Raw genomic sequence first — 72,089 nt, 5'->3', positions numbered from 1 at the left:
AGAATGAGATACAGACCACAGAAGAGCTGAGGCTGGAAGGGACTTTTGGAGGCCCCTAGACCAACCCCTTGCTCAGCACAAATCTAGCTACAGCAGATTGGTCAAGGCTCAGCTTTGGAACACCCCAAGAGCAGTGACTGCCATCTCTTTGGGTAGCCTGTTCTAGTGTTGAACCACCACCGTAATGAAAAGAAAAAAATTTCATATCTGGTTGAAAAGCCTGTTGTTATAATATATGACCACGAACCTTGTGTTTTGTTGCATCCCTCTGAGTAGAAAGAGGTATTAATCAATTCCTCACTGAGGCTCCTTTTTCACAATGACATGACTAGTGCTTGGTATCTGAATTCCTGGATCTTTTCCATATAACCCACAAGAGTAAGGATATTTGGATTTTTTCTTTCTTCCTAAGTTTTTTTGAGTTGAAGACTGGGGATTTCATGTGGCCTATGAGCAAACTCAGACTGAATAGCTGGAATCACCAACAGAAAAACCTTACCATGCATTCCAGAATGAACAAGTAAAGTAATGCACAAAAAACCAGCTGGCAAAGTACTGCATCAATAAGTGATCACTAATGCCAAATACCTTGCTGCTACAGAACCCTCAGTTACCACCCAACCCATCATATAGGACTCAATTCTTTGCTGTTACTGTTTGGGTTCTAGGTACATAAGGGACACAGAAAAACTGTGATCTTAGAAGAATTCTGTGTTGGGATGGGGGAGGTGAGAGATGAAAGCTGCTATATTGCAGTAGCAGATCACCTTGCCTCACATCTACCAATCTTTTCCTGAGGAAAACGTCTCTCAGATGAACTTCTACTTCCTAATTTAGCAATAAAACCTTCCTCTTTTTTTTACTCTACCAACAACATTTCCTGTTTAAAATATATTTTGCAATTTTGCCGAGCCTTTACATCAAGGGGTTGGGGGGGAGGGGGATGTATTTATTTTTTTAAGTGTAGAGTTTTTAACTGAAATTGTAGTGTTATGATGGCACAGGACACCATAAGGAGTATGATAGGATACCATTCTACAAAAGTGAGAAAATTACTTGTTTGCTGCTTGTGCTTGCTACACCTGAACACTTGCATGACAGAGCTAATCCTATTTAATAAGGAGACACTCATTTTATGAGAGTTCTCCTTTTACAATCCTCAGCTTCTCAGAGTCTATAATCCAGTTTTTATTCACTTCAATCAACAAAATAATTGAAACTTCCACATATTGGTTTTTTGTTTGGTTTAGTTTGGTTTTTTTTAATGGAGAGACAAGGAAAAAGAAGCACAAAAATTGAATTAATTCCATTTGAAAAATCCTAGTTTCACTGATCAATGTTTCTGAGAGAAATCAAGATAAAAAAAGCTTTCCTTTTTTTTCAATGTCAAAACTCAGGGGATCAGAAGGGAAACTCTGTGATAAGCTTCTGTTTTGCCACAAGGGTCTGCTTTATTACTTTCCATGTAGCCATTAACCTCTGAAGTAATGGATTGGCATGTCAATCATTTAATTGGAGCAACACAAGAACATAACACATAAGTCTATGGTTAGCACAGAGCACTGAAAGGCAAAGAGCAAAATTCCTGTTCATGTCTGATACATCAACAGTCTGTAAGAATCACAATTTAATTTCATTAGGGTGAGGCTAAGGTCCACAGGAGTGTTAATTCATGGTATCCTGCCCAAGGCGTCTAAACTCTCAGAGATGCTAAGCACTAGTAGTTCTTGTGAAGAAGACTGTGTTCCTGATTGTCCATCATGGCCATCATCATCCACAGCTAGGCATTCAAATTTTCAAGATTGACTTTGCAAATATAAAGGCCTCAGTCTTTAGGACTCAAAATGTGTGCTTGAAATATTTACGTGGCTCTCGAGTTGATTTAATGTCACTGTGATTCTAGGATGCAAAATATGTGATAGGATCAGAGGCCATTGGCTAAGTAATCCAGCAATACAGGTAAACATGCTTCCAATAAACACTTGCTTGGCTCCCAGATGCTTTCAAATGAAATAAAAAAAATTATAGCATTATGAAATAAAAATAATCAAGGGATTACTACAATAAACATTGACAGCTTCTATTTATGAAACAATACAGAGTGAGGCACAAGGAATACACATAAGAGACCAAGGTATATATTTATATATATCACGTGAGCCACTTACAATACTGTGCAAGAAAACCATCTAGGTGGTTTTGATCTTTGCACTGATTTTGGGTAGAGTTAATTAACTCTACTGGGTAGAGTTAATTTTCTCCATAATGGTATGGGGTTATGTTTTAGGTTTGTACTAAACACAGTGTTGACAATATAGAGAATTTTTTGTTATTGCTGAGCAGGGCTTACACAGAGCCAAGGCCTTCTCTGACTTTTGTACTGCCACTACTGCCACACTAGCAAGGACACCACGGGTACATGGGAGGCTGGGAGGAGATACAGCTAGGACAGATGACCCAAAGTGACCAAAGGGATATTCCAGACCACCTGGCATCATGCTCAGTGTATAAAGTGGGAGAAAGAAGGAGGAAAGGGGATGTTTGGAGTGATGAAGTTTGTCTTCCCAAGTCACTGATATGCAGGATGTGGCCCTGTTCTCCTGGAGATGGCCTACCCATGGGAAGCATTCCTTGTTTTGCTTTGCTTTTGTGTGCAGCTTTTGCTTTCCCTATTAAGCTGTCTTTACCTCAACCCAAAGTTTTCCAACTTCTACTGTTCCAGTAACTCTCTCAGATCCCACAGGTAGGAGAGTGAGTGAGTGCCTCATGGGGCTTGGTTGCAGGATGGGGTTAAACCACAACAACCTTCTATTTTAACTCTTAGCATTTTGCAAACAACCACAGATCATCTGTTACCAATTGCTTCTGTACCAGTTTCCACTTTCCTGTTGTGTATAACATTGTTTATTTAGTGTATTTCTTACAGCTATACTAGCCTTAGTTCAATGAGGTCTCAAATACTCTTGCAGTATCAAACACTGAGCTGCTGCCCAGCCCTCCCCACACCTACACACTGCCTTGCCAAGAGTGACCTATTTCTGCTGGAGGGCAGAGTAGAGCAGGTGGATAGAGATAGTTACTAAAAGCCTAGCAAGATTTTTTTTCCCCAAGATGCCAAGGTGTTTAAAAATAACAGTGCTGCTTTGAGGACAAAAAAGTAAGAGGATGAACAGAAGCAGGGAGAGATAAAGCTCCGCTAACAAAATGCTCAGGATTGGAAAAAAGAATTGTCCTGTCCAAGCTGCTTGGATAGGAGCTCTCCTGTTCTTTAAAGGCCTAGACTCTTACTATTATTTTTTAATTCAGTGACAATGCAGAAAGACTTTTTGCTGGAGTTGAATTAGCAGAAGTAGATTTGTTTTGGAGTTATTTTTAACATGAAAACCATTTGTTGCCCATGAAGATATCCAACAGCTTGTTTCTTTTCCAACTTTTCTTAAAAACAGATTTTGAAACATAATAGGATATTTCTGAATAAATAACACAAACCCTAGTGCAGGGTTAGAGCACCCAGATGCTGCAGCAAAATAACACTCACTGTTGAAAAACCTCCACTAGATTCCCAGGACTAGCTAAGTAATATTACCATTCTGTTTTCACAGGGTTAGTCTCACAGATCTGTTCTCCGTACTTGCCAGCGTAGCAAGTTTTCTTCAGGAAGTTCAATTTTCTGACAATTTATTTCTTCCCTTACCACAAGTCCTTCCAACTCTCCACTCTTGTCAGTGCTTCACCTTAGAAAATGCACCAGACTAGGACTATTTCAACTCCTCCAGAGTTCAGAACACACCAGAACCCATGGTCCACACAGGTCTTTTTAAAATCCCATCTTTGCTCACATCCTCTCCACTAGAACATAAAAATGTTATATGCAATTACCATACAAGATCATAAATTCTTGCCTAACTCCTCAGATTACTCACTTAGAATTTATTAGCACTTTACTGATACCAAGTTGCAAATATTATCAGGTGGCAAAAAAAATTGCAAGAGTGCTAGGTATTAAGCTTAGTTTCACATTTAAGATGTATCTGGGATTACAAACTCAGAACCATCTTGTTGATCTCACTCAGAAAGCTCATTATCAGATCCTAGAGCAGACTTACCAGACTGGACCTTGAAGAAGACACATCTGAAAACAAACAAGTATAGTACTGTTGCTGACCCCTTCTATCCCATCAGTTTAGTGCACCGAAAATTTATCTGCAATGTAAAACATCTGGCACATGCACCCTCATCTGTGCGAGGGCCTGAGCTAGATATACCTTTAAAAGCATCAGCTCCATCACATTCCACTGGACACTCACAATATAATGCTCACAATGTGATGCTCAAGAAACAGAGAATGAACCCTTAAATTAAATTGTCAAGAACAGCAAACTGAAGGACTTCAGTGAAAGAAACCAGCAGTGACAGTGTGTCCTTGGCAAGCTAGCCAGGAGAGCACTGCTGAGCACATTGCCCTTGCCAAATCACCCACCCCTTTCACAGGGTGGAGGTCTCAGTGTGTAAGGCAGGGTTATGGGGTTTCCAGGGTTTTCTACAGGCAGTGTAGGAGGAGGCTGTCTTTATGGTTATGCACAGGACCACAGGTGTGCAGAGGGCTTTTCTCCTGCTGTCAGTACAGGTTGCACATCACATCACATCACATCACATCACATCACATCACATCACATCAATCACAGGCACCCTGCCCCACATATTGCAGCAGTCCTTTGTGAGAGCAGTAAATCAGAGCTGCCATGCAGGACTTATGGAGCATGGTCACACCATATCATAGGCAATGGTCCCCAGACATACATATAAAGTTAGAGTCATTTTTGCAGACTTCATTCCAAGATTCTGAGAACACTGAATTGGGTTCAATCTATTGTGAGATAAACCAACTCCTGGATCTGAACTTTTATTCAGAAGCATTCCAACTCTGTCTGTTCTGCCTATGTAACATAAGTTCACTGGTCATGCCTTGTCACTCAAAAGCAGCTGATGGTTAAATATCTAGCATATAGAATACCAGAATGGATACTATCATTCCAAAATGTTGCCATTTGTCCTCTTCATTTCTATTCCGCTGGTTGTTTTTTGCCCCAGAATAAAAGCGAACAGAAATTTCAACAAAACCAGATAATTTGAGAATTTCAGGGAGCAACCTGTCCTATGTGGAGTATACATGTGTTTATGAGTACCAGAGTGATCTTCTTTATCCTTGGAGGCATAAGAGAAAATGAGTTTTTATTTTCTTCTAGCACTAGCCTCCCTGATTCATGTTACCTTTTCACCCCAGTTAACATTCTTGTTGCAAGGAGCAGACAAAAATCAAAGAAACAACCAGGTACAACTAGGGCTAGTGCCCTGTTTTACAACACAAAGGAGACGGCTGTAGGCATTCTTCAGAAATTTAAAAGCTAGGAAAAAAGGGTGTGTTGGGGTATATGAATTTTAACTTCATAATTACCCTGTTATTTAAAGCTAATGAATAATTACTACAGCAGCCTTGCTGTCATACAGCGTACTCACCCACAGCTCAAGATGAAACTAGAGTCACATTTGGGGCCCCAATCCTCCAAATATATCTTATTGAGTTTAACACCTGGTTTGCCAGCACCTCATGGCATTACTCTCCATTTACCAAATCAGATCCTTTAGTGGCATTCATTGGTCTCAAAACAGTTTCATATCAGAAATCACATCAGGGGCATTATACTCCAAAATTCTTGACATTCATATTTACATTCATCTTTCACTTCCTCTTTGGAATTACATCCAGCATTTAAAACTTTTTAAATGCTGAACTTTCCCTCAGAGGTGCTGCTGACAAGGAAAGAACAAATCCAAACCCCTTCATTTAGTACATGTGATCCACAATAACTGAGAAATCCCAAAAGTGAAAGTAAATCCAAGCAAGCTGTGATGAGAACTTTTGCAACACTTGTAGCACTAGAACTTTGAAAAATTAAAGCACTGGAGGTCTATATTCTCCTCTGAAAATCCTACAATAGGGCCAGTAATAAGAAAGTTAAAATGACTCCTGTAAGCAAGCTCTATCTGCATTTGTTGTTAAGTAAAACAGATTTTCTGACTACTGTGGGCTCCTGTATGGGAATCAGAGTAAAAACAAAGTTCGAAGAAAAAAAAAGATAGAAAATACTAACCTGAAATATGCTTTCCCCATGTTATCCCTTCTCCCAGGAAAACACACTGATAAAGGCTGATTCTGATAAAGAGTAGCACAAAAGAAGATTAAATCCCACTACAACTCCAGGTTACCATGAAGGAATAAATACTGTATTACCCTAATGGAAAGCAGGTAGACTTAATTCAGCTGCCTGATCAACAGTGAAATCAGTTTTATACACCACAAAACCAGAATTAGGCCTGCTTTAGGCAAATGTGGGGTTTTGCAGGGGGAAGGGTTGGGTTTTTGTTTCAGGTTGGTTGGTTTTTTTGTTTGTTTGAAAGACAAGCATGGAAGAGTGCAGGAAAAGAATGCAAGCTGACTCACATAGCAAAGTACTGACCCTAGCTCACTTCTGAGTAGAGGGAAAAGAATGTGTGCAATGTCTCTCTTGTCAGAAGAAAGGAACAGGCCAACCCTTCTCTTACCAGCACAGGAAGAGATGCAGAGAGACATAGCACGGAGCAGAACACAGCTCACTGACTTAAATTCACCCCATCTTTGATGGTTCCTGTCATCACAGTCAACCTCAGAAGTATTTTGATATTTCTAATGTAACAAGCTCTTACAGAAGAGTTGTACAAAATAGCCGTTACAGACATCACAGCAGCCTGCATCGTTTGCAGGTCATCATTTCCAAGGTGTTTGCTCATTTTTAGCAATCTTTCTAGAATCACCTTGATACAGATGTCAAATTTTATACAAAAAATAATGACATATGCTCCCCATTTTAATTCTGAGAAAGAGACCTGAGATTTCCAGTGACCAGAAAGAGAACAAACAAAAATTGGGCAAAGTTCCTGGACCACCATATAAGAACCAAATGTAGATCCAAACCTCCTCAGTTTTATTTCTCTAACAATGTGAAGTACAGGCTAAATGCATGTGAACATTTGCCATCTTTGGAACTAAAACATGAGCATTGAACACTGAACTAAGCATGATTTGCTTTGGTCATTGAACTTACTTGGTTCTCATAGAACCCCAGCCATAAGAAAATTTTACCTTCAGAAGGCATTTCTTACCTGAAAGGTAAACTTACTATTATTTTAAACACCAGAAGTACATGTGGCACTAAACAGAGTACAGGAAGACAGGAAACACATGCATAATATTAAGTCAACTGTCTGTTGAAACCTTTATTTTCTCAACCTCTGTGTTAGGGAGTTCAAGTTCTTCACAACAACCTAAGTGTTCACTGCTTTGCAGAGCTGAGCCCCAGGACAGGATTAGCCAGAATCAGCTGGGCAGACACAAGGCTAAACCACTAAGGAATGATATCTACATGGTATTTCCAGAATGCATAGCAATAATTCTAAGTGGAAACATTTGTTCTAGCTGTCCTCCCTTGACAACTTCATAAAGAGCATGAGCTGTATCTTGACATCAGTTCTCAGTTATAGAGACTAAAATAAACCAAATCCCCTCTTTGCTGATGTGAACCAAGCAACTGAAAATTCAGGAAAGGATTGAAGTCCCACCCCTTTAACTGATATCACATATGATATGCTGAGGATGGCAGACAGGGGCTAGCATGGAGATAGACAAGAAGCCTATCCAAGCAACTTCACATGTAGGTAGCAAAAAAGCATGAAAACTTCCAGGTAGGCATCAGACACTGCTCTAGTCAGACTTTTGGGGTCACAGAAGAGAAAATCATTCTTATGAACACAGCAAAATACGTATATGACAAAAAAAAAAAAAAAGAAAAAAAAACCACAGGAGGAGAGGTCAGGGTGTTTTCTCAGGGGAACAAAATGAGGTAAGTTTACCACTCCAAGTTGCTTCATTTTTCAGAGAGTGAACAGTAAAATAAGTCATTATTAGGGTGGAAATTTTTCTGTTCTTGGCCCCCTGTTAGGACTGCTTTTCCCCCTAATCTAGGCATCATGCAGATGAGCAACTGGTCCAAATAAGAATCTATCATACCACAGAGTTTCTCTGCTGTGTTCTGTGCTACCCCTTTCCTGGGAACTGGTACAAAAAAATGCTTGTTGCTCTGCAACAGGATGGTGGAGTAACAAAAGAAAGACCCTGACAGTAGTCCTACAGTGGACTTCAGGAGGGGAGACACTATATATCATGGTGTTAGGCACCTCTGGGTTTTACCACCTACTCCTCACTTCTTTGTGAGGAAGAGGATGGAAATTCTGAAGAAGAGAATAATGAATGTAAGTCACAAAGACAACAAGTGAGCCTTTTCCACTGAAAGGGATGGAGGAAGAGGAAGAACAGCGTGGGGGTGTAGGGAGCAGTCCAGAGCTTGTTTGCAGGGGAAGAAGGGTGAACTAGATGGGAAGAGTCAGAGCATAGCTACCACTGACCATCAAATGCCTCTTTGAGGTGCTGTCTCAAGAATCAAGCATTCAAGGAATCAGCACTAGTGTTTGTCACCTTACAACACACATTTGGCTACCTTGCTTCCATTTGCTTTGGGTCCTGACACCATTTTTTTTTTGCATGTTTGATTCCCAGTGCTAGTTGCCTTACACACTAGGATCTCCTGAGATACCCTGTGGAGACATGGGGAAGGAGAGGCAAAGAAAGACCAGGCAACTGAAGACAGTGACTGTGCATCACAGGCTCTGGTTCTCAATTCACTTACAAGAGAAAAAATAGACAGTTGGACTGCTAAATCTTTGCTATTAAATGAAACTAACTTTCACTGTTTCTGTACCTGCCTTGTAATTGTGACAAGCAGGGTAAATGCAAATGTACTCTAGTTAATATTAGTTTTCTGAAACCACATAAAAATGAAACAAAATTTGGATTTGAAATATCCTCCATGTTGAAACAAAGCTTTATAACACCTTTTGAAGCAGCTATAAAGCTGTTGCTACATATCAAAACAATAAAAAGACAGCCCACTGTGTGTTAATGCAGCAGTATTACAGTACATTACATCTCTTAGCTATTTTTATAGATTTATAAGAACTGAATTCCCCAGTTATTTTATCTTCCCACAGGCCCCACTGCCACAGATATAACTCATTCACCCATTCACTGTATGCAAGATGTTAGATACTGAGTGTCCAGGACCGGACCAATTACTCACATGAAGAAAAGAACCATGAACAACTTTCCTGTGGATAAACACCCAGATTCAAAGCTATCATTTACTTCCCTTAATACGCGTCTTTTCAGAAAGGAAGAAGCTCTAACAAACCACAGAAACAGAAAGAATGAAGCAGCCAGTATTTCAGTTTCATAATATATTCTACAATAACTCAGTACCAAAAAGGGTGGGCATTGGAGTTTGGGTGAACAGTTTCAGAATGCCAGTAAGTGAAAGGGGCCTGTAACAAGCCTTATGTTCGTACAATGAGCAAATCCATTATTTAATCACCTCCATAGAATATGCTAGATCTCATGGACTGGGAGGCTTATGAAGTCTTTGTAACATTCCCTCAGCTCTATTTCTATCATTAGTTTTTGTTTCCATGGGAGCTCTCTGGACATTAGCCTTAGAAAAGTCACCTGAATTACTGAGAAACAGGGAACAAGATACCCGCAGGGACTTCACAACTGTGTCCAGAGATTGAAACCATCGTGTACATTATTTTCAGATTACTGTTTCCAGGCATTTGTCCACGTGCAGGTATCCTCTTGATCTATTGTGTCATTCAAGAGCCAGTTCCTCAGTCTGTTGAGGTTTTTAATTACTTGACAGGAACTTCTATTTATTTCCTAGCTGTGAAGCAGAAAATATCTCATGGTTTAATGAGTCTATGGGTAAAATAATTTTAAAATATATGCAATCCTTGGAGATCAAGTAGACTCGCCATAGTTTAAGATCCTACATGGTTGATTAAGCAGGAAATAATATATATCTCAAAGACATTCAGTAAAACAGTAGAATGCTATTTAAATGATTTGTGGATGGCCTGTCAGAGAACATTTAATGCCTTTCTGATGATGGAGCATTATTTAATCCATGTTCAGAAACAGACAAAAATAGATATATAAAAAAATCTACAGGGAATTCATCCACCACTACAAGTCCTCACCACCAGAGAGTTGTTGAGTGTTGTATGAACAGAGAGTTTGGCAGCAGAATTTTAGAGTAACAGAAGTCCACATCATAAAAATATCTTGAGTAGCACCTCTATGAGAAAATTCAGGAAAAAAGCTACAGCAAATCTGTAATGAAGATTTTAGCATCCTCTCTCTCCCCACTGTGTAAATAAAAAGTCATGTTATGACTCACCTGCTGCCTCAGACCTTCAGGCTGTAGTCTCTGAAGCACCTGTTCTTTGAAAAGCAAAAGAAATTAAGATAACCTGGATAAATGTGTGACAGGAATGGCAGAAAGTCGAGGAGAGGAGAGGAGAGGAGAGGAGAGGAGAGGAGAGGAGAGGAGAGGAGAGGAGAGGAGAGGAGAGGAGAGGAGAGGAGAGGAGAGGAGAGGAGAGGAGAGGAGAGGAGAGGAGAGGAGAGGAGAGGAGAGGAGAGGAGAGGAGAGGAGAGGAGAGGAGAGGAGAGGAGAGGAGAGGAGAGGAGAGGAGAGGAGAGGAGAGGAGAGGAGAGGAGAGGAGAGGAGAGGAGAGGAGAGGAGAGGAGAGGAGAGGAGAGGAGAGGAGAGGAGAGGAGAGGAAAGGAAAGGAAAGGAAAGGAAAGGAAAGGAAAGGAAAGGAAAGGAAAGGAAAGGAAAGGAAAGGAAAGGAAAGGAAAGGAAAGGAAAGGAAAGGAAAGGAAAGGAAAGGAAAGGAAAGGAAAGGAAAGGAAAGGAAAGGAAAGGAAAGGAAAGGAAAGGAAAGGAAAGGAAAGGAAAGGAAAGGAAAGGAAAGGAAAGGAAAGGAAAGGAGGTTGGGGGGGCTGAGAGGGGAAGTTGGAAACTGTAGCCAGAGGTGCACAAAGGAATTCCTTTGGTACGATGCCAGGCTCCAGTGGAGTAGTGGTTAAGGACTCAGTTTCTGTACATTCAGCTACATCTTCAGGTGAGAGAAAATGGCACAGATTATGCACAGATTATGTATTTTGAGCAAGGAGTCCTGGTACTGGCATGATCAACAAGTATGATCTAAAATCGAAGATGAAAAGGAATTTCTCAAGCTTCAGTCAAGATACAGACACTTCAATTTACAAAGCCCAAGGAAGAAAAGGGCTCCACCCATTTCCCCAATCTACAGAGCCCAAATACTTAACAAAAACATGATCTTGTAGAGTATTCCTTTTTAAATGGAAACAACCTACTTTTCTAATTAATAAATATAAACAAGCCTTCTGCCTTTTACTTTCTTCTTCTTTCCTCCTCTCCAATCTCATCTTCTACCTCCTTGTGACTGAGGAAAACTTCTCACTTTGCTGGGGTAAAGCTGAAAACTGTTTATTTGCTTGAAAAAGGATAGTAGCTGTATAAGAAGTACCTCGAAAAACAGTCCAGAAGCTAGATATTGGACTTAAAGAGAACTAGATCTGCCCCCCTCTTGTGAGTTGCCTTCTGCAAACTTGCCTTGTCAATCCTCCCTGTAACCCAGCCTGCCCCAGGAGGCTCTTGTACAGCAGCTGTGGTAAAGACTGAGGAATACTGAGGATAAGGGAATGGATGCCAGCAAGGAACTGTTCTGTCTGTGTACTCTGTTACTTTCCCTTCATGTTAATAGGGACTAGAGCAAACCCTTTTGTAATGAACATAACAAAAGATGATGAGTTAGCCTCAAAGCAGCAATAAAAACCAAAAAATAACTCTTATAATAAAAAATGCATTCATATAACTGGGTTTTATTATTTCCCACAGTTTTATTTTAATATATGACTCAGGGTGTGGAGATGAAGGTGTGATTCAGAGCAATAATGGGACTTTAAAAGCTTGTGCCACAGGGGTGGGCTAGGCCCTCTGGTTGCCATTTACAAGAAGCCTCTAGTCAAACAAAACTCCTACCCAGTCCACATAGTCCATGTAAGATAAAATGCACATAAGGCATTTCAGGTATACTGGGAGGAACAGATGGGAGATAGTATATGAAGATAGAAAATAGTGTGACTAGAAACTAGCAGAAATGAAAGCACTAGCCTTTGGATGTTGTTAAGTATTGGTAGCACTTAACATCAGGTACCAGAAAGAACACCCAGATACATGTTGGTTCTCAGACCTTGCAAAATGTTTAACCATGCCCCTTAGATTTTAGGAGCTGAGCACCCTGAAATCCTGCAGCACGTGGTGCCATCAGCAATCACTGCTGGGTAACCAAAGAGAAGTAGGTAAAGCATGCAGGTGTTCATCTTGGCTCTGGCCCTCTGCACACACCTGCGATTGCTCCACTGAGAATCACCAGCACAGCAGAAAATTGTGTTTGCTCCCTTTCCTTCAACAGGTCATCTTAGGAATTGTCAGCGGAAAGAAGCAGATGTTGTTTATGAATTAAAGGAAAATGTCAAGCCTCAGAAGCAAGTGCAGCGTTCAGCCGCAACCAATTCAAACAAGATTCTTTGACTGAGTACTGGTTTCCCCAAAGCCCCAAAGATTTGGGTTGAGCTCAGCTTGAATGGCCAACAACTCAGGCAGAAAAACACCATTTTGTCTGAGTTGTCAGCAGCTTCCTGAGCTATTCCTAAAACACTACAGGACTTGACTCAACAGTTTGACACTTTCCAGCTGAAAAGGTTCCATATGCCACAGCATGGACCATGGTTCCAGTTCAACAAAGCACTTAAGCACATTTCATTAACAGTACTTGCTGAACAGCCTGTTGTCCTATAGTTCTACAGGTAATACAAGGTCTAAATTACCAATATTTCCAACACTGTGCATTATGTAGTGCCAGATTCCTGCACTCAGTACCTTGGGACTAACTGCTCTTGAAAACCTTTGAGCAAGATTTCTCAAGAAAAGGAGAATTTGCAGTTATGCTATGTGTATGTCTGTCTGTCCACATTTTCCAAGTTTGAAAAGAGTGTGAAAATGGTCAGGAGGAATATAAGCACATATCCAGGGTATCAGGAAAGGAGTACTAAAGGCAAAATACTGAAGAAAGGCAGAAAGAAGCCACTGAATTTACAGTGAAAAAGCAGCAGCCTTTGCTCTGTTAACATACAGAATACTACTGGAAGACAGATCAGTGATCAGTGAAATTACCAGTAAAGGATGATCTCCAGGTTCTGATCCTCGTTTCTATTAAGGGTACAACCTTTCAAAGTTTACAAACTCCCCTTCCATTTCCTTACTGTGACAACAGCATGTGAATACCAACCCAGCCAAAACTGCATATTTCCATGAGGCTGATGTGATTACAGGAAGGCTCATAAGCCAAATGCACACACACACGAAGAATAGCCCAGCTGCTTCCAACGTAATCTTCTTTGCTGACGAGTTGCTCCAGAAAGAAGAAATGAGCTGCCTTGGAGAATCTTCTGCTTCTACTTGCATTTGTGCAGGCTGCTCCCTATTTGGATTGAAGGCCCTGTGCACTCTCAGTAACTTTACAGAGAGTGCAATGAAAAAATCTCATTGCACCCACCCACCTCCTGAATTTCATCAGGCAACACCCAAAGAGCCTAACCTCTTCCAAAGGGAAAGGGCAAGCAGGAGAAAAATCTGATGTTATCATCAAAAATTTTTGTGATCCCCCTTCCCCTGAAATTATACTGTCAAAGCCTAACACAAAGAAAAGGTGTCCTGTGCCTCCTCTTATTGCAAAGGTTCACCACTGATAATACCAAAGGATAATGTAATACATACAAGTCTCCAGGCAGATTACAACAGGAAAGAAACATCTGGTTTAGAGGTAGGCAGCCAAGTCCAGAGAAGTAAGGAACTTGCCCTAGATCATATTATGCACTGTATCTGAGCTTCATTCACTATTTTCTGGGCTGGTGCACATAGCAGATGTGAGTGAATGGGCCCACTGGCAATCCTACCTACCCATAGCATCCCTGCTCCCATGCAGCTTTTCCTTAAACACAAATCGTTCTTACTGGGAAGCACTCATACTCAAGACTGACAGTTTAAAAATGGCCACCCAAAACTGACAGAAAACCAACAGTGCTGCAGTACTCTTGCAGTCCATACTCTTCAAGTAGTGTGAGGAAAAAAACATCTGGTGGTGCTGGTCTAGTGCACTTGAATGGGACAGGTGTATAGCATTATCTACATCTCACTCCTGCTCTGCTTTATGTGTTAGCGAAAAAAAAAGCAGCAAAAAAGCTCAAAAGCAACCCAGTCCTTTTTGTCTGAGTGCACCTTACCCTGCAGCAAGCAGAAAGGAGGGGTAGGTGGATGACCCAATGTACTTGCGAGAGCCTGTCATCTCTGTCTCAGCAAATTTTGGGGCCTGAGTTTGTCATTAGTGGGGAAGCCAAGCCCAGGTTTTAACTTCCTTGCAGCCCTGTTTTCCCTCTTTACCAGAGCAAATTATTTCATAAAAATTATTCCAGCAGGTTTACAGCATAGTTTCTGTGAACTCATTTAATAAGTAATTACTGGAGGGGACATGTGTGAACTCTAAGCACAGTGCACTTGTTATGATCTAATTTAAAGCCAGAGGAACAAAGAAAGCTAAGTCTCTATGTATAAACCAAAAAGGACTTTGAAGGTCCAAAATATTCCCAAAAACGAGACTGAAACCAAACGAGATGACAAAAAAAATTGGTATGTTTGTATTTAATAATAAAGGAAGCAAAGAGAAAGAAAAAGTAGAGAAAAGTTTAGAAAAAACCGAGGTTACTTTTAAAAGCATAGGATAGGTCGCCACCACACCGTACTACCTTCGGTTCTGCTGAGAAAGGGTGGGGGGAGAGGAGCAGTTGGGACCTTTTTTTGAATTTATTTTCCCCTGCTGTTTGCCGCGTGTTATCTGCAGTCTCCGATCTCGGGAGCCGTTCGGCTGGAATGCGGCGGCCCGTGCCCCGAGGTGTAGGAGCGATGCCCGATCGCTGCAGCCGAACCTCGGGGTGCTCGCACCACAGGACGCAGGAGCAGGGGTAGGGGTTCCACAACTCACTCGTGACTTCGGTCCAGGCCTGCAGGATCGGAGAGGTCCCCTCAGGCGGGCGGCGTCGGCTCCGGGAGACCTCAGGGTGTCTCGCAGCAGGTGATGGGAGGAGGGGAGGAATGCAAAGGTCTGGGATTCTGCCCCTCGCTTTTCCCTCCACATTTTGCACCAGTTTCGCCTTCCTTACTGTGGGCCTCGGGGTGGGCTACACGTGGTCCATAGCGCACGTCGTTCTCAGGTGCTCACGAATGATGATGATAAGTAGACATAATGACAAAGCATCTTTGGAAGGCTTTTAGGTGTTGAGCAGACATAATGACAAAGCACTTTTTGGAGCCTTTCTCTTATTATTAGGCTCTTACATCACTTAAACCAAATGTAGATTTCTGTCTGTCTGGAAGACAACTCTTCATCTTGCAGACAGATTTGCTCATGGACAACAGGGGAATCTACTTTATTTGTGGTTCTTTGTGCACATATTCACCGATACAATAAGTGAAGAGCATGATACACGTTCTTACTTTGTTATTCTTCTCAAAAATTATAGTTGTACATACAAAAAGTGTTATAATTTCCTTACTATTCCACAATCCAATAGATGCACCAGTTTATTAACAGAAGTGGGAACAAAAAGTATTTTTGTATTTCAGAGGCTGTTAGAAAACCTAGTATGCCAAACTGCCCTCCCCATTCTCTGAAGTACATGGCAAAAACAGGTTCTACAATGGAGCCTCCACTGCAAGCAGCCCTGTAAAGCACATTGTGTGGCTCCACTGGACACCTTAGGTACAGAAATCTCATCTGTGCTGCACAGGTAAGGAATGCACCTTTGCAGGAAAGGTACAGCTGAGACATGACAGCTTTTTATTGAATTCCTCTGGTGGAACAGGCCATAGAAGCACACCTTATCTCTTCCAGGGAAAATGAATAGGCTAATATAAAGCCTCTCACCCAGGGCACACAGTTCACAGGCCTTTTTTTTAAAGCTGTTCCTTTCTGCTTCTCTGCTGTTAACATCTTGCAGCCGAGTCCCAGTAACCAGCTGTGTAAGCACTTCTAGTCAGTTCTAGGGCAAAATCAAACAAGTTCATTCAAACCACTGTCAGGTGGCTCAGCTAACTTGTTTTATTTTGTCCTGGAAGACTCAGGAGTGTTCACAGGTCAGGAAGAGTTAAGAGGGAGCTCTATAATCCTAGATGAATGAAGTTAACTTGGCATCCTAAGCATTACCCTTTGAAGGCAAAGCCAAGACAGGGTAAGTTAAGCACCACTGACTTTGCCTTAACAAAATCAGCTGTCAGGAAGAGAGTACTCAAAAAGTCAGGAAACAGCAGTGCACCCCATCATGTCTCAGTGGTAAATCATTGAAGTAGCAGTCTGGAGATTTCCTCTGGCAGCTGAGTTGCCCCCTACATGCAGAAAGCTGCCCTGACCCAGCACCTTGATTACAGGCCCACGGCACAGCTGCACAGCCTCATAGACATGCCTCTCCCAGAGAAAGCAGGGTCCAGACTCCACTTCCCAAACCATTGTAGGAGCCTACAGAGCACCCAGCATGAACAAAATCAATAGATTCAAGCTGTGGTCACAGGATGCTACAAAATGAAGCAGTACATATGGTTTCAGGCAACTTAAATACAATCAGAAATAGAATTCCAGAACTAATGCCATTAGCAAAACTAATATTACTTGAAGTCTTTAGCAGAGACTATACCTTTTCTATGGATGTATGGATCATGGAAATAATGGTTGGTCTCATCAACCTTCATGCCTTCGTTCAAATTATATCTAAGCCATACTCAGACTAGGAGAACACATGGGAGAATGATCCCCATCCTCTGCTCCTCCTATTTTGTTTCTTCATGCATCAAACATGGATACACAAGTGCATCAAACATGGATACACAAGTGCATCACACAGCTAACACTGGAATATGTCCCAGCTGCCCTCACAGAGCTGGATTGCTCCCTCAATGGCATACATAAAATTGTGCTTTACAAATATATGGTGAAGGATTACTGGGGTGGAGGGGGGAGGAAGTCAATGACAACATGAACCCAAACCCAAACCCACTTACACAAGACTTCTACTGCTACACCAATTTTTATATTAAACTTAGAGGCCAAACTTCAAAAAGTAATTGTAATAATCATCACAGGAGTCAATTGAGATCACATTTAGTTTAAAATACAGATCCAGAGTGCCATCTAGTGCACTTCTGAGACAAGAGTTCGCAAAGGAAAGGCATTATGTGAGTCGTGGTTTTCATGTCTGAGAGGGAACTTCTTTCAGTAGATAAACAGGAAGCGGTAGAGATGAACTAGCTTCCTTTAAACTCGAGCTTTTAACTCTGCCAAACGTGTTATGTTCATAGACAAGAAGATAAGAAATAAAAGCAGAGTTTTAATTATCATGTTACCTGTGTAACTAGTTTTAAAAAAATAATAATTAAAACCCCTACCCCTCTTGATTTAATTATTCAAAATGCACTGGCAAGCCAGAAAGAAATTTCTAATTGATTCCCCTGAAATCTATCCAGGGACCAATATAATTCACTTTGAGTGACCAAAGACTAACTATTCATAGGTTCACCAAATACAGAAGTGAGGGATAAAATTCAGGACAATCTCAGCTGACTGGTGAAATGGTATAAAGTTAGGATGCTGATCTTTAGCTGAGAAAGTGGTGCAAGAAGAATGAAAGGATCTAGCATACAAATGCAGAATAGGGAAGGACAGTGTAGGTAGCAATGAAGAGGAAAAGGACCTGGTGGTTCTCTTCCTTCTGTAAAGGATATTAAAAGTTCCAGTGAACCTCAAGCTACATGCCTGAGTCAACAGACATAATTTAGATTGGTGATTTAAGACAATCTTTTTGCTTTTTATAGTGGTGAAATTTTGAAATACTACAGTTTGGTCAGAGAGCTTTAAAAAGATGCATAAAGCAAGTGCTTATTCTGAAACTGATCATCCTTTCATCCCCTTTCACCCTGCTTTTCAAGGTACTCTCACAGCACAACAGATGAACCAATGCTTAATTCAAGCTAGTTTCTTTCAATAACTCTGCCTCCAGAAACCTCATTCATTAACAACCCACAAATATCTCCTCACATAATTTACTTATGAGTTGTCATGAAATGTCTTTGAAGGGAGGATAGAATTTGAACATTAAATGACCCATTTCATGTAGATGAAAATTTAGAAATAGAGTTCTTGCACAGATATCGATGTGTCTAATGGTATCTAAGTATCTGGCAGTTCATACCTCATGACTTATCCACCTAAGATACAGCAAACATTGCTGTCACTGGAATCTACAGATAAAAGCGTGATGTTCAAAGGATGAGAAGTAGCTGGCCCTGAATGTTCTTCATATTGTCAAAATACTGTCCTTTATAGAAGCTATGGAGTTATCAACACTAGGCAAGCCCCTGCTCTGTATAAGACCCACATTCCTGCTAGAGGAGCATGAAACACGGTGACACTGCCTATAGTATCTCCTGAGATTCCTAAATTACAGAATTCAAGTTCCCAGATCCTGCAGAGGGTCATGGAACCATTGCATCAGTCAGTGCAAACAGACAACCTTACCTATGCCTCTTCCCAACGCACAACAAATGCAAGACATAGTAGAATTCAGAAGGAATACACCACTGCCTGCCAGAGTACAAGAATACTCTCAGGCACATGGTGTGATTCCTGGAGGTGTTCTGTGCAAGGCCAGAAGTTGGACTTCAATGATCCTTTGGAGTCCCTTCCAACTCAGGATAGTCTATGATTCCATGAGCCTCTAACATAACGCCAGAACACTTCCACAGCTGAGGGAACCTCTCTCCTGTTGCCCTTATTACAGAGAAGAGTAGCTACCCACAATAAAATCTACTCTGGAAAACTTCCTACTTTACTGAATTAGAGAAGAAGATTCTGCCTTTCCTTTTCAAACGTGCATCCCTCATCTTCTTGTGTAGATACTGGGGAGTCACACAGAAGTCACATACTCATGCATCTTTCTCTACTGCAGCTTCTTGAAAACAGACATTCAATAGAAAATAGTACTAGAAATACGAAGGACTCCATTTTCCACCTTTGTCCTAGAGACTGAACACAATAGAGAAAAGTGATGGAGAGCAGGATGCTTTCAACGAGTAACTGATCCACCTGCACCTGGCCTTGATTTAGAGCTACCTGTTGGGACCCATCCACATTCAAATGGAAAGGCTTCCTATGTGTCTCTCCCACTGATGTCATTTCCCACTAAGGGGTGGCCTTCTCCTGTTTGTATTCTCTCTTAATCCTAATGCTCTACAAGTTTCTGTCCTGCTACAAAAGCACTTGTGATGAAACACAAATAACAGCAATCCCATTGCAGTGGGACCCCAAAGGTCCAAATCAGCTGTAGGGGTGGCCAAACCCCTCTAACAGGCACTTGTGCAGGGCACATCCAAAGGACAGTTAAGATCCATCTCCCACAGTTTGTATGAGCTTTCCACAGACACTATAAAACATGGAAAACCTTATTCACAAGTTGATTAGCAATTAAGAAACACTTTACAATCTCATCACTCTCCAAATTTCCTTTTGCTTGACCAGCCAGCCCACTCTTTTATTTAATGATACACAACAAACAAGTTGTTCTTCCAAGTAACTATTTCCCAGCTGCTGTTCATGGACCCCATTAAATTCAAAGTTGAATTATGTTTTAATAACTATTGTAAGTTTCACTTTTGTAAGGTTGGTTGCATTTTAAGACAACAGAAATTTGTTTAGATTAATAAAAAAAGGGAGACAGACTGGGAAAAATATCTGCTATCATGGAGAATCATTGTATTTCTTTAACCTTGCTTCCTGTCTATATATCAAAAAACACATTCATTGAAAACTCAGCCACAGCATCCCTTCACAAATAGCATATTAAATTTCCTCTTTTTTTCCCAAAATACAAAACTCAAACTGAATTATTTGCTTCTTTTTTTAAAGAGCATAAGTAGCAATGAATTAATAACTCATTCCAACAACTTCAATAATTTCTGTACATTTCAGAACATGAAGTAAATAAGGACAAAAATAGTAACAAAAGAGAATACATGCAAGCTTCACTGCATCCTCTCTATGCAGTTGCTATGCAGCAATTGCCTTCCGACAAAGAACTTTGGCTTTTTTGCTTTCTAACGTTTTGTCACTCAAGTAGATACAGTATGTTCAGATCCAAAACAATTTAAGTGAGTTTTTTGCTCCAAGAGTTGCCTCAGATAACTACTAATTAGAACCTGCATGCCCTCCGACTTGCTCATTTTGAAACTATATTAACAATAGGACAAAATACACAACCTAAATAAGCCAACACTACCACAAATAGAGAAAAATCCTCTCTTCACCCTCATGAAATAAACACCATGTAGCAGGCAGGCACTTGGCCTGAAAAAAAAAAAAAGAAAAGGAAGAAAATAAAAAAGAGCATTTTTTGGCAGTTAATGTGGGCAACCTTTGTCACTGCTGTCTTTTCCAACAGGTTTCCGGCTCACTGCTGTTTTACACTCCAGTGTTCTGCTATGGATGTGGGAATATTGAAAACTTGTGCTGTAAACAGCCACCTGCTTAATCCTTCAGCAACAGTAAAACACTTAAAACTTTGAAAGGGAAAGTAAATTATTATGCACACCCTGGGAAAAGAATCAGTAAATCAGTGTTCTTTATATGGATTTAGGGAAAGAATTTTTCCAGGGACAAATGAGAAAAATTAAGTTTTCTACAGGGGTCCAGGACTACAACACTAAATTAAGTTACTAGCACAGATTTTTGGTTGCACCCCCTTGCCCATAACCTTTCATCCATATGGCATGAACTCAGTCTCATGTGGCAGGAAGGGACCGTGCTGCTGCTGCACAGCCACCATCCCCCTTCATCACCAACAGAGCTGCACCCAAACCCCCATGTGCACACCAAGTAACCAGGCTAAACTGCTCACAAGCTTCTGACCTGCATTAGGAAGCACATTCTGGCAGAGACACCACAAAGAAGCACCTATGAAAGTAACGCTAAGCATCTTGAGGAAAAAAACAAGTGCATACCCTGAATTTCAGCTCTCAGGGAAAGGGTACAGGTCCCTTCAAAGGGCCATTTTTGAGGTCCCTTCTTGGGCAGGCAGCCGAGCGTTGGGGTGTGCTGTGTCAGAAGCGCAGGGAAGCACAGCTGCCCAGGAGGCACACCCTGCCCAGCCACAAAGGGAGCATTCCCAGAGTATTCCTTCTGGGAATAACCCCACACAAAGGCAAGGGCACAATGCTGCCCTCAAGGATCAAACTCCCAAACCAGGATCTGGTGCTGAAACTGTAAGGTGTAATAGACAATATCCTGCCATTCTAAGCTACGGTGAGATGTGACAGTTCATTAATGTTTTTGTTGCAAAAGGTTTTACTGGGATGAAGCTTTCACCCCGTGGTTCTCCAGTGGTAACTCTTTTACCCTTGTTCAAAATGCACCCCATGTGAAACTGGATAGCATGATAAAATGCTTTAAGACTCCTCTGCTTTCCACAGCTTTAATGGTTTGTTGACTCCCTGTCCTAATGAGAGATTTTTGGTGCTGTTGGGTTTTTCCTTCTTATTACCTGTTAAATGGGTACAGTCACTTAGTCATTCCTCTTGGCTTTCAGTAAGGAAGAACAATTACAGAACAAAATATTTTTATCAGCAGGCAGAGTAGACACAAGTACAAATATCTAGCATTTTCCCTGGCAAAGCCCTCTAAACTGGCCAGAACATTTAAAAAATAATCCTGTAGCTACTGATCAGTTGATTTGAAGATTATTAGAGTTAATTGAATTCTAGTATTCATTTTCATCATCCCATAAGACAGCATGCTCTGTTGCTCACTAACAGTAGAAGAGGGCTGACTGGGATTTCTATCTTCCTCACAATACCACAAAGATTATACAGATATTTCAGAGCAAACCAACATTTTTACCACGGCTAAAGAAACAAGAGCAGTGTTATCCTTCTAAGTGTCATTCATTTAACAGACTGTGTGGTTCTTCTGTAAGGGTTAATTGACCCTAAATTTCATTAGATTCTTGAAACTCAGTAGAGTTAAAAACACCATTCATTCACATATTTCTTGACTTTCATACCTTTTAAAATGACATTCAAACTACTTTTTTGCTTTTACAAAAAAAATAGACTAGGATAGAAAATTTTCAAAAAATATAATGTCTGCATAAGGCTAACATGTAGACTTGCAGAGGTATCTACTAGAATATACATGAGTTGCTATGAGTAAAAAACAAATACTTGAAACAATCAATTAATGCACCTAGAAGAAACAACTAATACATCAGGTTACTTTTGAATTTCTGAAACTTTGTTTCCAGTCTTTGCATATATTTCCTAGTCTTTAAAAGGTGAACAGTAGTACTGTTTATATAGTCCAAAAAGTAACTCTTCTCATAAACTTTCTTATAAAAATCACATAGTATTTCAATAAAAGGACATTTTAGAAGTGGTTAGTGAGGCAGTTTGTTCAGAAACAGAGCGGTAGATCAACTTAAGAAACAAGCCTCAGCCTCTGAAGTAAGCCCTTCTATAAAAGCAGCAGTATAAAGCAGCAGTAAAAAGTAAAATCACAAGTATCAGCTTTCTAAGAATAGTCCACAGATTTTCTCAAAAGGCTTACCAGTTGTCAGGTCATACTTTTCATTCTAAAGTCAAAGAAAATCAGACAGATATCACCACAGAAACTTCCCAACTTCCCTCACTGAGGTGAAAAACCAGATGTTCCTTGTTCCACCCCGCTACAACCAATTTCCACTGCCTCGCTGTTTGCCCCACTGATGCAGGTTATCTGTTTCCACAATCTTCTTATGGAAATTTTCTAACCTATGCACCTTCAGAACAGCTCACCTACACGGGAATCTTCTCTGAACACAGAAATGGTCTCAGCAAGGTGTTCATCCTTCAAACAAGTAACAAGCTGGGCATTTCCATCAATAAACCCTTAGCTATTACAACTTGAGGGAAGAACCCAGGCTCCCAAGCAACAATTTAACTTTTTGATGCCATACTAGAGCAGTGGAGACCAAATTTGTTGACATTCTTGTGAAGGTAGTTTGTTCACAGAGCAGACCTGCGAACACAGATCCCAACATCTAAGATGCATTCCCGGTGTGAGGAAAGGAAACATTTCTTTCCTTAAACTCCCCGGCAGATAATCCGAGCTGCAGCTCGTCAGCAGGCGCTGCCGGCCCAGCGAGCCCGAAAGGCTGTGGGGGACACGGCAGCAGCCCCCGAACCCCAAGAGGCTGTGGGGGACACGGCAGCAGCCCCCGAACCCCGAGAGGCTGTGGGGGACACGGCAGCAGCCCCCGAACCCCGAGAGGCTGTGGGGGACACGGCAGCAGCCCCTGAACCCCGAGAGGCTGTGGGGGACACGGCAGCAGCCCCTGACCCCGAGAGGCTGTGGGGGACACGGCAGCAGCCCCCGAACCCCGAGAGGCTGTGGGGGACACGGCAGCAGCCCCCGAACCCCGAGAGGCTGTGGGGGACACGGCAGCAGCCCCCGAACCCCGAGAGGCTGTGGGGGACACGGCAGCAGCCCCTGACCCCGAGAGGCTGTGGGGGACACGGCAGCAGCCCCCGAACCCCAAGAGGCTGTGGGGGACACGGCAGCAGCCCCCGAACCCCGAGAGGCTGTGGGGGACACGGCAGCAGCCCCTGAACCCCGAGAGGCTGTGGGGGACACGGCAGCAGCCCCTGAACCCCGAGAGGCTGTGGGGGACACGGCAGCAGCCCCTCAGCCCCTCAGCCCCGCGGGTGCGAAGGAGCCGCTGCAGGCACGGGCTGAGGTCGGATCCCTTCAGACGTGGCAAACAACGTGGGAAGAAAGAGCGGAGAAATTAACGTTAAAAGTACAGAAACCAGCCAATCTTGGGCATCACACTCTTGGTTTTAACTCTAGCAGTACGGATGTCAAGCAGTAAAATGTTTGTTCTTTACGTCGTCGCACTACCTCAACCAAGAGAGCCCAACAGGAGGCGGTCGCCGCGGTGCCCGTGCGGGGCCGGCTGTGCCAGGGGGCCCCGGCAGGGCGCCAGGCTGGCTCGTGGCGCCGGGCAGGACCCGCGGCCCGGACACGCCGAATGTCCGAGCCCAGCGCTCGGTGTTCAGCGCACAGAGCCGGCTCTGCGGTCCCTGCGGTCCCCGGGACGCACCCGCCGCCCCTCGGGCACCGCCGCCCCTCAGGGGTCCCGCGCGCCTTCCCCGTGCCGCCCCCCCGGCCCGGCCCGCGGGGCGGCGCATGCGCGCGGGGCCGCGGGGCAGAGCAGCGCGGGCAGCGATGGCCGGCGGGGAGCAGCGCGCGCCCGGCGGCCCCGAGCGGGTGGCGCTGAAGAAGGAGATCGGGCTGGTGAGCGCCTGTGCCATCATCATCGGTAAGGGCAGCGCGTCCCGCCTCTGCAGCCCGTTCCGCTCCACTGTGCTGGCGCTGGGGCGGGGGCTCGGGACCGGCCGGCGCGGGGACGGGCGGCGGGCTGGCGATGCTCGGCTCCGCGGGCAGGTGTGCGGGACCGGCGCGGTGTCGGCGCGCCGCTGCCCGGTGCGGCGCAGCTCGTCCGGCGGCGAGCGGGGCGGCGAGCCGCTGTCGCTGTAACACGCGGTCTGTGCTGAGGTGCCGATTGGAGTAAGCCCCCTCTGCCCGGTCGTTCATCCGAACGCAAAGTCGTGACATTTCCGAAAGTCTTGTCCTGATGACCGGTGAGTTGGTGAGGCTACTGCGGCGCTTCCTTCTAAGGCTAACCCAGATTGATTGGTTTATCTGAGATCGGGCTTCTTCAGAGTGAAGGTGGCGGCGTGGGCTTTCCGAAGGCGCTCCGAGGGTGTCCCGGGACCCGCGGTGGCTGTCGCGCCAGCTGGCAGCGATGCTCGCTCCCCGCGTCCCGCAGCAGCCATCGCTGGCACCGCGCTCGGCCAGCGGCGCTGCTCCCGTGACAGAGTCAAAAAAACCTGGGAAATTGGGGCAGGGTGTGCTCCATCCCTGCGCCGTTTGGGCTGGAGATGCGGGGGCAAGCGTGGGGAAGGAAGATTTGCCCAGGTGAATAAAAGCAGCCTGTACTAACCCAGTGAGCCTCAAAACCCTGTAGGAAGACCCAGCCGTTCCCTTCACCAAGACCTGCGGACGAGACTCGCAGTGACAATTTTATCAAGGTCCGTGGCAGCTCAGAGAGGTGACAACGGGCACAGCAGGACCTGCCACATCCATGGGAATACACTGTTCAGTAGCAGAATTGGCTGGGACACCCTCATGTGTCCCTGTGATTGATGTCACCAAGCTTGAGGAAGAGGACTTCACTGCATGCTTCCTATAGGTGATCATAATGCCCTACTGCAATTTTATGCTCTTAGTCATGTGTGCCTTTATGTCCAATGTAGATGGATATGGTCTTTCAAAAAGAACAAAAAAATTGAATGCCATTGAACAGGATCAGTGTGAGCAAGGCTGTTATAGGAAAAGAAAATATTCCAGTCCATTCCCATACTGAAACACTAAAATCTGTATCTGCAGTTTGTGGGAAGATGTGCTCTACATATACAAAGATACCTTTGTTTTGAATCCCTCAGCATATTTAAGGGGGAAAATCTAGGTTCCAGGTCTCAGTGGAGCACAGATGAGCTTGTGTTAGTATTGAGTGCTGCACACTGCTGTAGGTAAGGCACTTCCAGGGTTAGGTATTCCCCAGGTTGCTATTGGCCATAGGGAAGACTTATGACATCTATATCATTTGTTAGGTTTTAGAGAATGGTATCTTGAGACTGCTACCCTTCTCTCCCAGTCAACCTTTCATCAACCTTATTTGCAATATCTTGCAAGCAGAATTCATATATGTCATGCCTGTCCAAAATAAATGTTGTGAAACAGCCTCTCATCTAATCAAGGACATTTGAGTAGGGAAAAGCACTGAAATTTATGGTAAACTGTAGTACTCTCAAGTGGTTTAAGTGTTAGAGAAGGTTATATGCTTTGCCACATAAAGCCTAAAAATTCTGCAAATTCCCCCATATTTTCATAGAAGACATTTGAAACACAACCATAGGATCCTGTTTTTTAGTTTGATTTGCTTGTGTGCAGATGCATGAAATTACATAACGTATCAAAGTCTTCTATAACAAAATAGTATTTAGTAGGAACATAGTCTGGCTTTGTAGGTGTCACTGCATAAAACATGACAGCCTCAAATCAGAGGACACTGTAAATTTCATCAGATTGGCTTGCAAGCCATTATTAGAGTTAACTAAATGAAATCTTATATAAGACTCCTTTATATATATTAAAAAAAACCAAACTAGTTCATCCAGGTTGATATTAGGCAACCAGTTAACTCACAAATTTTCTGTTTGATAGAATTTAACACAGGCAGAAGACTTACTTCCAAGTGATTGAATGGCATGAAAAAACAGATGCAGTCAGTGTGTCAGAGCCTGCAGAACAGACCAAAGGACAGACCAGGACTTCTATGTCAGCCATCATACTGGATTTCCTGGTTTTGAGTGGAGGAGGGAAACCCATTTCAAGGGTTTAGACATCAGATTCTGTGGGTGCATCCCACAGCAAAGTCATACTGCTTGAGAACACCAAGAAAAACAGAAATCGCTTTTGAGAAAACCTCTTCTTGCTCTGTATGGACATAAAAATTATGCTTTCTTATTTTTCCTTGAATGTTCTTGTAAGTACACTAAATGTTCTGGTTTAGCTGATTTCTACAATTCCTATCAGCTGCAGGATGGATATAGAGAATTATAATCTAGTAATTAAGACGAGGAAACTGGAGAAAGTATTTGAAAAATACTGTACATATGAGTTTATAAATATGTGATTAATAAGTTTGTAATTACCTTCTATACACTAATTCTGCTTGTTTAAAACAAGGCTTCATATGAGTTGCAGAGCTGGGGAGTCCGATTGTGCTGGGGAGCACTCAGAAGGCCAGTAATGGCAGGAAATCTTGATATTTTGTAGTTTGCTAGTACTCCATCACAGCTGCAACCAAGAGAATAAAAACAACCTCTACAAGTACTTCATGTTATCTAGGTTGACCATGCCATGCCTCTGGCTGTTAGAGCTAAGGTGGGGATCAGCCAGTCCTGTGAATGCAAGGCACATACTGGTCCAGGGAGCAGGGAGGGCACAGACAGCCTGTATCTTGCCAGTTGTCCTGAAGCTCCCATACCCTGTGCTAATTCCATGGAAAACAGGGAAAAAACTTTTCAATCTTCTTGCCATGTTTTGAATTGTAAGGCAATTTTCTTACTCTTTTTACAGCTGAGGTGTTCATCAACACAATAAATTGCTATGCTGTCTTAATGCACTCACAAAACTCATCCTTTCAAATTTTTATCCTCCTTTTATAGAGGTTTGAAAGGTTTTGCCATAAGAAATACCAGTTGATCTAACAAAGAACCATGCAGAAAAAAAAGTAATAAACTGTATTAAACTAGGAATATGTCTTTCCTATATCCACCCCATAGAACAGTTTCCTGATCTCTTCCAGCAGTCTGGCTTTCGTACAACCTAAGTCTATCCTTCATTACTTCATTTATATTTTTAACTTGTTTACAGACAAGCCTGATTAGAGAAGAAGGCTATTTCCAAAGTTTATTTCATGCTGAGGCAGAAGTCAGCTCTTCTGAGTTTCCTAATGTAAATGCAGGTACTAAATACAAAACCTTCTAACTCTAAAAAGAGGCTGGTAGTTAATGACTGTAAAACTGAGCCATGTTCAGTAGTAGTAACAAATATTTCTGGCAATTCATCTCTGTCACAGCAAGAGCACTTTTGAAAAGTCCCTGAGACATGCTGTAAAAGCACTCAAACTGCTCTGTCTCAAACATGGTTATGTACAGTGGAAACAAATCTCTCATGGCCTCCAAACATTAATAATGTAATGCACTCAAATGCACTGCAAATCAAGCTTGCCAGTACTTAGATGAAGTTATACAGCTTAAAAAGTAGTGACATACGTGTGTTATTATCTCCTAGATAATAACTTGTAGATAGTATGTAATTGTTTGAAATCCACACTGGATTTTATTTAGCAGACACAGAAATCAATACTGTATTTAATTGAACAGTTATTTCATGCACATACACATAGCTGGCTTTACATCTCATCTGTAGAACTGTGTATGTAACTAAGATTATTGCATGTGTATTTCCTTTGAGCACAGGCATCTTAGCTGTATAGTGCCTTCCTTGGAGTTTTGCCTATTTTGCCTAGGTAAAAAGCTAAGTAAGAAGTTCTATGACTTGTCTCTGTGTAATTTCTACCACATACCATTGTTCTTTAGAAAAGTACAAGAACTAGAAAGTGCAGACTGATTAATGTCTGACATCAGCCTGGTTCTTCAGGTCTGAATAACAAAATTCACTGTTCTTACATTAGAAAATGTGTATTTAACTGTATACACAAATTGTATATATAACACACATAAAAAGGGTTGTTTGGCTGTTTTAACATTATGTAAAAAAACAGTTAAACATTTCTTAAAATCTTTATTTATGTGGTTCTAAAACTACATAAAAGTAGCCATAGGGTTGTACTAGCATTATGATAAAATCTGTTGTATGCTTGTGAATTATTTAATATCAGGTTATATGAGACCTACTAGAAGACTTACAAATTCAACTGCAATAAAATACATCAGCTAAAACTAAATACATCTCCTTATTTTCCTGAGGACAGGCAGTCAAGTTATCTGCATCAGCTGACTTTAGTGTTACCTAAAAAATGCTTGCAGTACTTACTCTACTCACACACGAATTTGATGTAAGGTACCTTATAAACTGTTTCCTGATTCAGGTCCAGTGATAGTATTAAAACAGTGTTGAGTTGACCAGTGAGCAGGATGTTCAGTTTTTGCTAGTTCTGAAAGTAACTTTCTGGAATTTATCTGTCCACATTGCCCGGACAACAGCACCCTCTTACTTTCACCCATAGCTGACAGCCAATGGTCTCAGCAGAGTGTGAAAAGCCTCCTTCCTTTAGAGATGCTTCCTTAGTCAGGGTTGTTCTAGGATGTAGTGCAATTTACTGCCCATACCATGATAATCCATCAAGAGAACAACTGAGTTGCCTTGGTTGTCATTATGTCTGCCTGTACGAATAATTGCATATGCATATACCGGGAAGTTTTTATTTGCATAACTATCACTTCCAAGTACAGCACTCCAATGTGATGTTTCCTCCTTGACAGTAACAAAAAAAACTGTTTGCCATCCCTTGAAAACTATTAACAACCCTTGAAATCCCACAGGTAGTCTTTATCAGTAGAAACCTTGTACAGGATTCAGCAAGCTGCTACTTTAACACTGGGGAAAAAGAACTGAGAATAGCCTTCATATTCCTTTTTTGTAAGAGGAAATGGATAGGTATTAATGCACAGCACTTGCTGTGTCCTCTCTGGTCATGTTTCATGTGCCACCATTGCTTAAGTGGACTGGGTTTTTGTCATTGAATCAAATCCATCTGTTAATCAAGTAACTTATCAAATCATTAGGAGATCATTCCTAGTCAGACGCAATGGACTTCACTGGAGTAGTATCCAAGTTACAGGATTGCAGCAGAAAAAAAGATATATGAAAAAGAACAGCAGAAAACCACCACTGACATCACTGGATGATTTTTCCTGATTTCTGTGATCCTGCCTGGAGTCACAGAAAACGGTGTTGTTGCAGCAAGAATTTTCTCCCTTTCTGAATCTGTGCAAGAGCATTTCACTTTTATAGCTAGCTGAAGTTTCAGGATACACTTTTGTTTGGTGACATGTGAGAGTAATACAGATTACACTTCAATGGTTCTCTCAAAAAAAAAATGTTTCTAAACACTTTTAAGAAGAGTCAGCCTTCTTTATCTGTTCCACACCTTGCTAACTAATATTTTGAGCACTCAGTTCCATGTGGCACTTACTGATGTAACACACAAAGTATTTATAAATGCACAACTGGGTTTTTTTGGGTTTTTTTTCCGTAATAGTTCAGGATCTAGCTCTGGACTGTAGAGAGCTGTAATTCAGTATCTTGTCTTCTCATAAATGCAAATTACGGTTTAGTAAAGTCAGCAGTCAATCCTTGTTCAAGATAAATGGCACGTGCTCCTTACTAGTGAGAAACCACAAAGACACTTTTGAGGGACTTGTAAATGTTTTTCCCATATATCCCAGAGGCTTAGGCTCAGATTCAAAACTACTGAAAATTACATGTCCAAGTTCCATATGTACATTTAAGCTGATAGGTATCCATAATTTGGTATACTACCCAATAGGAAAAAAGGGTTCATACTACTTAAAAAGATCTGATCCTGCATTTGGAAAAAAAAGAAGGCTGGAGATCACAGAATCACTGGGTTGGAAGAGACCTTCAAGATCATTGAGTCCAACCCATGCCCTAACACCTCAGCCAGACCATGGCACCAAGTGCCACATCCAATCATTTCACATCCAGGGATGGTGACTCCACCACCTCTCTGGGCAGACCATTCCAATACTTTATCACTCTTTCCATAAAAAACGTTTTCTTAATATCCAACCTGTATTTCCCTTGGCACAGCAGATGCCCATCCAAAATGCAAGTTACCTTTTATGGCATGGTATTTTAGGGGCGATACCATGTTCCCACATTCTTCCAAGACTGTTCCAGTTCTCCATCAGAATTGTTTGGGGTAGCCTTTCACTTGAGTTTAGAGAGCTGAAAACAAGCTGCAGTTATACTTGAAAGTGAAAACCATGGCAAAGTTCAAATTAAGCTTGGTAAAAATTCAGGGAGATTCTGCAGCTTCTCTGGGCTAGCAGCTTACCTCTGAGACTAAACTTACTTACAGAGGAATTCTAAATAGGAGCGGTAATTAGAAATTCCTGGGGGGGGATGGGGAAAGAGCCTTAAAAGCCTTAGCTTTACATTTTTCTTTACTGAATATTTCTGGAGGAAGAAAAGGGTTTTATTTGTCCACAGATACACCTTTCTGCAGCAGTCTATATCAAGAAGAATTCAGCATATGAAGTCCCACCTGTACAATATGAAGACAAAAAGAAAAAAAAGCTAAATTTGTACTTTTCTGCAACAATTGTCACACAATTCTGTTTCCAAGTCATTAGCTATCAGGTATCCATTGACTGATTGTTTTGGTTTGAGCGGGTTTAGTTTGGATGAGTTGTGCTACTTTTGGGGGTTTTTACCTTCCTACCTTCTAAAAACAGTAGAGAATTCTGACTGAGACCCAGTGACTCTGATCACAAGGCTGAAGTGACAAGCTCTCTGCAATGAATGCCATAGTTTAGATACCCTGCAACAGAAACTCCTTCCTTGACAGATGAACTAACAAAGGTAGCATCCTTTGGTAAGTGTCTCACTCCTGATCTGGCAGTACAGTGCCTGCTTTCAGCAGTGCCATAAATCTCCACTCGTGTTCCCTTTTCCTGTGCCTTGCAGCTCATTTCCTTCTAGCATAATGTAGCCTTTTCTGTTGAGAAAGTCTGTTCTGCTTTGGCAGGCTCACAGCAAGCAGAAATGGTTTGGTGGAGGTTTAGCTCTCTTTTTTTGTCTGCAGCTTTTCATGTGCCAAACTTTTCCTTTTGAGACCCTGTTTTTTGTTGTACTGTGTGGGGAGTTTCTACTAGCTGCCACATTTTTTTGTCATCTTGATTGCAGCATGATAAAATGAGAAGACATTTGTCAGTACTGAAGTGCCCCAAATATAAAACATCCTAACAGTGTTGTGTTATTCTGCTGGTCCTTGAAAACCCAGAAGTCTCCCCAAGAGTTCTTTAGCAGATGTTCCATGGCAAAGAGCAGGGAGCCAGCAATCCAACATTGACTGAGTATCTCAACACCCTAATTCCTTTTTAAATGCTTGTAACCCTGTCTGTATATTGAGAAAGCATAGAGAATATGCAAAACCTATTGTCTTGCAGAGGAAAGACATGTATAGTGATAAATTCAGGTCAGCCTCCACAAAATCTCTTTATGCAGTATTAGTTTATTCTCCTAATGTTTTCTTCTGGCACTGGCCTTTTGAAGTCAGGAGTGAAAAGCAAGATTTGAAGAGTGATTGTCTACAAATTGTTCCCATCTTCAGAAACTTCAGATACTGTTTTTCTGATTGCAGGGTGATGTGCAAACCAATCTAGTGTTAGGTTGAGTTGTTTAAATTCTTGCTCCTAGACATGGCTTACCATCTCTTTTCAGGCAATAGAGACAAATTCCACTGGATCTCAGAGCAAGAAAAGTGGTGAGGACTATACTGGTGATGTTTAAGCCTGAGGAATTTCTGTATCATTGGGTGATGGAATAACCCAAGGAGCTGAATTGTTATGATTAATTTAACACTTTCTTTAGAATAGTACCAAAACTTACAGAAAATGAAAATCTTATTGCATCTGAAAATCAAGTTGAATTTTTTTTTATCTGATCCTTAAATAAGGGCATAATCACACTTCAGATGTTGTACCAAAATATCAGTAGTGTAAAACTTTAGAAAGGTTACTTCTAACTCCAAGAAATAGGTCAGTGATCTGGATGAGTGGTAGTTTTTCTGCTGTGAAAAACAATAGCTCTTTCATCAGTTATATGAAGCTGCTTAATCTAGATCAGGCCAAACATCTTAATATAGTATACCACAAAAAAATTTGTTTGAACAATGTAAGGGCCTTATTTACATCCACAAATACCAGGAAAAATCAAGTGAAGGAAGAAGCTCATCCTGTTGAATACACTGGGTCAGAGAGCTAAAATCCACAATATTAATGTGATCTGTGACAGTGAATGTCACAAGGCTGCCCATCACAAAATTTCCAATTCACATGTAGCACTGGTCAACACACAGGTACATTAATTATTGGACATTAACTCTGGGTTAGAAAATCACTCAGGGATGAGCTGTTGGTGTAAAAAGTTGATGCATCCAGACAGTGGAGGACAGAAGTTGAGGTCTGAATATTGAAATGCCTTCTCTGTAACACAAGGAGTTTTGTGAAAAGGCCATTGCACTTGTGTACATATACATGACATTATAAGCTACAGGTCTGACAAGAAAAAACAACCTTATTTGGCTAACCTACCAGCTTCTCAGTGTCTTCCATCTTTCTGCTGTTAAATTGTGCAACTCTCCTGAAAGAAGGAGAAAAATGTCTTGACAGGTGCCATATATGATAGGTTTTTAATAGTATTGTGCTGTGAGATTGCTCCTGGTCAGGCCCCACAAAGAAGGCTGATGAATCCAGAAGAGTGTGTCTTGCTTCCCTGCCCACCTATGCCTTGGAAAGGATCAGTGTGTGTTTCTCCATAAACCTGAAGATAACGACTGCCAAGGAATGAGGACTTACAGCTTTAAAGTATGTGCTTTTATATCATAAAAATTCATCCTTTTGTACAAAACACACAAGGGATCATTTTTTCTTAGGGAGTTGCAAGAAGAGGACTGACAAAAATGAAAATGGGGGGTTGAGTTCCTTGTCTGGATTATTTCAAAATTCTTTAGCAGCTCTCCTGAGAGCTTAATAGAACAGGATTTACTTGTTTGTTTTAAGGAAGGTCACCTCAGACTATATTTCATTTCAATTTCCCCATAGCTTATTTTTTTCTCTGCCCAGATTTTGTCCCGTTTTTATAGCAGACTTAATTCTTTGGTGTCTGGGGTTTCAAGCCTTGTTTTATCACTAATTTAAAACAACGTAGACAGTTAGTTCTTATGTCCTGAAAGGGTAAGAAACTGTTTCAGAAATGTCATTTTAGGTCTCCATAAATATAGGTTTCTTTGTTCTCATACTTTTAAATGTAGTCTGAAAACTTGAAAAGCCATACGTTTTGGAAACATCCATAATCAAGTCTTTTTACAAGGGTCTTGAAAATAGTAATAGCCTTAGTTAGTACAAAAGAGCAGTGAGTATCCAAGCTTGTTAAGCTTCCAAACACTGTGCTTTGACTCAAGTAAATTTAAAAATAGCTGAATCAGTATTTTAAAGAATAAAGGAAAGAAGTGCTTGATTCTGGTGGTGTCCTCACATGCCTAGCCTTCAGCTTGAAAGGGATTTCCGTGTGTGCGACAGAATTAAAATATTTGTGATTTTAAAAAAGGCTGACAAAAAAGCTGACAAATCACATTTTTGTACTCCTGCTAGTAGATCTTGTTGCAATTAAGCCATTTCTTATGGTAAACTCTGCCAGAAACCAGTAGGACACAATGTCTCCATGTTTTTTGGTTGTGGATACAGCCAGTTCCCTAGCAACACAGTAAGATTTAAGCAGACCATTACAAAAGGTGCCCAATCCTGTACATATTACGAGTGCATAAAGAAGGAATAGCTCTCCTTTGCATGCTTGTGCTCCTGACAGAAAATTAAATACCCTTTTCTTAACAGGTCCCAAGTCCCTCAAATCCTGCTGAAGGCAATAAGAGTGGAGGACTTCATTTCCTCATAGGATCAGGCTTTAAATTCAAATAAAGCAGCTGGGTGCTGAACACATTAATCCTTTATTGCCCACATACCTGAGTGAGGTTGGCAGTCGCACCACAATGAAGCAGCTGAGAATGAACCTTGCTGTGTTCAAGTTGCACAGCAGAGAGCAATGCCAGCAAGTGTAACCTGTTCTCATTAATTGTAGTTGCAGGGGCCAGCCCCATTGACTCATTTTACCACAGATGTACAAATGAGCACACTTTGTCATTGACCAGACATAGCCAGGGGACAGGAGCAGCATCCTGGCTGCCCTTTGCAGCAGCTGGGGATCACCTTCTATGTTTCAGACAGGAGAAGGGACACACAAAGGGCAAAAGGAGCAAGTTCACTTTTAGCCATGGACTCACAGAACCTCCCTAAAGACAGGTCTATGAATATACCATCTATTGAAATCCCTTTGTTTGTCTTTGAGGCCTTCCAAAATAGTCCCAGAAGATCTCAGCTGAGATTGAGCTACTCAGGAGCACTAGAGCTGAAAAACCCCAAACCAAGGAGAAAACTTCTGTAAAGTGACATTTATAAAGAACATGCTTCAAACATAAGTTTGTCACTTTAGGAAACTAGGAAAGAAGAAAACAAGACAGATCTCCAATCTCTTGCAAAACCATAACAGAAAGTGTGGATTATAAACAGGGTCCTATGCACTGTGATGGCAGGGGTGTTCAAGTCTGTGTTAACATCTGTTTTGCAGCATTATCTGATTTAATTCTATGTTTCTGTGTACTCAAAATATTCTGTGAACAAGTTTTTTCTATTCAGGGAGGGCAGGAGCAACATTCTTTTGATGAATATTTTTATACAGCTAGTCAACTGCTTAGATAAACCTGATGTATAAAGACATCAGTGAGCAACATGAAGTCTCATAATTCTGAAGATACTTAATTTCAAAAGATACTTGTGATATTTGAAAATACAAGATTCATACATGCATAAGAATATTATATAGCAATATTGCTAACTCTTGGTCATATTACAACAAATTCCCAGATCATAGATATTTAAGAACAGCAAGAAAAGCTGCCGTTTCTTGTGGAAATCCAGGAGTTTCTAGTTCTCATCAGTAAAATTGTCTAAAAATGTTCTTTAATAAATTTATATATTTTAAATTAAGGTCAAAATACAAGCTGACACTGGTTCTAAATACATGAGGACAGCAACACAGCATTGTAAGTGTTGTTTCTCAAAGTGTATACTGAGTTGATAGGTGTTTGTAAATCTCATTTAAACCCAGACTGAGCTGTTTACCAAAGTGCACTTCAAGTTAAGTGCAAGCTTTAAGTCAAATATCGTTGTGCAATAGTTGTAGACACCCCAGGAACCATAAATACCTTTTATTTTTGTTTTTAAATGCCTCCTCAGTTCATTGACCTAGCCTACCTTTGTATTCTTTGATTATGCAAAGATAAAGCCACTTAGAGATGTAAATGAGTGACATAAATTCTGTGCTGAGGTATAACTAACTACACAGAATGCACTAACACAGATTTACAGCCAGAAGAATGTAAACTTGAGAGATTGAATTATTTCTGTTCATGGAGATATGAAACCTGCAACAACCTCAAGCTTTGCTTATAAATTCTGTCTTGTTTACATATGCATTCAAAATAAGGTTGTGTAAGATCCTAGGCAATGGCAGTAGACCTTATAGGAGACTCTAAATCAATTTTTTCTTCTCAATAACATCATATGAGCTGTAACAGAACAGTTGATGTATTTGTATGATTTGCTACTGCCATTTTCATATAGCTTTATTTTAAATAGGTATTGCCAGGAATTTCAATTCAAGGAGGCACTTTGAACATTTTAGCCTTTACTATTTAGGGTAATACTGAAGAATAAGCTTTACCTTAAAGTTTAGCGTAGTGAAGTTCCCATTATACTCTTTCAGAAATCAAGGATTAAGTGATGCCTGGTTTAGAGATGCTCTTAATGGACCCCAGGTTTGCAGAAGCTGTGTAAACACAGTCAAAAATCCACCAACTAGCCTGGGCACACTTTTGCAGGGCTCATCTTTGTGGGATCAGAGCAGAAGGCATAAAACCCAAAGAGAAAATCAGGGAGAAAATCAGAGGCACGAGTGGGAATTAGGTTTTGCTTTATTTGCAGCTGATCAAGTTCAGGCTGTGTTTTTTCCTCCGAACTTGCTCATTGTTGTAATGCTTCCCCATAAATCCCCACACTGTCCCTTGGGTGGTGCAGAGCACACATGGGATTTTGGTAGCCATAGCTGAGGGTTGCAAGGACACCAAAAATGCAAACAGAGGTTTTAATTTTCAAGGAGGAACATTTTTCACAGCAAAAAGCTGCAGAGATGCTGTGCGAGGCAAGCAGAGAGTGTGGGGGTCAGAGAAATGTGCCAACTTCCAGTCTGGTTTCTTCTGCTAGAGCCTAGACATGTCTAACAAAAAATCCTTCTCCGTGCTGTGTAACTCTTGAAATTGCATACTGATGTTCTGTTTAATCTTTCTGATTTGGGTAATGACACATCCATGAGGACTGACAGCTTTCAGGAATGGACAGCAAGAGGCTTTCCCACTGGGCAGTAGCTGCTGGTGAATTTTCCAGACTGAATAATCTGTTCACCGTGATCAATCACAGTGAGCAAAAAGAATAGAGTTAGGAGGAGAAAAAAAAAAATGGGGGTGGGAATCCAGCATTTTCCATAAAACAAATTACGCTTCAAAGATGGTGCAGGGGTCTTTACCATTGGCATGAGCAGGGCTGAAGAGTGGCTTGCTAAAAAGCTGTATCTGTCCTATTGTCCTTGTGTGAGCCGTGGCACTCCCCGCCACAGCTGAGCTCTTTGGCTGTTTCTATGGCTGAGTCGGTGATCTTCATTTACAGCAGCATTTTGTAACTGCTTTTCTTCTTGGTAAATACCGAAAATTGTTGCAGGTGTAGAGGGCGCTGTGAGAGCGCTTGTGGGATTTCTCAGCCGAGGGACAGGCATTAAATCAGATCAATGGGCTGGCATCTGCCCCTTAAGCCACTACAGAAGGACCAATCTCCACTATCAGCTGCTTTCCTTAAAATCAGAATTTATCAGTAATCCGGCACACAGTGTCCTAGAGAAGACCCCCGTGTCCTCCAGCATGCCTGCAGGGCAGAGCTTTACACGCTGCCCTTACAGTTCTGCATCAGGGGATTTAACAACACATTTCTGCCATTTGCAGGTAAAATTCTAAGTCAGGATATTTAGATCCAGAGAGCACAGAAACCAGATGTTGGGCTGATAACAAGGGCCAAAACAACAAAAAGCTGCAGTATTTATAGAGAGCAGTGCTGCACTTTCTTACCAGGGCAATCCAGGCATTTCTGGAGCATCACGGGGGTTTCCTTCCCATCCCTCTCACAACACCAAGGTAGGTTTAGCATTCAGTTTCTCTTTGGAAATTAGTAGGAGGGTTGAAGCCTTCTCTCCTTTGCTTCAAGAGTCACTAGCTCCTTTATGTGCTCAAGTCCCACAGTCGAGGGAAGTTTGTTCTTCCAAAGGAAGGTCTGTTCCCCATAGACCCGTGTACCACTGCCAGTGGGGATGCAGTGGGAACCACCAAAAAGGACTGCTCTGCAGCTGTCTGTAGGCTTCCCTCATCCTTACCTGGCAGCACTGCCCTGCAATAAACCCTGCCCTGCAGTAAACCCCTGATGTGAAGGAACAAGGCAGAAGGGGAAGGTGCAGTATGAAGCTCAGCAAATGCAGCAGTTTGTAATCCCCTCCTGGGCACAGCTGTAGTGCTGCACAGGCTGCTTTGAGTGTGGCACCATTTGGGAGCTCACGTTGAGAATATGCCACTGAAGAAGTCACCTAGTCCCTAGGAGAAGGCTTTTCCTGATACTTCTGCCTTATCATTGCAGCATACAGAGAAGGGCAAGGGAGGCTGAGGTTTCCTCTTCATGGTAATGAAATTCAGCCCACATATCCCAATGCTGGCAAGAGAAGAGGAGAACAAGTCAGAAGTTAAGGAAGTAGTGAAGTCAGACCAAGTACAAGAGTCAGAACAGAGGAGCAGGAAATAAAGCAGTGGACTGTGTGCCTGAAAAGAGGAGACAGAGCCTGCAGCCTGTGAAAGGATTAGCAGAATAAAAGGAGTTTCAGTTTCGAACAACAACAAAATCCTATCATACAGGCTTTAACTTCTTCTTTGAAATAAACACACTGTAACAGTGTTACTCAAATAAAAGTGAATAAAACCATGTACTAGCAGACATCTGTCATCTTTATTATTTCACATCCTGCTAAGAGGCCTGATCCCCAGCACCTCCTGGCCGTTTTTCTACATGCATCACCTAAATGTTTGGTCTCCAGCAGGTCAGGACTAGCACTGACTGATGGGGACAACCAGGTTTCCTTCTCAGTTAGGCCCTGCAATTTCGGACAAAAGGATTTGTAAAGTCATCTACCTTACCTAGTGTATGCCCACTTGCATACTCAGGAGATCATGATGCTTGCAAGCCACAGAACTGGATCAGAGGTTCCAGGGCTGTTTTTGGTTATTGGAACATTTGAATTTGACTCAAGTACTGTAATAAGAATAACTCCTTTATAGAGGTCTTTATGGTACAGATGTAACCTTTCTACAAGTAGACAACAAATGCCAAAGGAACCTCCTTTGAATGCTGTTGCAGCAGATTATTTTGTGAACACCATGTTACCAAAACAGAGGCTTAAAAGCTTTCTTGATTAAGTTTCTCTTGGTTAACTTGCTTCTGTAGAAGACAAGTATTTGACAAATTATCACTAATTTTACAAAAAGGTAGAGATTTTAAGCTGCCACATTTTTGTGGGTTTAAGCTGTTGGGTACTTTGGCAGAAGTTGGACTAATAGCCTGAGGATGATCAGTCTGCTGTGGCAAGCAGCAGGCTGCAAGCAGAGCCCTGCAGTCCCATAAATGCATCCTGCAGGATTAGAGTATTGCTCTCCTTTAAGGCTGCCTTCCACTACTGGTGGAAAGGGAATCCAAACAAACTGTCATCATTAAGCACTTTATAAACCTTAAGCCAGAGCCAAATGTTTGGCTTACTACTTTTAAAGAACTATTCAAATGGTCTCAGATATGTTACAGGTCCTGTGAAGGCTGAGGTTAGCACAAATTTGCCTTGATTGCTCTTCTCTAGACTGTGATTTTTTTTTCAGCTAATTGCAGCTGCCTAACACACTCCCAAAATCACAACAGTGCAGCTGGCGTGTACAAATTGCATTCACTTGCTAGTTCTGTTTATCAGAGGTCTTTGCAATTGAACTGGATGAGGAGGCAGAGGTTATTCTGTCTCTGGGAAGGATACATGCCATCATCCTGCAGACTGCCTGATTACTGGGGAGAACAGCAAACCAAAAAATGTCACGCCCACAGTAACATTCACTACAATTCAGGATAAGAATGATGTTCCATCCATGCCACAGCTCTTCAGATTTCCCAGATAACAGTGAATAACAGATACTTCCAGCCCATACAGATATGTTATTTTATGATGTATCTGTTACAAATAATAGGTACGTCCAGCCCATTTTCCACCAGATGGGCAAGTCTGCTTTTTCCCTGTCCTTTGTGCAGCTGGGCAGGTATTGATTTTTAAGGTACAGAAATTTAAATTACTTACAGATCTCCACAGTTCCTCATGCAATAGCAAAATTTAATCCTTATTACTGGAACAGACTGTTGCACACCTTGTGAGGCTGCATCAGGTATTAGTGAAGCTATGCCTGAAATATTTACTTCCCTAAACTCAGTTTTCTCTTCTATCCACACCTTCATTTTTAGAAAACTTTGGTTCTTCAAGTCCTCATGGACTACACCTGCATATTAGTACTCAGAAGGCAAATAATCTTCTTCACACATCTATCAGAAGTTAAGGAAAACACTTTTGTCAGTATTTGAAGCAGCCTGATTTTTAAAATCTTTAAAGTTGTGTGTAGTATAATCAGATTATGAATTCTTAATGCAGTAAAATCCAGTTGGAATGCTGGAATAGCAGTTTATAATGGCTGGTCATGTTCTTGCTTGCTAGGAATTTTAACATAAATATTTGAAGTCAGGTTTTAAGTTTGTTTAATTTTGTTAAATACTAATCCCTGCAGACATTAAGTTATTTTTACAGCCTTTTTGAGGTTTGGGTTTTTTTGCAAGTAAATTAGCAGAGCAGCCATGATTGATTTTCCACTGACACAGAAGTTCCATTTTTTACTTGCCTATGAAGTTAAATGGCTATTATTTTAATGTCAGGCTTTATAGATCCTTTTATTCTTCATCCGCTTTTCATTAAGAGTTTTCTGAATGCTTGTTAAAAGCAAAAAAACATCCAGGAAATTGCATTAAATACTGTAACTGCCACATAGCCTAAATTCATGTTTGACTAGAGGTTAAGAAAACACAAAGTGTTTTGATTCAGTTGAGTCCCTACAGCCTAGTAATTAGTAAGTACTGGTAAGTAACTAGTAAGTACTAGCACCTTGTGCTAGTCACGTTTTAGACCTCTTTTCTTGATTCAGAATTTCATCTGGTCTTTGTATTTTAGTAGGGGAGGAGGGGACACTTACAATCTCTTGCACTGGATGCTACACTTGTGTTAATAAGCTGGAGAAGAGCAGGGCAAAGCCTGAGCAGCACCTTGTGCCTGGCAGCTGTGGTGCATGGCAGCCACCTCTCCTGGCACATGGCTCAGCCAGAGCCTGAGCTCAGCCAGGGCAGAGAGCAGCAGCATTTTTACTGTCAATAAACACAATCATTGGGGCTGTCTGTGCTGCCACAAAATTTACAGTTCGCACCAAAAATTATGTGCTGTGCTTTTTACTTCTTGACTGGTTTTGTGGCTGTGTTATGCCCTGAGTTCAGAACAGGCAGTGGCAGTCAAAACTGGTCACGAGCATCCTCAGTTGGGCTGTTTCACTCCTGGGAGACAATTAACTGGCAATTAGCTGCACCAGAAGCTGCTTCATGTAGCAGATTTCTTCTAAACACATACATAAATAAATATCCATGATGAGTTGTATCATCAGCATTATTGACATAATCAACCTTATATTTAATTTGGATTTAAACAGTTTGCAAAGCACAATTCCTTTTGATTAAGCTTTTTTGTTGCTGTTGCCAAACAGGATTCTCAACTCTTTTCAACAATTTCTGCTGAAAAAAGATATATTTATTTGTAATTCCTAAGCAGGATGCAAAGCTTCATCATTTGTTTATAAGAGAGCTTTTTTAAGCGGTGACACAGACTGCCATCCTGTTGGCTGGGCAATGTCTACCTAGATATGGGAGTCCTGAGAGGATGGGAGAACTCTTTGATTATTATTCTATTCTCAGTGAAAACTGCCTGTATCTGCTGTTGAGGATACAATATACCAATGTCTCTAGAGAGACTGAAGTCAGGTTGGTCTCAAACATTTACTTTAAAAGAAAACAAAAATCCCCATTGTCTCCAGCTTGCGCACATTGACACCCACAAGTCTGGGTGCCAGACTTGCCCTTCATAGTAAATATACCCAGACACAGAATCTATCACAAGTGAAGCAACTAAACACCCACTCTGCAGTTGGGGATGTAATTTTGGATGACGCTGACTGCTGTGATTGAGCAGTGTCTTACCAGTTCCTATCGTGCTTTGATAAACAGGGGATGCACCCCCACAGCAACGCCGAAGGAAGCAGGACACCCAGTTACCAGAGGCATTCCCTCTGGGCCTTTGAACATCACACCTCCCCACCTGCCATGTGCACCGAGTGCTGCCCGACCCACCCTGGGTGTGCAGTGCCACCTCCCGAGGACGGCAAACACCACTTGGTGAAAGCAGCAGTCTGGCACCATTCATGTTCATGAACCATGCACAGCTTTGTAGCAATGTTGCCTGCTATGATCCTTCACTGAACAACTACTCACAAACTGATTTATCTGACTGTGGCCAAAAAAAAAAAAGAAAAAAAAAAAGGCACAGAATTTCTTACTTCACTTTGTAAGGGAAAGAGTTTCTTAGGCGAATTACTGATCCAGTCAGAATTTCAGTTGTACAACAGGTCTTTAAAGAAACGTGCATGCAATAAAAGGCATGAATGATATTTTTCTTTGCTAACTATACAGGAAATTGCTTGGTTTTATCCAAGCAAGACCAAATATGGTTTCTACATATAATAAGTCCATTCTTACAGAACTGATGGATACTTTCAACAGGCTGCAAGATCCACTATTTTTATAGTCTGTGTGGATTGTGTGCTGCAGATAAATAAAAGATGCCCTAAGGATTTTGCATACTCAAGTGAATATGCCATGTATTACCAAGTTCCTTTATTTTCTCACAAGCACAGGGATACTGTTTTCCTTCAAAGTGCAGTTCTTGAAGTGTTTTGGTGAGAATTCATCTCTTGTTTAAGATACGAGTTTCAGTTCTCGTAGTTCTATTAAAAGACACCAAAACCTGACCCCAAATACACTCTCATAGTTCAAAAGCTGAAGGTAAAATGAAAACATTGGATTTTTCACTAAGCCAACTCTCCTAATTTTTTACATAATTACCACAGTTCCCAAATGGCTTAGCTCTACAAGAGGTGCTGAGCAAAACTCAGAGCAAAACTACACTCTGCATGTGTGTGACTGGTCTGGGAAACCCATTCCAGGACCAGATCACAAAAGATCCTAAACATAATTAGATTAAACAAGTGGAGATTTTAAAGGATGGGGGGTTTAGCATTCTCTTCACAGAAAACCAGGTTTGGGACCCACTTCCATCAACTCAGAGATGGAGCATGGCTGATAGGAGAGGCTGAACCCACTTCACACCCATGGTGCACCCATGTTTGGGTTCACCTGACCCAGGACCTAGCAAGTTTCCTTTTATTTTTTTTTTAATTCCCCTCCCCCTTTTCCTATTTTTCTAGGATGTGGAAACTGCTCTAAACATTGTCCAAAAAACAAAAATAATCACGACACTGGATAAGATCTCAGAATTGATACATCTATTTCAGGATATTTTGCTTGCTTTCTGACTCATAACGATTAGCAACAAAATTTTTAAACAAAAGCTGAGTTGTCATGGTATTTTTATACCAACTATTCCACTTTATTATGAAATGGAGGAAAAAAAAGCAACAAACACCAAGAAACAAGAGATGACAAAATATCATGCTGTGTATGGGAAAGAGTGCATATTGCATTTTCTCACCCCTAAAGCTGCTCACCAAATTCCTTCCAGTTCCTGCTGACCAAGACCTCCTGAAAACTCATCAGGCACTTTCTGACATTGTATTTTCTGGAGCATTTCAGTATCTCCACCATACCTATTTTTAAACGTGTCCTGTGCCAATTGAAGTGAAGGAGTTTTTGGGCACATTTACCACATTCATGGCAGATTTTCATGAGAACATTTTGTTATCAGAAGGGCTGTAGCATTTCCACTCCTACTGATACGACTTTTGCACATGTTGTCAATGCAAAGATTGGATTAATTTCATATTATCATATGAAGTGCATAATGAATTTGGAAGGTAATTTTGCCTTATTCTTTATTCATTCATGAAGGATATTACATTTTTTAAAATATAATTTGCTACTTAATTAAAAATAAAATAGTAGAATGCTTGTATGATAAAACTTTCCAGAAGGCTGTTTGGTCCCTGTCCTGCTCCTTCAGATGGTTGCACCCAGAAAGTATTCTCCTTAAACAAAGAAAGTTCTGGCTGTTTGCAGCTCAGACAGAGCTGCAGATGAGGAGGACTGCTTTGGCAGTGTTACCATAACAGGAGCCATCGTTCTAAGGCTTGGACACCTCCACCCTGCAGCCACTGGGATTTGAGAAAGTGCCCTGCTGCCAATGACCATCACAGCCCATCAGTGCCAGGGACCAGCCATGCCCCTTCCTGCAGGCACAAACATGGAACACACAGAGCTTTGACCATGCCAAGTGCAAGCATTCAAAGAACACATCAGTGACTGTTCCTTAGGGCTGCACTCTGGCCCTGCTGTGCCAGGTCCCTGCTGCCACCTTCCCTGTGCAGGGACACCTCACCAGGACTCGGCTCTCTCTTCCCTGGGTTCATCACGACATGGCCAGACCACACTGCTTCCCATGGTGCTGCTGATGCTTACGTCTCCACTTCAACCCCCTTCCCAGCCCAGGCAGCTCTGTCCCTCTCACCACAGCACTTCTGTGGGTACAGAAAGCCCAGAGTGCTACCAACTCAGGTACATCAGGTGTGCCTTCAGCTCAGGTACATCGGGTGTGCTTTCAGCTCAGGTACATCAGATGTGCCATCAGCTCAGGTACATCGGGTGTGCCACCAGCTCAGGTACATTTGGTGTGCCCCCAACTCAGGTACATCAGGTGTGCCTTCAGCTCAGGTACATCGGGTGTGCCACCAGCTCACCCCTTGCCAGCACAAAGCCACAGCAGAGTTCAGGGAGCACCCTGCCAGCACCATGCAGCACAGGTCTGCAGAGACACGCTGTGACATCCAATTTCTTGTCCATTCTCAGTTTGAGGGATGCCATGCCGTGTTTGGATTGTGTCCTTTCTTCGTGTATGGATAACATGGAAAGGTGACCCATGGGATAGGGATGGAAACTGAGAGCCTCCTGAAGGATGAACATTTGCATCTGCTCTTTGCTGCCAAAAGTAGCAGCAAACCTGAGCTAAAGTGAACAAAGGTGGTGAGCAGGAGGAGATGGAATGAAAGGAGACAGTGAACCCATTTAGGGATTGTTCTGTCTTTGGGCATTTGTTCAGTACTGTAGGGGCCAGAAAGGAATCTGGTTCCATCCTAAAGAGGAAATGGAAACCTACACACCTATTTTGGTAAAAAGCACTATGTCTGAACTTTAGCATGGTCTGCAAAATGCCACCAGCTCCTCCCCAAAGTGCAGTGTTTTCAGGCACACTGATCTGTGAAAAATGCAGGTACACAGGTCTTTATGCTGGCAGGTACCTGATCATTTCTAAGGGGCTTTTACAAGTTAAGGCCTTTCTCCATATGCATGAGTACAGCTGTTAAAACTGCAACACACAGCAGTACCAAAGACTCATAGGGCTTCCCCTCCAGACCCTTCCCCATCCTCATGGCCTCCTTTGGGCACTCTCTGATGGCTTCATGTCTTTTGTATGCTGTGGTGCCCCAAACTGCCCAGCACTGGGGGTGAGGCTGCCCCAGCCCGGAACAATTCCCTTCCTGCCCCGCTGGCACTGCAGGGCCCGATGCCCCAGGACAGGGATGTCCCTCCTGGCTCCAGGGCACTGCTGGCTCAGGTCCAAGTGGCCACTGACCAGGAGCCCCAGGTCCCCTCCTGCAGCTGCTGTCCAGCCTCTCATTGCCCAGTCCACCCCCGCAGCCAGGGGTGTCCTGTCCCAGGTGCAGAGTCCAGCACTTGCCCGTGTTCAACTTCTCCTGGCTGGGGATTGTTCACTTCTCTCATTTGTCTGGGTCTCCTTGCAGGGCCTCTCTGCCCTCAAAGGAGTCAACAGCTCCTCCTAATTCAGTGTCATCAGCAAACTTCCTCAGTGCTCCTTTGAGTCCTGGGTCCAACTCGTTAATGAAGACGTTGGAAGCACAGGGCTGAGCACGGAGCCCTGCAGAACCCAGCTGGTGACAGACCCCAGTCTGCTTCACCCCAGCCACTGTCACCCTTTGTGCCTGACCTGTGAGACAGCTGCTCACCCATCATGTAACACACACTGAAAAAAGAGCACCTGGTGGTATCCAGCACCCCTTTTCTACACCCAGCTTCAACTCAGTTTGGTTCAGTTGTCTCATATTGCCCAATATTTTAGTCATGTCACATTGTAGCTTTAGATTTTATGGCTGATGACTGAGCAGGACAGGTATGGCAAGTACAAAATGCTTATGGATTTTCAGACTTTGAGATTACTTTTTCAAACACAATCTTATATCCATCCTTGGTGGCGTGCACACCTTTTGGGGCCATCGTTATAGACAATGCTACTCTTTTCTTTTTTGACCTCCCAAACTCCATGGAAATGGGCCTTAACTTGTTCAAATTCCTCTTAGGAGTGGGTGAAAAATCTTCATTACAAAGTCACTCCTAATTCCTTGCAATAATGCACTTTGGTATGGCAGGTGAGAGCAGACAGTTACGCAAGCTGAGGAAGTTCATGGCACAAAACTCATGGATCCTCAGCTGAGACTTAGCATGCTTCAGCAGAGCTGAGCACACACTTACCATCTTTGATTGCTGATAAATGGCAGCACTTTTGCCAGGGTATAATCAGAAATAGTGCAGTCAAATCATGCCAAATCTGAAAATGGGGGCACGGAGGTGGCACGGCCGTGTTTTTTGTTTGAGTGGGGGCTATGGGCTTGTCACCTTCTTTTGAATAAACAAAAGCAAACTATTTACTTTCTTGTACCTCACTGCTAACATATTGCCCTTTCCAGGTAATATCATTGGTTCTGGGATCTTTATTTCCCCGAAAGGAGTTCTGGAGCACGCCGGCTCGGTGGGACTCGCTCTCATTATTTGGGTGCTCGGTGGTGGTGTGGCTGCCCTGGGCTCGCTTTGTTACGCTGAACTGGGAGTCACCATCCCCAGGTCGGGAGGGGATTACTCCTATGTCACTGAGATTTTTGGTGGGTTAGCTGGGTAAGTACCCTATCTCTATAAACTAATTTGAAAACACATTTATCTTTTATCATTTATTTGGTGTGGGGGAAACCATCTGACTTGGAAGAGACAACATTTGCCAATAAAAATGCTTCAGCAAAATCAATCTTTCTGTTCTCTGTTAGAAATACCAAATTGTCCCTACACAGACCTGCCAGTGCTGTTTTCCAAGAGAAGGTGACAGATCCTTTCACTTTACTCCCTGCCTCAAAGTCCATGACAGAAAAGAGTGATGCTGTGTCCAAGTGATCTTCCTGTGTGCAAGTCATGAATGATCAGTGCCTTGTACTGAAGAGCTTTATCCAGCAGGCAGGCCAGGCTGGAGCTACTTAGCAGAAATAAAGCAAAGCTGCTTGACTTACTGCAGCTATACAGAATAACCAAGTGTTGTAAATACAGGGGGTGGGGGGGAATGCTAACTCAGGGAATGATTTCTCTTTGAAAATACTACTAATGGAATAGTGTGGTTAAGTTAGGAAGGGACAAGTGAGAGGAGGCTCTTTTTTATTTGAGTGTACACTTTTTCATGTATTCAACACAATAAATTCAGCTGTCAGCTGTACTCACAGACTACTAGAGAAGCACCAGAATGCTCTGACGAGCTCTGTCATTGTGAGTAGAGAGGCCATACCACATGCTGGGGGTTTATTTAAGAAAAACAAGCACCAGTACAGAAAACTAGAGAAAGACTAAGGAAAAAACCCCTCACCAAAACCAGAGTATTCCTTCTCATGTGAGATGGAAAACGAGCTTATGAGTTGAGCTGACTGCTGAGCAAGGACAAATCAGAACAGGCATAACACAGGCAGTCTGTCACCCCATCCCAAAGGCTGTCCTCAGCTCAGTGCCACACAGGCACTGGGCACAGCCAGCATTACAGTCATGCCTGGTCACAGGGTACATTTCTGATGCTTGTCAAACTTAAACCATTGCCTTATGCTGGTTCGTGCAGTCTGTGTTTCTTTAGTTGATGAATCTCTCCTCTGACTGCTGTCCCACTTTGCACAGAAATTTACACTGACATCACAGAACAGATTGAGGTAACAACAACATTGGCTTGGTTAAGCAAACCTCAACTCCACTGAGGTTTGTTCTCTCCTGGGGGCAGGAGCTGCACAGCCAAGCTCCTGCTTCTCCAGGGCACTGCAGCAGGCAGCAGCAGCTCCCCTCTTGCCTGCTCACAGGAACAGTGTCTGCAAGCAGTGACAAGGGAACTGAGAGCACTGAACCCCACAAACCCTCACGAGTCCCATCCCTGGAACATCACTGTGAAGGAGGCCAGAAACATGAGAGCTCCACAAAACCAAAAGAATTTTGCTTTCCAGGGGAGAAGATTAAACTACTTAGAAATCAAGTACAATTAAACCTGGCTTTAAATTGTTCCTCAGCTATCTAGCTGCTGTAACAAAGCACACACCAGTTATTGATCATTACCCAGCATGGACCTGGGGACAGTCACCTCCCAAGGCAGGAAATTCTGCTTGGGCAGCACTTACTTGGTGTCCAGGCTTGTAATGCACAATCAGTATCAAAAAAGCACAACCTGTCACCTGAAGGGAAGTAGTGCTCCTGTTCTTCCTGTGTAGAGACTTTAGCTCTTCTGTCAAGAAAAGAAACGGTCCCACTGTTATGACAAAGGGTTGCATTAGGCAAAACCCATCAGGTAGGTTTTGATGTAAAAAGGGGGACTTCAGTCATATTTTCCAGCAAAGCCAAGCTGGGATTGTGTCCTGCTGTACTTTGCTGAGCCAGCACCTAAAGGCTGCAGCTTTGGGGAGCTGTGACCAGCACCTTCAGCTTCCCACTTGGGAGTGCCCCTTCACCACTGGCGTGGCACAGGCTCCGAGGGGCTGCACTGTGCCTCCCCTCAGACAAAAACCACTGCTTCTCTCTCTTGATTTAATCCTTCTGCAGCCAAGTACATCAACTCGGCACACAAAGTTTGAGTGCATCTGCCTTCCCCATGCATTTGACGTTCCCAGTGACCAGCTGGGAGGTTTGTCTATTCATAAAAAGGTGTTTGTTACAAGAGCACACGCTGTACCCACCCAGATCACAACAACTGCACTTCTGTTGTCTTGTCCCTGTCTCCCAAAATTCTCCCATTTATTATGTTTTCCTGCATAGATAGAAGGCACAAAGAAATGCTATTTGGTTGTAACAGCCATCGGAGTACTACATGCCCCAGCTTCTGTGGCTGGCAGCATTGACAGCTGGATGCGTAACATTTTATTTCAAAAGCCACGTTGCTAGGTGTGATGTCGGGAGGTGAATGGAATGGCAGAGGCAGGACAGGTCCATCTCCCGAGCTGGCATCAGCCCAGCTCAAGGACAGCATGAAACACTGCTGAGAAGTGGTGGTGATGGCAAACCTTGGCTGCAGACAGCCCTGAGCAGAGACACCCCCAGCTCCTCTGGCCAAGGGAGAAGCAAGGGGTGAGGAAGGCTTCCAGTAGTACTAGGCTCTGGTCTGGTACCAGAGAAAGACTCCTGCTTTCATCTCTGTTTAGAAATCATTTAGGTTTTAAACAGCATTATTACAGTAAATGTAGACAGCATTTTAACAGTAAACAAACTGCAGGGAATGTGTCACAGCCTGTGCTGCAGGAGCCATCTGAGCACAGCTCTCCTTTACTTGCACACGGGCTTGCAAATCTGTTTGAGTCATGAAAAGAATATTACCCCAAATGATAAATAAAAGCTTCAGAGGTATTCTTGCAGAAGTGTAGCAATGTATTTGAATAGTTTAAGCCATAATTTATACCAGCCAAGCCATTTCTAGCTGTTTTTCTGCTGTTTTATCAAACACTCTAAAATTCGTCAAAGCTATTGAAACATAAATTGTACTAAATTAAAAAAATAAAAAACACTAAAAACCAGAATACCAAAATTTAAAAAAAAATAAAAGTAGACAATAAAACACTAAACTGTAAGCAATAATATTTCCTTCAAAGTGCATGCAAAGCACATAAACAAAATAAAAACACCAATCAAAAAATGCATAATGGCATAAACAGTAATTTTAAAATATATAAGTAAAATATAAAATATTTTATAAATATGTATAAATATATATTTATAAAATATAAAATAAAATATTTATTATAAAATAAATATAAAATAAAAATAAATATAAAATAAATCAACTTCTACATAATCACATTAATTTATCATTCAAAAGTCCTTTGTTCCTGCACAGAAGGCAATGAATAAATTCAGCTTCATTAAAAACTCTCCAGTGAGTTTCTGATCAATACAACTTCTGAATGCTCAGCCATAACACAGCAGCTATCACAGCTGCTTCACCAGCAGAGGCTGGAGACTGGACCTGTGTCCTCAAATCAGTCAGCAGAGAGTTTTCAGCCAAAGCTTTGATAAGTGTCCCTGGAAACTGCAAGTATAACATGCTTCAAATATACTTCTATGTTTCTTTTTTGTTATTGCAAAATTTTGAATTTTCCAAAGGCAGTAAGTCTTTCAGCAAAGTAGGATGGCATTAGTAGTATTCAGACTGGCTGCAACTTAAACCAGTTCAGTTTTTCCTGAACTGTACTATATAGCACCTGTTTCAAACCATTTTCTTTTGCTAATGATGCACAAGTAGGGTACACAGGAATTTTATATTTTCACAGGCTGCTTCGAATCCATAACACATCTAATGCAAGATCCTTGTGGGTGTATAGGCACATCCCAAATAGATATTTGAGAACCAATTTCACCAAGTCCACTAGACTATTTAGGACCCAGATGAAACCATGTTGTTTATTTCTTTCCACAAGTGAGGAAATTAGTATGCAGAAGTATCTGCAAAAAAATTCAGTTTTGGTCTCCAGGGATGACTGCCACACATTCCCAGGAGCAGCACAGGGCACCACTCACTCCAGCCTGTTCCTAAGACAGGGGATGGGCTCTAAGCAGACATTATCTCATTCATACACACACTGCTGGGAGTGTGTGCCATTACCTTCAATGGACTTTGGATCAGGCTCAATACCAAACACAGCGGTGGCCATCCAGCCAGTAGCTAGAATAAAGGCAGAGAGATTATTTTTTACCAGCTCTTTCACCACCAGCACATGCAGGAGCTCAGATTTCTCACGAAAACTCCAGTGTTCAGAAAAATAAACCCAACCAAACATCCAAAACCAACCAAACCCAACCAGAACCAACCAAACATCTACATCCTCCATTTTCTTTACATTCAGCTGTCTCAAGCCTGTTGTAAAGATCTGATCACTTCTCAGTCAGCAATGAGAGAAGATTGGACTTCTCTTATTTTTGTAATCACAGCTACTGAGTAACTACTGAGTGAAAGGCTGTAGGGTGGAGCTCCATCTCCAGTGCCTGTAGCTCAGCCCTCAGGGTAATAATTCTGCCACTTTCCATCTGAAGAACAAAGTAATTCCAGGTATGCCATGCTGTGTCATCTCCCTGTCCCAAGCAAACATCTCTCCACAAGCCATTTTACTCAGGAACAGCCAGACCCAGCCAGCTGTGCCTCCAGGTCCTCTGAGTGAACAGTGTGGAGATCTTTTTCTCAGAAATAGGTTTTGATTAAAACTTACCTGTAGAAACATGACAAAAGTGGGCCTACACCTCAGGCAAGCTTCTTGTTTTACTGCCATCTCTCTTTTGAGCTTCACATTTGACAGTGCAACTTTGTCCTCCCTCTGCTAAAATTATGTGTTTGCTTTGAGTTATCTATCCTGCATTTCCGTTCCATGACTGTCATAAATAATCCATTCCCATTAAACCACATTCAACCCAATACCATCTATACCACACTCCATATTACAGCATAGAAACAAGGGCCAATTTTGCCTGAAATGTTTTTTTTCAGAGTCATTCTCCCCACTGAATGCTTTACACAATTCTCAGCCTATGTGATTTGTATGGGTGAAGATAAACATGACAGGGAAGAAGGGGCAGCCCCTGCAAAGGCCCTGCCTGTTGACAGCCATACAAAACAGCTTCACTTCAGGCAGCGCCATCAGCATCCTCATCATTTTCAGCAAACTGTTATTGCTGTTTTTAGGTCCTATTTATTCTTCAGTGTGGACCAGCTGAGTTTACTCAGCAAGCAGGATCTGCAGAGCTGTCCCAGTCATCAACATCACAAATAGCACAAAGCAATCACTGAAGAAAACTACTCTGAACCACAATGGAAAACATTAGAAATTGGGGGCCAAAAAAACAAAAACAGATTTACACAACAAAATAAAGAGAAAGAAAAAAAATTGCTGAGTTTACTGTAAAAAACTACAGTGCCAGCTGGGAAGGTACCCAGCTCTTACATTGGTCTGCTTTACCAAATTAACTGTGGTAGCTAATAATTGCTAATAATGCTTCTCAGAAAAAAAAGAAGTGAAGGATGGGACTGAGAGACATTTACTACCTCAGCTGAGGAACAGCCAGCAAGCAGAACTCCCTCCAGGTTCATGACACAGAGAGGCTCCCTCTGCTGTGCCAGATTTACCAGGCTGGAAGCAGGGAACTCACTGTTTGGGTGCAGACCCTTATAGAGCAACCCATGTAATACAGAAATTTCACTGTGTTATTTGGAAATATCATTTCAAATCCTCATTTGTGTAGCACATTGTATTTGTGCATGGATGTGAACGAGTGACTGTGTGTGTATCTGGGTACACATATACACGGCAAGAAAAACTTCACTTTCTTGCAATGACTGCTTCTCACTACAGAAATAATAATGCTTCAAATATTTTTAAACACTAACTTCATCCACTGCTGCCTTTTTAACTTTTTTTTTTCCTTTGCGCAGAATGAAAAACCAAAATCTCTCACACTTCATATTTGCACAATACCTTGTTGGGCACAATCACCTTAAGCCACAACTGGAGGCAGACAGCCAGCTGTGGACTCCAGCTGTGTGATCCATCACAGAGTACTGCAGCATTAATCTGCCCTGGCCCAGGTCAGAGAGCCAGCACCTGTGGTGATGAGCAACCCCCCAGTGACCAGCAGGGAAGTGGTAGCAGTCCCAAAAGTCCAGCTGCTGCCTATGGCTGAGGGCCCTGCCAAAACCCTTGGGAGGTACCTTCAGTGCAGGGGTTACAGTGTGCTGTGGTGACATGTCAGCCCAGGAGAAACAGAGCTCCTTTCATCCAGACACACAGTTAAATCAGAACATGCCTGCTGGTCATAATCCTCACTCTTCCACACATTCCTAAGCCATGCTTTGCTTTACAATGTTTCATCTAAAGGACAGGTTGTGCTGGGAACATGGGAAGAGGGATGAGGAGAGTCTGAGTGTTCTGTGTGCAGGACGAGGGTGCTCAGCCCTGACGTGATGTGCACGGCTGAGTGTGTGCCGTCTCCTCCAGCACAGCACCAGCACTGCTTTCTTGTGCTTTTCCTTGTCTTTCCAGGTTTCTGCTGCTGTGGAGCGCGGTGCTTATCATGTACCCAACTAGCCTGGCTGTCATTGCACTGACCTTCTCAAACTATGTCCTGCAGCCCGTCTTCCCTAACTGCATTCCCCCCTACAATGCCTCTAGGATCCTCTCCATGGTGTGTTTACGTAAGTATTTCCTTCTTGCACACGCACAGATCTTGTCCTGGTTTTAAAAGGGACCGCTTGAGGGGCCACTCCAGCCAGGCTGGGGTCAGGACCAAAACTCCAAAGGCCAGTGGGGAGTCCCAGGAGAATATCCCACTGTGACTGGTGTGGGATATTCTGTCCCTTTCCACTTGCCAGCAGCAAGCGCAGTGGCTTGGAGGGAGGCACAAAGGCACCAAATCCCTGTGGGTGCAGGGGAAGTGCTGGAAGTGAGCACGTGGCATGGGACAGTGCTGTGCTCCCTGTGGAATCACAGGCACCTGGCACAGGTCACCCACCCCCCCCTTGAGCCCTTCTCCTTCTTAGCCTTCTTTCACATTCACAAATGTGACAGTGCATGCAGCCAGCTCTGCATTAGCTACTTCTGGAGCTGGCAGAAGCAAACCTGAGCTCCAGGACTGAAGACTTTCCCTGTTCCTGTGAGGAGGCAATGAGCCTCGCACACTGAGCGCTACTCAGGCAGTTATTGGAGCTGGGGAGAGCCCCAGCTGGCAGCACCCAAGGGGCTGATGGCTGCCAGGGATGCCCCTGCAGCTGGGAATCTCCTTGGGAAAGGCAGTTCCTCCCTGCAGGAACATGCATGTGTTTTTCAACATTTTGACTGTATGTTCTGAAATAAACATGATTTCATTTCACTGAATTCAGTCTTTTGCTCTCCAGTCCTCCTGACCTGGGTGAACAGCTCCAGTGTGCGATGGGCAACGCGCATTCAGGATATATTCACAGCAGGAAAACTCTTAGCCCTGACCCTTATCATTATTGTGGGCTTCATGCAGATCTTTAAAGGTACTCTGTGAGACAGCTCTAATGGTGGTATGGTACTGCTGATAGACTTATCATTCCCCCTTACTGCAGTGTTTCCTCCTTACAAACTGACCTGAAGGTGTGCTGGGTTTTGCCAAGCTGTGGAATTGCATACTGACACAGCTGTGGAAAGTATGACACAAGGAAGAAATCAGCTGTATCCCCTTAAAAAAGTCCCTTTCCAGCCCACCTTGTAGGATTTGATAGAATAAAGAAGAGGAGCTCACAGTGTTTTGGAATAGTTACTTAAAATTTTTTATCTGTTGTGCATTCCTTGAATTTTAAGTGCTCTGGATGTAAAATGAATAAGCAATGCTTTGCCTAGGGCAGGAAAATATCTGCTCCATTTCAGGCACTAGTCCAATTTTCTACAAGAAGTCACTTATAAGATTAAACATAGGTGTAAAATGTCTCACTGATTCACCAGTTATTGGAAAGCTGAAAGCACAAAATGCTCACAATATTTTTATTACATATGTGATGACTCATATGAAGGATGGAGAAATATGACATTTACAGAGAACAGAAATCTTGTTTTCTCAGTGGTGCTAGTCCTACAGTCTTGACAAATCTTTCAGGCCCATAGCCATTTTATTTTCAAGGGGTACTACTAAACAACACCAAGCCCTTGTAAAAGAAAATTGCATTAAGAGCAGGTAGGAATTTACACTGCCAAGGATCCCCCTCAGTGCAGGTGGACAAAGGGTGTCATGAGAGGTGCTGAAGGTGCCTGCAGAGCATGAGCTGCCTCGCCAGGACACTGTCCTGCAGAAAGCACTGTTCAGCCCCTGGTGGCACGAACAGCATCAAGTCTCAGTTCTAATAAAGAATAAAGAATGAAAAGTGAAAGCTCACCTATTTTAAAGTGTGTGAGCTAGGTAGGTGTAACATCTGGCTTGCGCTCTCTATGCAGGAAACTACAAAGAGTTGACACCAAGCAACGCGTTTAAATTTTGGATGACTCCATCCGTGGGGCATTTAGCATTAGCTTTTCTTCAAGGGTCCTTTGCTTTCAGTGGCTGGAACTTCTTGAACTATGTAACAGAAGAGCTGGTCGATCCCCGCAGGCAAGTATCCATTTCCATGATGCTCTTCTTGAGGGGCTGAGACACTGGAGCTGTCTGGTAGTATTGCTCATTTCATAAGAATGAATGTCATTCCATGTCTGTGGGACTGGTCTTTCTAAAGGAGAGGGAGTTTTGTTTAGAACAGATAGCAGACAGGTTACAGAAACACTGAAATTAAAAAATATTGCACAAGCTATTAACTGAGTCAAAGCAGCCTACAGGTAAGGCAGTATCTTTATGTCACTGTTCAATCATATTCAATCTTCCACAGCAGAAAATTAACCAGAGATGAGATACTGCACAAGTATCTACAGGAAGAATCTTCTTTGTCATAAAAAAAGTCGAATTGTATTGGAAGCTGCTTTGCTTTTTCACCCAAAGGCCTCCCACGGACACCTGAAAGAGAAGATCAGTTGTGCAGTGAAAGAGGCACTCTCTGCCCCAGCACAGCTGTGGGCACCAGCCTGCCAAGGCAACTTACACTGGGTCACTGCTGATCCTGGGTATGGGAAGGGCTTGGAAAGGATTTATCACAAGAAGAGTGAGAAGGCTGGAGGGAGAGGGAATTTTAGTTTAGCAAAGCTCAAATGTTTCAACATTTCTGAGTTAATAAAGTGGAATGACAAATGTCAAGAGCAGCTCTGGGAGCATTAGTTAACTTCTGGGCATCCAATGCACACAGCAATTAAACAAGAAGAAATGTAAGCTGTTACAGCTTGGAAGGGAATGACTTAAAGCTAGAGCCTTATGAGTGTCTCTGCATGCCAGTGAGTGACAAAGTGTATGTCCAGAGATCTTGGTGGGAATAAAGAAAGTGTGGTAATGTGTTTCCTTATCAAACAACAATATTTTAATGCACCACCACAATTTCAAAGCTAAATAATAATTTTTTTATTACTTAAATAAGGTAAATATGGCCTTAGTTGAGAAATAAAGAGAGAATGGAGCAAATAGCTGGGTTTTTGTTTTTTTGTTTTTTTAAATTATTGTTGCAGCCCTAGTGGAGAAATTAAAGTATTAAAAAAAATTGAATAACCAAAATCAATTCCTATTTTTACTAAATCTATTCAAATTCACAAGGTTAAACATGCTTTCTAAAACCCTTTTTTTCCCAAATCTGACACACAGAGAAAAATGCATTATGTTAGATACAGAACACTTCAGGTGTCCACCTCTATGAAGGTCTCTGGGTTGGAGATCAAATACATCTGTACTCCAGTGAGTTGCCAGGGTATTGTGTGCCCAGACCAGGTTTATGGTCCACAATGGGCCAGGGCAGCAGCTGGACAACAGGATCCCCTTCTTTTTCAGAGCAGGCAAAGGTAGAGCAAAGCAACACATTTTATTCCACCACGGTGCCTGTACCCAGGGCTTTTGGAAAATGGATGTTTTATTTTTCAGTAACAGTCTGTCCCCATCCCAAGCGAGAGCCCAAAGGCAGCTCGTGGTGTCTGTGCCGGGAAGCTCCCTGCAGACAGAACAATTTCAGAGCACTTTTAGCCTTCTCTAACGTGCAGTGGGTCAGGGAGCTGATGGAAGCACTGCTTCCCTCCAGGGAAAAGCCAATGACCCCACCCAGCTGAGTGCCCCTCCCGGGCCATACACAGTTTGTTGTGGTCTCACTGTGCATGACTGTAATTTCTTATCTACCCTCCTAATTCTTTTATTAGGAACCTACCTCGTGCCATATTCATATCCATCCCATTGGTGACATTTGTGTATACGTTCACCAACATTGCATATTTCACTGCCATGTCACCCCAAGAGCTCTTGTCCTCCAACGCTGTGGCGGTAGTAAGTAAACCATTCCCTGGATGTATAAAATACACTTTGATTTCAGTACTGTGCTTTGCAGTGTATTTCAGTTTCTCTGCCTTCTGTTGCTTTAGACATTTGGTGAAAAGTTACTGGGCTATTTTTCCTGGGTTATGCCAGTCTCAGTGGCCCTATCTACATTTGGAGGAATAAATGGATACCTTTTTACCTCATCAAGGTTAGATGGAGTACAATTTTATGAACATTATCTAATTTGGGGAGGGGCTGTTTTAATTGCATTTGCTAGAGAAATGCTAGCTAGACATTTTGGATGTTGTAGAGCATGACTTTGTTGTTGGGTGTGTTGGATACAATCACTTATGAATTATTCTTTTTCGAATCAACAAATGTAATATTGAATCATGAAATTTCTGGCATATTAATCCTCATGAGTTACTGAAAGTGTTTGTAGATGTGGTATAATTCACAGTAGGAGCCAAACACAGCTTTAGCATGGAACCAAAGTCATTTTATATCAATAAAGTTCCAGTAGCTCATAGCTAAACTGTGCTTTGCTCAAAGAGGAGTTTAAGGGCCTGGTGCTGTACTCAGTTACAGACATTTTCATGCCCGTGCTGGAAAATCACTTTTCAAGCAAGATGCTTTGCATGCATACTGCTGATAGTTGGGCCAGGACCTGTAAAGTCTGTAAGATTGTAATCAATAAAGTCTGTTTATAATAACTGACCTGTCTGGATTTAATTTAGAAGGTACAAAGTTTTGTGAGGAAACAGCCGAAGTACCTTGGGGAAGTTATTTATCCCAGCCCTTTTTGCATGCGTATGATGAAATGCAACAAATCAGAGTGCATATGTAACAGGCTATACACTTAAAAGTGAAATGCTACAGCATGTTAAACCTTCTCCAAACCCCTTTTGACACTGTAAATCTTCAGAGTGTTCTCCCTCACTGGGCAAAGAGGCAATGCTGCCCAGCAGATAGTCCTGGAGGTATTTTGGCATCTCAGAGCAGGTCTTTCCCCAGGTGACATGAGCTGTTAAAGGCTGGAGGGTTTAGTTCATTTTAGTTTAAATACCTTTCCCCAGGGGACACAGTCTCTAGTTGTCTCTGCAGTTGCAGCCACAGCTCGCTTCCATGAGAAGACCAAAGCAGGTGGTTGAGATAAGAGGTGTGATATGACTAGGGACTGGAGAGGCTGTTGCATACCCAGTGCATTCATCATTACTCCTCTTATTTCAGGTTATGTTTCTCTGGTGCTCGAGAAGGCCATTTGCCAAGTTTGCTGGCCATGATCCACGTCAAGCACTGCACGCCCATTCCTGCCCTTCTCATCTGCGTAAGTTACTGTCCCTACTCTGTCACCTGCTTGTAGAAACACTAAATCACTGGAAAAATGAGCTGGAAAAACCCCTGAGAGGTGGTTTTACCCCAGAAGAGGAGAAGTGGGTCGCCCTGAATTGCAGCTGGTAGGTGCCAGCTGTGAAGCTCCAACTGCCCCCGAGAGAAGCAGCCTTCAGCCTTGGAAATAATTCCTCCTTCTCCCAACCCCCTGGGCACCTGAAGGGTTTTCCTCATAACCTGACTTGCAGTGTAAGCTTGGCTCTTGTCTTGATTCTTGTCCTGCAGCAAGAGACAGGGACTGGCTTTTGAAACAGGGATACTTCATTTAAGAAAACACAAGATCCTTGGACCAATTTTGCCTGCTTCCCACAAACATTTGGAAATCTCCATGGTCACTGCTAATCCCACTCAGGCAAGGCTGCTTTAGGTCTGGCCACAAGAGATATGGTGGGTCCCAAGGAAAGGAAAAAGTGCTCCTGAAATTACTTTCAACAACCAAGACACCTTGTGAGGGGTAGTCGGGCAGTTCTCTGAGGGCCACAGTTATTTCTTTCCACAGAAATCCCTTCTTTCCAAAAAAATAAGTAGGGACAATGATTACAATGGCCCTGAGTAGTGGCTCTGCTGGATGGTACATCAGGCACACAAGAGGTCACCTGCAAGGACCAGACACTGACCAGATGCTGGCAGTGCTGGGGGCTGCTCCAGCTGCTCCCATGGGAAAAAGATTCCCCTCACTTTTCAGACAGGATAAATTTCCACAAGACTAATGACTTAGGGAAGTCTTTATTTGAAACAGAGCTTCATATGCTTTTACCAACAGTGAAACTAGAATGTGTGATGGCTTTTACAGTGGCATAGAAGATGATAAAGAGGAAAATTATTCAGACTGCTGCTGTCCATGGCCACAGGGCCCAAGCAAAGGAATTCCCCAAAGGGCATTTGCTTGAAACCTTGGCTGCATCAATGGCTGCCAACTGCAGATTTGCCTCCTGCTCATTCTGCTTTTATGACAAAATATGTATTTTGCTGAAGTTTTACAGCATTCCTGTGGTGGGGCTTAGTGCCCCATCCAAAACATCCTGTGTATTGCCCATTGAAGGTTTGGGGTAAACTGCCCTGGGCAGCCATCATGGCATCTTGTGTCCTACAGGGGCCCATGAGGCAGAATTGTCCTTAAAAATACCTCAGCTGAGTGTCAGAGGCTGTTTCTCTGTGAAACAGCCCCACCAAGAGTGAGCTGCCTGTCGAGCTGAGTGAGCCATGCCACACCATCCCCCTTGAATCACAGTGCAAATCACAGAACCAGCATGGCATATGAATTCATCATTTGAAGGTGTTTTAATGCAGCTCAGTGCACATCCGATGCTGCTAGGAAATATTTGTTTCTTAACAAATAGAAAGATAATAATAGTATAGTACATAATACTTTAGGCAAACCTAATTGATGCATCAGGTTCCTTGTCTGTTCCATTGAATCACGCCTGCGTGGAGAGAAGTTTGTTTGTACATGAAGAATGGCTATTTCAACACTACCATCAAGACCTTTATTGTTACTGATTTACTCCTTTACTTCCAAAAAAATCAAGGGGCCAAGCTATATGTCAAATTTGGACTGCAGTTTTTTTTGCAAGATGATGGGGAGTAGCTGCAACCCCTGCCAGCCATGTGGCCATGGCCAGAGCATCCTGAGGGCAGCACCCCCTCTTCAGCCACGAGCCACTGGGGACGACACCAGCACAGTGAGCAGATCTGACACATCTGACTCCACACTTGCCACTCCAAGGATGTCACTGCAAAGCCCCCAGTGGCAGCAGAGCTGTACACACAGAGGGTACAGTGCACGCTTCAGGGCAGAGCAGAGACCGTGTTACATGGCAGCCATTGGAGACGGTGGCCAATTCTAAATCCATTTTGTGGTGAGACAGTTCAAAGTGTTGAAATCCCCCTGCCAAGCCTGCAAGGCTTTGAACAGGGGAACAGAGGGACCAACAGGGCGTTTGGTAGTGGTGGTGCTTAATTCCTGGTGCTGGAGGTGCAGAAACCTTCCCTTCTGGGAGAAATTTACTCTTGAAACAGCTAATTAAGAACAAAGGGACATAAGCACAAAGAGAGCCTGGAACAACACAAACTAAATCTTGAGCACTCTCTGGAGGGATTAGGATATTTAGTTTCCCTCAGGCTCTGGGCTCCAGCAGTGTTCACTAGAATGATATTTTGTGCAGGTGAGTGCTCAGTACCTGTGGCACCAAGAGTGGGGTTTGGGGCTCCAGGAGCAGTGCCCTGGCCCCCAGGTCAGCTCTGCTGGGGCTATGGTATTGATGCCTTTTTGCTGGTCCTAAAATCACAAGCTAGACACAATTAGGTGATAAAAAGGGATTACCTTTATAAGGATCCTTATGTGCACAACTCGCCAGGTGGAAAGCGATGAAGATGCACACGTAACCTGAAGTGCATACAATTTTTATATGTTTAGCAAATTAACATCACTGACAAGAATCCCCAATTAGAGGCATAAATGATGAGGTAATTGCCCCTCAGTTCAACTCTTTCTGAATCCCCCCTCGCCCCCACCACTTAGGAACTGAACTTTGTTAATGAAAATGTGTCTCAGAAAGCTGGTTTCAATCTTTGCTTCTCAGATAATCTTAACTTAGACCCCCAGCTTGGAGCCACTGGGAAATTTATTTTGTTTTTTTGTCTAATAGTGTAGGTAAAAAGCTAGATATGAATACTATAACAGGCTACAGTACTACAAATGTATGTGTACAGAATATAGAGAGAATATAAAAGCAAAAAAGGTGAAAATCAATTCAGTATCAGTATGATACAGATATAGAGTTCAAAAAAGCAAGCAAAAAGCATGGACATTTCCACCATCCATCTGCCAGTTTCCAAACGTTAGTACTGCTCATAAGATTGATGATGCTAATCAGCTGTGACATAGGCCAGCAGGAGAAAGGGCAAACCTTTAATTCTTTATAATATACAGAGCACCTGCAACAACATAGTGCTTGAAACACAACATGTTAAGTCTAAGAAACTCTTTCACCTGGCATCCTCACCATGAGGTTCAATAGCTTTTAAAACATGTAACAGAAAAAGGTGGAGTGGGAGCTTTGCCAACCATCCCAGCCCTACCTGCCTGGTCATGGGCAGCAGAGACACCTGTGTCAGCACCCCAGGGTATTTATAAACAGACCCTCTAGTCTCTGCCTTCAGCATGTCCCAAATCACCCTAAATACCCATTTAGCCCAACCCTAGTAGCACAGCTCAGGGATAAGGAACAGAGCCACAGGAAGCAGCACATGCCCAGCAGGTGCCATAAACAAAAGGATTTTTAATGCTTTTATGGGATTTTTGCTTGGTTTTGTTGTTTTTAAGCTACCTTTTCTAGTAATGGCTGAAGAAGGCTGTGCTCCTCTCTTTGCAGTGCCTGGCCACACTTATCATCATGCTTGTTGGAGACACATACACACTAATCAACTACGTATCATTTATTAACTACCTCTGCTATGGAGTGACAATTATGGGCCTGATTGTTTTACGCTGGAAGAAACCCAAAATCTTCAGACCAATCAAGGTGACACTGTTAAAGCTGAATTTCTCGGTTGCAATAGTGATTTGCAAAGGGTGGGATGGGAAACACCTCCCAAACCGTGCCCCAGAGTGCCATTAGTGGAAAAGAAGGATACACAGGCAGATCTCATGTGAACTTGTTGGGATGGGCAGAGAGGACAAGAGCAGCAGAGGGAAGGGGGACACAACCTGGGGGGGTCTGAAGCCTGCAGTTCCTGCAGCCCACCACAACCAGCCAGCCATTGCTGTTGCTCTGCACAGTCCTGCTCTGCTCTGCTCTCTCCTGGTAGGTGAACCTCCTCATCCCCATCACTTACCTGGCGTTTTGGGCATTTCTGCTGGTCTTCAGCTTATACTCTGAGCCGGTCGTCTGTGGGGTTGGACTAATTATCATTTTAACCGGAGTGCCAGTGTTTTTCCTGGGAGTCTACTGGAGAAATAAACCAAAGTGTGTAAATAGGCTAATAGGTAAGCCAGCACTATGTGCCTCCCTGCCCTCCCTGCTCAAAGTCTGATGCACTGGCACCAGAAGAGCCAGGAAATTGCCTGTATGAGGCTGGCCACCACTCTCAGTCGTGGGCAGCTGCTGGGCACCAAGTGGCCAGGCTGTGCTTTTCTTTGGGGGATGTTTTGCTCACTCCAGGCTACTTTTGCCTCCTCTCATGTCTCTGTGCCCACCCCCTTGGCTTGCTCACAGCAGCCTGTGCTGTGGCAAATACACCAGGGTGTCACTTCACACACAGGGAGACTAAATGAGCAATCACAAAGGGACTGAGGAGTTTGTCTCACCTGTGCCCTGCCTTCTTCACTGCGCACCAAGCCCTGTGTGACATGATGAGCTATCTCATAAAGTTTCTTATAAAGCCTTACATTATCCCTCATATAAAATTAAAATTTCCAGTAGTCTTTTATGTTTTGGTTGAGTTTGATTTTTAATCACTTTGCTGCAAGATGAGGACTTTCAAACAAGCTGATGGAGGGTTTCCATCAGCTGCAGTTGGCTCTGCTGCCAGCCACTCCCCAAGGCCAGTGGTCACTGCAGCCAGGCTGACACAGTGCCAGGAGGGCTGGCAGCCATTCCATGCCATTCCATTCCATTCCAATCCCATCAGCCTGCCCTGGGCAGCACTGGCAGCTCTTTGAGGGGCTGGGGAAAGGTAGCCCTAAAGCTGTCCCATGTAAATTTGCCCCTGCTTCAGGAGCACTCTTTGCTCACTGAGCTGGAGTGGGAAGGGTTGGAGGGGGCAGTCAGTGGCAGCAGGGCTGTGCATCCTCCCGGGGTGGCATTGCTCCAGCATCACATACTTGTTCAGAGGAGCAGCCCCATTAACCACCCATTAACCACTGGTCATTTGCTCCTTGCAGAGTCCATGACGTGCTGGGGGCAGAAGCTGTGTTTTGTGGTGTACCCTCAGTGTGGAAGTGCTGAGGAGGAAGCATCCTCAGCCCACTCCTGGAGGCTGGGGAGAGAGACAGCAGTGAGGAAATAACAACAGCGTGGCCTTTGGGGCTGAAGTGGCTTCTTGTTTACATGCTGATTTTTGAAAAAAAAAGTTTTTCTGGAAAAAAAAATTGTTTTAGAGCACCAATAGTGAAGCCCATAAAATGAGCTACATCCTTTATGGCCTCTGTAGATTTTAGTTATTCCCTAAGGAAAAAAAAAATAAAAAAAAAGAAAGAAAAGAAATAAAATGTAAAATAAGGCACTGGTTGGGGTTTTTTCTGGCAGCAGTCTTGCTCAGCAGGGGAAAGCAGCACAGACACAGCTCTGGAATACTGATTTTAGTCACCATGAGGGTCCACCAGAGAATACAAACTTAGGCACTTCAGAACTAGGGCAGCTTCCAACACAAAATCAAAGTACAGAAATTGAGAGAGAGCAAGGAGACCTCTCGCTGTCCCTGGGTGGGGTGAGTGCCCACACCACAGGAGGCACTGAAGTAACAACCCCAAGGATCACCCCTTCCCACGGCTGGAGGAGCTCAGCATCTCCAGCACAGCTGGGCAGGGTCACTGCGTGGAGCACGGGGTCAAAGCTGCAGCACCAACAACCACCTGGACCATCCCAGCAGCACTTTGTGACAACAAAAAAGAGAAGTAGTGATCTAGATCTCGAGTATGTCAGGTTTGAAGCGGTGCTGTCAAGGTGGAGGGGGTGTCCTGCACCTCCCAGAACCCCTGCAGGAAGCTCAGCACCACCCAGGAGCCAGCTGGGCAGGATGAACACCTGGAGAGGAGCAAAGCCTCAGCCCTGGAACCCAAAGGAAACGCGGGAAGGACTCTGATGTTCCTCCTGTCGTGTCAGGTGCTGTCACACTGCTTCAGACACCACTTCCCCATTTCAGCCGTGCTAACAAGCCTCAGCCCTTCACACATCCGATGCTCCTTAGAAAGTGCTTTGTGTATTTGATATATGCAATATACTAGGAAAAAAAATCTCATTCGTGCACTTAATTAATATAAAGAGTTTTGCTGTTGCAGCAATATGGCCACTTTCACACCAGGGAAGCTTCTGAAAATGCAAAATGTGAGAACAGCTCTGAGCTACTATTCTTTTGCAGTATTTGAAAACAAAACCTATCACATTCAGCAGCCTTGGTAACAGCCATCTGAATGTAATTTTAAAAGTATCTTTCCATGGCCCTGGCACAAAAATTATGGATTCATTATCTCTTAGTTAATTATTCAGAAATACTTTTGTAGTATAATAATATCTATGTATTAAAATTCTATTCATCTCTCTCCAAACTTTCAGATGATAGACACTAAAAATAAACACAGATTACATTCTTCTCTTTGCATAAAGCTTTTATCTATAAGAGATTAAAATATATATTTAGCTAGAAAAATAGGTGTGGTTTTGTATGTATATGTGCACACATGTAAAGAAAGATTCCACATTTTATATAATAGTATGACCATATAGTTTTCTAATGGAAATCACAAATATTCAGTTTGATTTTTTAAAAAAGTTCAGAGCAGACCTCCCTGTGGCTAAGCAGCACCTGAACCTTTACGTAATGTCAGAGCTCTCATGGCTCAGTCTCTTTTTCCATAGCTCAAAATCCACCTTCTGATGTATCATTTCCAACACATTAATTCTCTCAATACCTTTACTAGCTAGTGGGAAAATGGAATGTATTACAGCATCAGAAATACTGATTGCTTTCAGAACTGCTAAGTTTTGGCTTGGGTTTATTTTTGTTTGTTTAAACAATTAAGGTGTGGAAATCAGCCAGCACAGAAACTTTGCAGCTCTTGAGACAAGTCTGTATGGTAATGAGAAAGGTAATAATAATAGTAATAGCAGTAATGCTGCAATAGCTACCAAGGCTTTTCTTGGCTATTATATAAGGAAATCAAAAGCAAAATTAAAGAACAAATTCCTCATCATTGTTAATTGAGTTTGGCTCAGGTTTTCCCTGATTATATTGACATGCTTTATAAGTAACAACATTTGGCCTTTAATCAAAAGGCTTAAGTTAGAACTGGGTGATTTACTAGACCTCATCTTTGAATTAGATACAAAGCCCCAAAAAGTGTTCCATGATGTTTCGTTTTTAGGACCAGCTTCATCTCAGCTCCCAGCATCACATACATTAAAGGCTTTGCAAAGGTTAGTGCCTAATGTGTATAATTTCTAACCATGGAAGTCAATGTACAAAATCAGAAATATAAATTAATATGCTAAATGATATTTAGCAGCACACTCAATGCATATAAGAGAGATTTCTCTTAAAGACAAAGGAACTAGTCCCAAAGGAGACAATTACTAGTATTTTAAAGCCCACTGAACAAAAAAAAACTCGAACAGCTGACACTGTTGAGAGTACTGTGATACTTGATACAGAAAGGCAAGCTGTTTCCAACAGAAAGGAGTTTAAATAAAGCTTGAATAGCAGTGCAGTACTATATAAGCCTATATATCATATGCTATTATATTTATGTAGCATAAAATATTAGAGGCTGTAATGCAGAAAAACACTCTGCGGAGTATTACCTCTAAGTCAGCCTAAGGCAAAGTCAATAAAAGTGTATTGGATTATTCTTACCTGATTTATCACAGGACTGAAAAAAGCAGCAACAGAGCACAGTCACCACTGTGCTACATGCTTTGCAAGATAGAATTGAAGAAGATAGAATTCCAGGAGCTGAGTGGACACAGTTGGGAAGCACAGACAGAATGAGGCAGAGGTATTTCTGCTTGGCCACCCCCAAGTGTTTTCAAAAACTTGATAAAGGAATTTATTGTTTTCCATTCGTATTGGTACATAAACCAGAAGAGTTTGATCTCAGAAGGTTTAAGGGATGAGACTCACAGAATCACGGAATATTCTGAGTTGGAAGGGACCCACAAAGAAATGGAATCCAGCTCTTAAGAAACTGGCCCATATGGGGATTGAACCTTGGGTTCAGCACCATGCTGTTCCAGCTCAAGGACAGAAGAGTCCCTGTGTATGTAATAACCCATTCGACTTGGAAACATCTTTACAAAACACGTATTGGAGAATATGCAGACAAGATTTCATTAGCCACACTCCGTGAGTCCTGAAAGCACAAGCCCTGGTGCAGCTGTCAAGCTCAGGACAGGGGCTGGTGGCCCGAGGAGCAGCACCTTTGCCTGGCCAGGTGCTGTGGTGGGCTGGGGAGCCCAGGACACAGCCACTGCCACAGCTCCAAACAAGCTAATGCTGTGAGAGAAACTGCTGAAGAGGTGAAGTTAAACAAAAGAATTCATCTTCAAAGGAAAGACAACAAATGAACAAACAACCAGCCCCCAACAGACACGCTGTCCCATGCTTCATACTCAGAGGCCTTTGTCAAGGTATTTCCCATGTTTCACTTACTGTTAAACCTTGGGAAAAAATCATTTGGTTTCCAGCCCTTTTGTACCAAGAACCACATCAGAAATTGCTCGCAGTTATTCACCTGCTGAGGAGTTCTACGAGAGGTACTGAAAGAAAAATGAAGGTGAAACTTTGCTTAGAAGTTGTCTTTTCCTAAAGCTGTAGAGTTCAGAGTTGTGTCCTGTCTCCACCCTCAGCTGTGAGTATAGGCAAACCAAACTCTGGTTTTTAAACTTCCTCTCCTTGGTCCTTGACACCTATCACCAGTGCTCTACCTTCCACAAGAAACTTCTGCACTTGGAAAATGGAAAAGGAAAATCCAAGAAAAAGGATTAGAAAGTGAGTAAGAAGATGCAGAGAGGCCAAAATCAAATTTGTCTTGAAGTCCTACAGTAAGACACAGCAATAGAAGGGAGATCCAGGAGGCATCGTAAAGCAGGGAACACACAGAATGAAAGGGAATGAGATGTAAACCTTCACCACTCACTTCAGCCTTGGTAACCATTCAATCCCTGCAGCCAGGAACACAAGAGCCAGAATCTGAAGGGGGAAGAAGAGCTCACTGAAGTGTTTGCTAGGATGACAGACTTACAAAGGACAGGACACGGGGTGTGCTGCCTGCAAGGCTCAGGTTCAGCTCTTTGTACTGGATTTTAAACCCTAACACTTGCCTGGGAGATTAAAACTCAACTTCCAGCCAAGTCCAAAAATCTTAAATAAGCAAAAGCATTTTTTCCTTTCAAAGGTCTGATTAAAAAGTCCCCAGTTCCCTTCAGGCTTCTCCAGTTTGCCCCTTGTTTTTTTCTAAGACCTATCTATTGTACTGCACAGGCTGTCAAAAGACCTGCAAACACTCAGGTACCATCTACTCCCCTACTTCCATTTCATGGGCTGTTCTCATTTCAGCCTCACATCAGGGTATGATGGTATGGTTTGAAACTTTAATGCTTCTGCCACTGTAGCTGAATGAACATTCCATGGCAAAGCCAAGCCAAGGCAAGCCTTTCTGCTAGGCTAGAAGGTTATCTCTGTGCATCAAGCTGTGTCCTTCCATCCTTCATGGCTAGAGACAAATCTGGGCTCACCGTGAAGTCTATCCAATTCTCTTCAATACAGATAAAGATTTCCAAGTCTGCAGAACACACTCAGTAAAAAATAACTCAGTCTTTACCTTCTGAAAAACAGCAGGACAGAGCCAGCAGTACCTCAAAGAGATGGGGAAAGAGGAGCATCAGCAAAACCAGCACTGACCTCAGAAATGGGAGAGGCTGTGCTTCAGGAAATATTTTTTAACCGCCCTAACAATCATACACTTCAGGGCACATTTTTTTTTAGTTGGGATATATGCACACATACACACATACATATTAAAGGCAGCTGTATACAACAGTGAATTTCCTAGTACCAAGATTTCACAGGTTTTATTTAAAAAGCGATATCCCTTCGACCAGCTTCAGCTACCAGAAAAAGCAGATGATAAAAAACCCAGAGGTACAAAACCAAACCAAAATACACTTCCCCCCCCCAGAATTCATGTCAACACATGGAGTCATGGGTTGACACGTAGGAGTCTAAGTCAAACCAAGACTGTAGGAGTTCAGTTTAAGAATCCTCAAGCTCAGGTGTTAAGAGTGACAGTCAGAAACCCACAAGCTCTGGGCACGTGAAATTTTATTAAAAATTAAGAGATCCAAAGCAAGGCAAAGTACAATGATGTCCAGCATCTTTCTTGCTTGGTATCTTGCTCAGTCCAGGAAGCAGCAGTAGACACTGGTAAACACAATGCCATACCTGAATCACATGCTATGGTAAAATGTAACTAAATGAATATATGCAACACAAATTAAAAACAAACAAAAAAGCCAAAATGCAGAGAACAGAAACAGAGAACAGTACATTTAAGGGATGTTGCAGAGGCAATAGACAAGCTGGAAGATACCAGAATTTCTAACAGAAGTATTTCCTGTTTTATTAACAGTAGAGAAAATATTAAGGGAATCACTTTTCCCCTTTATGCTGCCTATGAGCTTGCATTATTTTTAAACCAGTAGGTATTCCTCTCTATTCAGAGGGGGTTTTTTGGAAAGGGCTTTTTTTAGAAGGGTTGGTTTGGTTTTTTTTTTTGCTTGCTTGGACAGGGGAATTTTCTATCTTAAAAAACCAAAAATACACAAACTTAAAACGCTTTGTTTGCTGTCTACAAAAATCTTTAAAGAGTGCAGAAAAACATTATTGAAATTACAAAAAAAAATTAACAAGTTTACTAGCTGATTAACTTAAGGTTGTATAGTCTTGAAAGTGTTGCATTTCCACTTTTTCCTTTTTTCTAATTTTAAGAATTTCTGAATACAAGGAAGCAGTTTATATGAATCAGAACTGAGGTGCCTTCGAGGATGGTTCATTCCCTTTTAAACGTTTTTAAGAGATGGCACTAAGGCAGACTTTGTGATTTATGCAGGTATTGACATTCCAGGGCACTGCAGTTTACCTCTTTGTGCTCACAGTGCAGAGATTTCTTCTGTAAAATTAATAGTGGATGTGTGGCTCTTCCCTTCCTAGGGTGAGCTAGGAGAGAAAGCTGCCCTGCAGCACACAGGAATCAGTGCTTAGAAAGAGCACCAGGCTTCTATTTCTCATCGATGCAAAGCTGTATATCCAGTAATGAGGGCTGTGAACACTTCTATATGCTTCAACATCAGATTTTCATTAACCTGGACTTTTTTTTTTTTTTGATGTTTCCAAAAGTAAAACCTCGGTGAAATTTTCATTATCAAATGAATCAATACACAAAATATGTATGATAAGCCTAAGAAATAATGTGAAATTACACATCTTTAAATAGTATTAGCTGTTCAGGGTTGTTCCCAAAATATAGCAGTACTCCAAAGTACACATTTCAACTTTATGAGCCTTATGATGTAGATAGTTTTAAGGCATGGCATGATCAGCATTATTTTATTATAGAAATATTTTTCTGTAACAGAAATAAATATACACATATTTCTAAGGTCCTTCATATCCACACAATATAAACCTTTAATCTTTCTCCTAACTAAACTTACACATACAAGTCTATGGATTTAAACTTACCTTAGACAAAAAAAAAAAAAAAACAAACAATAAAGACACTAAAACCTATAGGCTTTGATGGAAACTACTCTGGCAGTGCAATGACTACAGTACATGGCCTTGCAAAGGTGGAAAGTACCCAAAACGTTTATGAATGCTAGGAAAACAAGATCTCTCTCAAAACTACATTTTCTTTGATGAAATGAGTTCTGATCACAGAAGAACCTGGAAAAAAAAATATGTAGCAGTATTTATTTAATACAACTACAACCCTTGTTATGCATTTTGCCACAAGCCCTTCCTGGTATTAATGCCCTTAACAATTTGAAATCTTCTAACTCTGGAATGCACAGCATGAAACCAATTTGCAACAGAAGAGGGGAAAAAAGAATCACTTCTATTTAATTCTTCTAACTTATATTTTACTAGGCCAAAGTCCTATTCCTTGGTGTTTTTTTTTTCAAGGCACTCCCCAAAAGGGAGTCCTACTGAAAGATCCAGGGCAAAAACTAGCCCGTTTAAAAGAAAAAAAATCTTTGACACTTTGATGTAAACTTAACTGACCACTGCTGAAGTCTGTTTGCCTTGACAGCCAGGAAAGTCCTGTGAGCAGCAGAACTCAGGCCCACAGTGGCCAAAGACCCCAATTTCACAAGTTCAGTTAGTAACTCTGGAAAACCTGAATTCCTGCAACAACAAACAGGTTTTGGAGCACTCGGATCTTTACAGAGCAGCAGCATCAACTTCCTTGCTAACACCTTTATAAAGCACTTTTGTCACTGTCACAGGGGAAGTGAAGCAGAGCTCTGCTAGAGTAGGGTGAGTGTGGCCACCACCCCAGCCATCACAACAGGACCAAGCTATGACACATCACAGTTCTGGCATTCTGCAGAGACTCCTCGTTAAGCAATGCCACCTTCTTACAGGTAAATAACTTGCTTACTTTTAATTGCACTCCAAAAAACCAAAAAGGCACCAGTTTACATTTAGGTGTGTACAGCCTACACTGTGTCAGCTTTAAAAATGGCACTGATGTTTTTCAGTTCTTCAGAGAATAAAAAGAAAATTAAAAAGCAATATAACATTCTCTAAAAATAAAAGTACAATCACTGGCTTATACATCTGCACTTCCATAGCAGATTTACAAGCAAACTTGTGAGACAGATTTTATTTCAATAGAAAACAGAAGTCTGGTCCTGACCAAGTGCTCAGTGCTTCCCAGTGCAGCTCCAAGGAGCTGTAAAGCCTCAGTGTGCTTCAGGCACACTCAAAGTGGTATCAGCATAGAGTCCCTGGAAACACAAGGGAGGAGAGGAAAAAAGGTGGAGAAGGAAGAAACAAAAGAATTCTGCAACACTCACAACATCACTATGAAAAGAATGCAAGACATGACAATACAAAAAAGAAATACTGCTGCAATCAGGGTTCAGTGCACGACACTTACACTGAACACTGCCACACTCTCATTACAAAGCTTTAGTAGCCAAGACACCTGGTTTCAGTCTGAGTATTCCACAGAGAAACTTTGGATTTAGTGGATGCTTTGAGCTACATATGGCCATCAAAACATTTCTGAAGGGAGCAAAAAAAGTGAGCATTTTCTGTAAAAGAGGAAGTTACAATGGATTTTAATTCCTCCTAAGTATGTTTAATTAAGATTATTAAATTTTAATTAAATTATTATGCCTAAAAAGACAGTGTTATTTGTAGCTTAGAACTCAGAGTTACAATGACTGGTGTCTGCCCCACGTTCTCAAGTTCAGTAACACCACTGAAAGGCAAAGAAACACTCAATGCAGAGTTTAAGAAAAGAAATACCAGAGGAGG

At 42.4% G+C, this 72,089-nt stretch overlaps 1 protein-coding gene across 1 annotated transcript; it reads left to right on the top strand.

Annotated features, from left to right (window-relative positions):
- Positions 1-24,432: 24,432 nt before the first annotated feature.
- SLC7A10 (solute carrier family 7 member 10) lies at positions 24,433-64,387 on the top strand. The gene is made up of 11 exons (XM_062499702.1): positions 24,433-24,526; positions 46,973-47,177; positions 53,588-53,739; positions 54,439-54,564; positions 55,496-55,649; positions 57,320-57,443; positions 57,539-57,642; positions 58,665-58,761; positions 62,201-62,350; positions 62,637-62,814; positions 63,712-64,387. The coding sequence occupies exons 1-11, from the start codon at positions 24,433-24,435 to the stop codon at positions 63,834-63,836; spliced, it is 1,509 nt and encodes a 502-aa protein (XP_062355686.1). The 3' UTR covers positions 63,837-64,387.
- Positions 64,388-72,089: the final 7,702 nt, after the last annotated feature.

The sequence above is a fragment of the Cinclus cinclus genome, chromosome 11, assembly GCF_963662255.1.
Source record: "Cinclus cinclus chromosome 11, bCinCin1.1, whole genome shotgun sequence".
Taxonomy (NCBI): Eukaryota; Metazoa; Chordata; class Aves; order Passeriformes; family Cinclidae; genus Cinclus; species Cinclus cinclus.
The sequence above is the reverse complement of the archived record's forward strand: the minus strand, read 5'-3'. Positions and strand labels throughout refer to the sequence as shown.

Excerpts from the sequence above, each read along its gene's own strand:
- SLC7A10 (XM_062499702.1), top strand. The coding sequence starts at position 24,433 with ATGGCCGGCGGGGAGCAGCGCGCGCCCGGCGGCCCCGAGCGGGTGGCG. Across the intron at positions 55,650-57,319 it reads GAGCTGGTCGATCCCCGCAG|GAACCTACCTCGTGCCATAT; the intron begins GCAAGTATCCAT and ends TTCTTTTATTAG. Across the intron at positions 58,762-62,200 it reads TTCCTGCCCTTCTCATCTGC|TGCCTGGCCACACTTATCAT; the intron begins GTAAGTTACTGT and ends CTCTCTTTGCAG.